Here is a 54807-nt window from a genome sequence, read left to right as displayed (position 1 = left end):
GGAATATTATATAGCCATAAAGAGAATTTAAGTTCTGATGCATGTTACAACATGGATGAACCTTGACAACTTTTTACTGAATGAAATACGTCACAAAAGGACAGATACTATATGATCCCACGAATATGAAATAAGCAAATGTGGGAAACTAACACTGGAGGGATTATGACGAGGACTCTATTCCCTAACTTAGAGGGACTCTGGAAAGCTGGGATTCCACGGCAGGAAAGCCTCCACTTTGGTACGTTAGAGGTAAAGTCCAAGTACAATATTCTCCTTCAAAAATCATTCCCACAGACTCTCCTAACAGCTATGCTGCCTTAAAGTGAGCACACGGTTGATTATATCTCCCGATAGAAACAGACATGATCTGTTTGCTCTCTCCTCCCGCTGTGACTCCCAACCCCCCCTTGTACCTTCCCCCAATGCAGGTATTAGGTTTCCTCACCTGTGAGTTCAGGGACCTTATTGTAGACACCACCCACCTTGTGATGCATGTAGCTACTGAATATGCACGTCTTAAGGCTGCTTTATAAATGTCCCAAGATAGTAAAGGCTCCCTCTCACTTCTCTCAGTTCTGCGTGGACCATCAAGAGCTGTCAACATGCTACCATTAAATATGTCTGACTCCTTTATTTTAATCTCTCTCCTATCTTTACTATCTTCAATGACTTTAATCTTTATATATTATCGCCATACAGTTGCGCCTCCTGGCCCTTCGGTTGTTGGAGGTTGGTAACAAAAATGATTACTGATTATGAGGGGAGAGGAAGAGTTGTCTTGTTGGCATTGAGTTTATGTTGATGGTAGTGGGATGTTTGGATGAGGACAGTGACCATGATGCACACATGACAGATGTAATCATTGTCATTGAGTTGTGAATGTGGAAATTGTGTTGGCCAACATCTTGTTATGTAGGTTTCAGGACAATTTTTAATTAAAGGTAGAAAACAAAAACATATCTAGGAATGGATTTAGCAAAATAGCTATAATACAGCGAGTGTGCCAAATTGGCACAGTGGCTATGTGTTAGTCTGGGTACTTTAGAGAAACATCCACAGAAACTCATATGTATAAGAGAGCATTTTATATAAAGGGTAAGTGCACATCAAGATAACATCCCAACCCAGTGCTGCCCAAGCCCACAAGTCCAACATTAACCCATATGCCTGACAGCAATCCACAAAGTCCTCCTCCATCTCACAAAACACACCCAATGATGCCAACTGCAGGAGGAAAACGGAATCAATGAGCATTTAAGCATCTCAGCTCTAGCAGGGTTCTTCACATGGCTGCTCCAGCACCCAGGGCTGCTCCAGCACCCTGCTCCAGCATCAGGGTAAGTCCATGTGGCTGGCTTCTCCTCAGGGATGTCTTGCAGGAAGTGAGCCTTGCCTGCTGAAGCAGGGAACTGGCTAAGACAGCTGCACCCTGATCCGACCACCAGAAAGCAAGGGACCTGAGAACTCAGGCAAGGCTCACCGAACCATTTATTCCTCCGCCCTTCAATTAACCCCACATGTGTTCATTGACCAGGTTGGCACAATAAACTTTAACTATATCAGGCTGCAGCAAAGGACTTAAACATAACAGTTATAAAGATGCCCTGAGACCCTGCAGTCCACAGGGTCACTAGTAGTTGAAACTGACTTGAGGGAAAATTACACCACCAACAAAAATGTTACCGCTCTCTATTTGGTTGAGAGTGATGGTGCCTGTGTTTGTGATCATTTTTAGATTGGGTTTCTGGCATTTTTTTTTCAATTTTTAAGAGATTTCTTGGATAGAAATTGCAAATATTTTCTCCCAGTTTGCCATCTGTCCTTTGATTTTGCTAGTTTTAATTTTGTTTTGTTTGTTTTTTGCCACAACCCAAACCAAAAACCAAATGAACAAATTTTAAAATACCACTCTAATTATTATGATTTTTAATTTATTTTTTAATGTTTATTTTATTATGATTTTTAGATAGCAAAAATTATCACTTTTTATGCTGTTGGCTTCTAGATTCTGAGGCATGACATGATACTGTCCCTACTCCCAAATTATAAATGAATTCATCCATGCTTTCTCCTAAGACTTTCTTACATTTAGGTCTCAAAACCATTTGGAATTTACGCTGGTAGATCTGATGCATGATTATAATTCTACTTTTTTTTTAACCTGCATATGGCTATCCAGATTTCCAAATACCTTGTGTTTATGAATCCATCCATTTTTCTTCATGGTTTGAAGTGGCATCATCTCATACATTGTGTCTACATGTTTGCTGCTGTTAGGTGCCTTTGCAGAAGTATGAAGAAGTTGACAGAAGGAAATTTTTTTAGGAAATGTTTATAAGTAATAGCATTGTATAGTTTCATTTTCTTGAAAAATCTATAATCAGTTATTAATACTGGACTCTTAGAAGGAGTTAGGCAAAGTACCCTCCATTTCATGAAAGATTTTGAATAGTATTAGTTTTATTCTTCTATATTTCATAGTGAAAACCTCTAGTTTAATTTTGTTACATTGTAATAATTTTGATCTGAGGAATGTCCCCTTTTACCTAAATTGTCAAATTTATTAGCATAACTTTAAAAACAATATTCTCTTTATCCTTATACATCTATAATCTCTGTAATGATGCCCTTTCTTTTTCTCAATCAATCTACCTAGAGGTTTACTGGTTTTATTAATCAAATCCTTATTTATTTCCATTTATTTTAGGTTTAATTTTCTCTGTTTTTCTAAATTTTCAAGGTGGGAACAGGACTTAGAAATTTACATTTATTTTCTAATGTAAGTATTTAGCATTATACAAGGGGGTAAAAAAAAAAAAGACCAGAATTGGGCTAGGCAGAGTGAAACTTTGTAGTATGCATTTTTCCCACTAGGTTAGTATCAAGCAATTTGTTCTGAGTTAGTGCACCCAGTGGCGTCACCTAGGAAAGTTCTCTCTGAGCACAGTGAATTTTTTCATAAAAGCAGTTTTGCTCAAACCTTGTTTTTTGTGGTGACCAATTTAAGAGAACAGTGTGTGGCTGTGAAATTTTGTTTCCTGCTTGGGAAAAGTGCCACAGAAACTATTGGGATGTGGAACATGGCTTACAAGGACAGCATTATGGGGCAAACTCAAGTGTACAAGTGGTTTACTCATTTCAAAAAAGGTGAAATGATGATTGATGACAAACCTTGTTCTGGGCATCCCATCAACTTCCCAAGTGGACAAAAATGTTGGCTTATAGTGCATTTGGAGTTTGTTCCACCAGGTCAGACTGTTAATCAAGCTTTCTATTTAGAGGTTCTGAAAAGATTGTGTAAAAGTGTGTGACAAAAAGAGCCTGGTTTGTGGCAGACAGGGACTGGTTTTACCACCAGACAATGTACCTGCTAACGCAGCCATCTCAGTGCCCCAATTTTGGGCAAAAAACAGCTGCCTCTCTTGCCCTGTGCACTTGGCTCACCCAGCCTTGTTCCTTGCGACTTCTTTTTGTTTCCAGGAATGAAGAGGGACATGAAAGGACAGTGATTTGACCATGTAGAAGAGGGGAAGAAAAAAGTGAGGGAGGTGCTGTGAGATACGTTTGAAAACTGTTTCCAAGAATGGAACTGCAGATTTGACTAATGTATTGTCATGGAGAGTGCTTTGAAGGTGATGCGGTTGTTTTGTAAAAATATTTTTGTCGGCCATTGGAGACCCCCTCACAGAGGGGTCTAGGGGAGGATGTAGCACCGATGAAGAATACAGCTTTCCCCCAGATCCTGGATGCTTCCTCCCCCACAACTACCATGATCTGAATTCTACCTTGCAAGTCTGGATAGAGCAGAGGTTGTACACTGGTACATATAGGAGCTGGAGGCACAGGGAATCCAGGGTAGATGATACCTTCAGGACCAGAGGGTGAGGGGCGATACTGGGAGAGTAGAGGGTGAGTGATTTGGAAAGGGGGAACTGATTACAAGGATCTACATGTGACCTCCTCCCTGGGGGACGGACAACAGAGAAGGGGGTGAAGGGAGACACCGGATAGGGCAAGATATGACAAAATAATAATCTATAAATTATCAAGGGCTCATGAGGGAGGGGGGAGCGGGGAGGGAGGGGGAAAAAAGAGGACCTGATGTAAAGGGCTTAAGTGGAGAGCAAATGCTTTGAAAATGATTAGGGCAAAGAATGTACAGATGTGCTTTATACAATTGATGTATGTATATGTATGGATTGTGATAAGAGTTGTATGAGTCCCTAATAAAATGTTTTAAAATATTTTAATGCCATATATATATTAATACCTTTGGAAACAATCCACTTTGGGGGTACCCCCTCTTACATTTCTCTCTAGGTGCTGCCTTAACTACATTTCCCACATTTAAGAAAAAATAACTTTTTATTGTGATTAGGGTGAAAGTTTACTGAGCAAATTCGTGTTCCACTCAACTGTTTGTATACAATTTGCTTTATGATGTTGATTGCAGTCCCTAAAATGTAACAGCACTCTTCCCACTTCCTCTCTGTGCATCCCAGTTTCTGTTCATCCTCTTTCCTATTCCTTCTTGCTTTCTGTGCTTTCTCCCCAGCACATACTGCCCCTTTGATCTCTTATAGTTGTGTTTTAATGAATGTGTTATTAACATATCAACCAGCCTATTGTTCGGCTGAAAGTTGAGCTGGGGGGGAGGTGGGGGAGTTCAGTTTTAGGCTCAATCAAAAGGTCTGACTGAGGTCCATAACCTTGGCAGTTCCACCAGTCTCGATCAGACCCACAAGCCTAGTCTTTTTTTATGGCTCCGGTAGCCATAGCCCTTGTCACTCTCACCAAAGGACCCTCCCTTTCCTGCTGAGTCTGGGTAAGAAGGTGCAGGGAACCACTGATTGTATCCTGCGACTCAGCTGTGAGTGATTGCCATCCTGCTGGCTGTAAAGCGAGCCATCTCAGAATCAGTGAGGCAGGGAGCTAGCTCATCACCAACCATAGCTAGGAGTGGAGCCTGTTCTTGGGACCCCAATATCCCTACACAATGAACCTCTTAGATCCAGGAGATAGCTTTGATACCAGGAAATTATCTGGTGGAGTGGGGGTGCTTCTGGGCAGTTAGTTGGGGGAGCTGGGTTTGCTGACCTAGGGAACTGGGGCTGTGTGCCAAAGGCTCATAGCAGAGTGGCATGCCTTTTGGACATTTATTAGCAGCCCCCAAAGAGCATTGCCCGTAACAGTGACAGAGGCCAGGCCAAGAGGCTGAAGGCCAGAGAGAGAGGGGGGCCTGCCTGCAGGCACCGCAGAGAAGAGACTGTCCTCACTTAACAGCTGCATCTTGAGCATTTCTCACTAAATGTAACCTGTTAACCTCCTGAATAACCCCCTCCAATGGTAACTATTGTCTGTGAATTCTCTGTGGTCATTGCAGTTCATTAAGAACCTAGCTGGGAAAGAAAACAAAACAAAACAAAACAAACCTAGCTGAAAAAAGCAGCTGTCTGTGAGACAGAGCTATGGGAGTCAGGAGTGTGGCATTTGTTGCCTGGACTGCAGATGGAATGGAATTACAGGGCTTTGTGAAAGAATGAATGAGGGTCAGGAGAAGTGAAACTTTTTTACTCTTAAACAGTTACCTTCCTTATTGTTATTTTGTAATTGCTGCAAGGAATGTAACAAATTATATGCTGCAGCTGAGGGAGAAAGGGGCTGCTTCTGGAGTGGCCTAGGGCCAAGGCCAGGGTGGGTAGGTGATAGATAACTAATTGATAGGGGCCCAGGACCTATTGGCTCCACCCTGCCAGAGGCCCACGGCTATATGCACATTAATGGAGACAGAGTCCCCAGTGGAAAGGAGAATATTACATTGGGGTATTATTAAAAGGATTGAATGTTTATTTGACTGCACGGTGGATATTGAATGTTTCTCTTACCTCGTATTGTAAAATAGGAAATCAATCATGATTACAGAGAGCTTAGAGACCCACTTTGATCCTGCACTTGCTTGGCTGTGCTCCAAGGGGAGTAGTAATTGCTTGAAGAAATGGCTTTTTGTTTGAAGACCAGGGGTAGAGTAAGGGACCTTATCTGAGCCCTAGGAGAACCTTAAGAGGGCATTTGCATTTGAAAAGACCTACAGAGAAAAAAAAATGGCTGTGTTAGAATGCCGGTTGACTAGATACTACACTTGATCTTAGCCAAAAGGCCGAGAAGCGATTGTGGGTTGACTAGAGAAACAAATTCATTGACACTCATATATGTGAATGAGAGAAAGTCATATCAAGAAGTAATTAATTATGCATCAATAAAACAGCCCAGTCCAGCTCAAGTCCATAAGTTCGACATTAGCCCATAAGTTCGATATTAGCCCACGAATTCCTCTTCCGACTCACACAGCACATGCAATGATCGGCCTGAACTGTAACCTGCTAACTTCCTGAATAAACCCCTCGATCAGGACTATTGTGTGTGAGTTTCGTGTGGTCAGGGCACTGAACTAGACAACGTTGCTGGAAAAGGAGAGGGCTGTGGGACACAGAGCCGTCCCTTTCAGAGGCAGTGGCAGCCATCAGTAGGGACCGTGTAGTCCTTCTGGTCTCAGGTCATGGGGATCTTGTGCAATCTGTTCATCCTTTGGATTTATTATTTCTTTGCTTCAGATGGAAAGCGACTCTAACTTGCACCTCACATGGCCACTGAAAAGGTGTTAAAACTCTAATCAGTGTTCACAGTAGGATCTAGAATGTTGTCTTTGTGGACGACGGGATGCCAGTTGACCTTGATGCTCCCAAGACTGTGATCCTGAGCTCCCAGCCCCAGTGGCTGAGAGTTCTTACAACGTTGCCCCCTGTATGCTTCACACTATTCAGGGGTATATTTGCAGGACATGTAAAAACATGTTGGATTATTTTTCTGTCAAGCCTATCTGCATATGTGTGTGTTGCCTTCCCCCACCTGTTTCACATACATGTTTCTTTTATATCTACTCATCCATCATTATTACGGTGATTGCAGTGCGACATATTTTCACATGTTGTGTAGGACAGGGGTAGACCTGGCCCTGTGGGTTTCCTGGACTCCCTTGGGGGACTGATGGTGGTTTCGAACTGCTGACCTTGATGTAAGCAACCCATCACCTCACCCACTATTGCCACCAGAACTCCTCAGTAAGTCACAGCAAGGTCAAGTTAGATGCCTCATTCGACTGATTTCCTGTTTACTTGTTCTGTTAATTACTGAAAGAGGAGTGTTAAAATCTCCTACTTCCTTACCATTATTGCCATTTTTGCTTCCTGTACTTGAAGCTCTGTTACTTGGGGCATATGCATGTAGAATTGTTATGTTTTCTGGTAAGTAGACTCAATTATTATTATATGTTCTTCATCCCTGGTGATAGTCCTTGTTCTGAATGCGACGTTTCCCGAAATCAGGATAGTCCACCATTCATATAATTATTGTTTGCATGGTATGCTTTTAAAACTTCTTTTGAATTTTAGCCTACTTGGATTCTAAAGGCTGCCTTTTAAGTGGAGTGTTCAGAGTATATTTACTTTATGTGATTATTGATACAGTTTGTTTAGATCTAACATGTTGCTATTTGTTCCATCTGGTCCCTTGCTTGTTGTTTTTTCCCCCCTCTTTTACTATGTGGAGTTATTTGAGGTTTTTTGTTTTGTTTGGAAGTGTCCTATTTAATATGTATTATTGGGTTATTGGTTCTCTGGTGGATACGATTAAGTGCTATTCAGATCCCGCTTTAATCAGAAATCATTTCAAGAAGTAATTATTGTCCCGCTGCTAAGATAGCTTTCTGCTGTCTGTTGTTTTAAAGATTGTTCTCAGCTGCAGAGGGCTGTATTACCCAAGGTCGTTCCCTTCTCTGAGGCAGCTCACATCTGGTGATGGATGCCTGGATACTATGAACACCCAGGACACCTCCACAGAACCAATATCACTCCAGAAGGTCACAGGGGCTTGACCCTGCATTCTCACCCTGGCCCCTCGGCTTCTGCTGCCTTCCTTCACAGTTCCTTGCTCACGATCACTCTCAGAGTCTGCTTTGTGGGAACTCGGCCTACAATAAGGTCTGTTTGGTTTGGTTACACTTCCACAGAGTACAGTTTGCCTTTAGATAGCATCTTCATGAAACATTTACAATTACATTTCCCCCTCCTGTCGCCTCTCTGATTGTATATTTGACATACTTAGAAACCTCCAAAATACATGATTATTTCCAGATTTATTAGATTCCTGCAGTGTTGGACTTTGAACCGTGACACTAAATGACAAATACTTGTTTGTTTATTTATTTATTAGGGTATTTTATTGGGGACTTGTACAATGCTTATCTCAATCCACACATGCATCCATTGTGCCAAGCACATTTGTACATTTGTTGCCATGATCATTCTTAAAACATTTGCTTTCTACTTGAGCTGATATCTACTTGATATCAGATCCTCATTTCCCCCCTTCCACCCATTCTCCCCTCCTTCATGAACCCTTGATAATTTATAAATTATTATTATTTTGTCGTATCTTACACTGTTCGACATCTCCCTTCATCCACTTTTCTGTTGTCCATCCCCAGGGAGGAGGTTATATGTAGATTCTTGTAATCAGTTCCCCCTTTCCACCCCACCCTGCCTCCATCCTCCCGGTATCACCACTCTCACCACTGGTCCTGAAGGGATCATCTGTCCTGGATTCCCTGTGTTTCCAGTTCCTATCTGTACCAGTGTACAACCTCTGGTCTAGCCATATTTGTAAGGTAAAATTGGGATCATGAGAGTGGTGGGGAGGAAGCATTCAAGAACTACAGAAAGTTGTATGCTTCATCGTTGCTATCCTGCACCCTGACTAGCTTGTCTCCTCCCCACCACCCTTCTGTAAGGGGGTGTCCAGTGGCCTACAGATGGGCTTTGGGTCTCCACTCTGCACTCCCCCTCATTTACAATGATAAAATTTTTTGTTCTTTGATGCTTGATACCTGATCTCTTCGACACTTCGTGGTCTCACTGGCTGGTGTGCTTCTTCCATGTGGGCTTTGTTGCTTCTGAGCTAGATAGATTGACTACTTGTTTACCTTCAAGTCTTTAAGACTCCAGATGTCATACCTTTTGATAGCTGGGCACCATCAGCTTTCTTCACCACATTTGCTTATGCACACATTTGTCTTCAGCGATCATATCGGGAAGGTGAGCACCCATTGATAAGATTTTTTGTTCTTTGATACCTGGTCCCTTCTACACCTTGTGGTCACACAGGCTGGTGTGCTTCTTTCATGTGTGTGTGTATCTTTCAAAGAAACCTAAAAACGAGGGAAAGGTGTTTTCATAATTACTCATGTTGGTATTATTTCTGCTGCTCTTCGTTTCTGGCCATTTGTTCAAGTTTCCATCTGGTGCCATGTTCTTTTCTTTTTTTTTATCCAAAATGGGCTTATTAGAATGGCTTCCCACTCATTTCGATTCAGGGTCTTTTAGTGCTGCTTCCGTCTGAAGGAGCATCCTTCTGCGAGCCTTGCTTTTCCTCTTGTCGGCTGACAGAGGACAGTAGAGCAGCCAACACACGAAACTACAGTTTGTGCCTGGCTGAAGACCATGGTGATTTTATAGCAGCCTGGGCATTTGACATTCATGAATGAGGAATTCGGGCTCTGCACCAGGTGCTTTTTCTTGTGTCTTCTCTTCTCTTTGCGAGAGGGATGAAGGAGATCCTTTGTGAGAGGCATGATCCCTGGGGAGGTCGTCAGCGCCAGAAAGCCATCTGGTGCCATTTTCATTCGACCTGAAGAACTTCATTGAACATTTTATTTCGCAGTTTCTCCTGCCAGGGAATACCTTGGGTTCTTGTTGAGAAGAGTATTCATTTCTCCCTCTTTTTTTAATCTGACTGTATCTTTGGTGTATCCTTTATCTGACTCTTTTCTTATCTGACCGTATCCTGGCAAATTAGGTTCCAACTTAACAATGTCTGTACATCTTGCTCAGTGATGTTATTTTCTTCACAGTGTATTAGCATGCCCATGATTTCCATTGTTTGTTCCATTTCCCTTCATCTAGCTTTCCTGCCCACCTTCTTACTTCCTCATTGTTTTAGGGGAAATATTGACACGGGCTGTTCTCATGCAGTCGGCTATTTACAAGAGCGCAATATTCACAGGGGTTAATGTTTACCCTATAAGCCAATCTATTCCTTGGCTGAAAGGTAACCGCGAGAAGAAGTAGGTTAATTTCCAAGTTGAAAGGAGTCACATGGTGACCACCTCGGGGGGACCAGCTAGTCTCTGCGAGCTGTAACTCTGGATTATATTTTAGGGATGCTAGCTTTGTTTCTCTCCTGTTCTGTGGACGAGTAGCTCTTGTGTCCCTGGTCAAAAAGATTGTTAGTCAGAGCCAGGCACCATGTAGTTCAGCTTTTAGGAGAGATGAGACTGCGGTTCTTGTGAGCTCTTAGTCTCACAGACTAGCCCCATAGATGAGCCCCGCAGGCTGCCTGCAAGCTCAGAGGCTACTCACTAAACTAGGATGTGGTTTGAGTTGTTGAAGTCCTGTACCTGTTTTGGAGATTTGACCATTTTCAGATATTTCATTCCCAAAATCTTCCCCTTCGTCTGTGGGTTCTTTTGCCTCTTTTGATAGTCTTTGGAGGAGCACAGATATTTAATTTTGACTCGGTTTTACTTATCTAATTTGTCTTCTGTTTGCACATTTGTAATTATGGCTGTTTTTCCCCTTCAGTTTTGAAAAGTTTGGAGAATTCTAGCTTGACCGCTTTCCTCCCCGCAACGCCCCCTCCAACCCCGGCACTTTAAAGATGCTTGATTTTGTTTGACTTACATTATTTCTCTCTGCTGTCCTCCCCCCTCACAAAAAATATACCCCTATGACTCCTTAATGACTGATTTTAGCAATATTGTGGGCAGTAAGTAAGCGCAAGTTTGTTGTGCTTATTCTCCTGAGGGAGCATTTTGGATCTCTGGGGTTAGCGTTTTCATAAAATCTAGAAGCATTTTGGCCGTCCTTATTTTCTTCCTTCATAGAATGCTATTTGTTGCTTCAGGTAAAAGTTTACACAGTACATTAGTCTCTCGTTTAGCAAGCTTTATACAAACTGTCCAATGATTCTGACAGGGTGCTGCCTTCTCATTGCTCCCATTGCTCGTCCTGTTTCTGTCCATCTGGTCTCCCTTTCCCTCCTTGCCTCTCGCCTTTTGCTTTGGACTAAATGTTGATCATTTGGGTGGTTGAAAGGATCATATTACATAGGGGTGATACTGTTTATCGTATAAATTCACCTGTTACTTGGCGGGAAGGTGACCGCGAGGAGTGCCTTTATAACCATAAGTTAAAAAGATATAGACACAGAGCAATAGTTGCAGAGTTTTGCCTAGTGTTTAGTGATCCAGCAGGCCTGGCCTTCTTTAGGAATTTTGTTCTACATTTTCCTCCCCTTTTGCTGGGACGCTCTACTCTGTCCTCCTGACGAGGACGGCTAGGGGTGGTCGCTAGGCCCCATCACGTTCTTCCCGTCTCAGGTTGGAAGAGGCTGTGGTTTGGGTGGTCTCTGAATCCTATGGGCTGATTTCTTCTTCGAGCCTTGGATTTCCTTCATTCCCTTTGCTCTGCTTGAACAGAGGCCAGCAGGCGTGCCTTAGATGGCCACTGGCACGCTTTAACACCCCAGATTCGAGTCACAAAACTAATGCGTAGAACATTAACAGTCTTATGCAAACCATAAAACCATGCTTCTAAGGACTTTTAAAAAATATTTTATTGGGAGCTTTTACAGATAGAATAATTATCCACAATTCAATTAGCTGGAGCATAATCATACAATCGCTGCCACCATCATTTTCAAAACCTTTTCTTTTATCTTGAACTCTTGGATATCAGCTCCCCTTTATTCCCCTCCCTCCTCCAACCTACCCCCTACCTCAGAACCCTTATTATATTATAAAGAGTTGTTATTTTCCTTATCTTACATCATACATTGTATCCATTCCCCTGTAATTCTGTAAGCCCATCTGTAGGCAACTGGACATCCCGTTACAGAAGGGTTGCAGGGAGGAGAAGAGCCAGTCAGGGTGCAGTGTAGCAACGATGAAACATACAACTTTCCTCTACTCCTTTAATAATTCCTCTCCCCCGCTCCCCGGTATCATGATCCCAATTCTACCTTACAAATCTGACTAGACGAGAAGATGTACACTGGTACAGATAGGAACTGGAAACACAGGGAATCCAGGACAGATGATCCCTTCAGGACCAGTAGTGAGAGTAGCCATACCAGGAGAGTGGAGGGAGCGTGGGGTGGAAAGGGGGAACTGATTATAAGGATCTACATATAACCTCTTCCCTAGGGGATGGACAACAGAAAAGTGGGTGAAGGAAGATGTCAAACAATGTAAGATATGACAAAAATAATTTATAAATTATCAAGGGTTCATGAGGGAGGGGAGACTAGGGAGGGAGGGGGGAAAAAGAGGAGCTGATGCCAAGGGCTTAAGTGGATAGCAAATGTTTTGAGAATGATGATGGCAACAAATGTACAAATGGGCTTGACACAATAGATGGATGTATGGATTGTGATAAGAATTATATGAGCCCCCAATAAGATGATCAAACAAACAAGGGGATCTCCCGGGCCAGTGACATTCGATGCAGAGAGGTCAGCTGAGAAAGTGATGAGGACTCTGTTTTGGAACTTCAAGATCTTTATAGATTTTCTTGAAGGACACAGGGCAATCACAAGAACTTAGGGAGAAATGTTAAGGAACACTTTAAGGAAAAACACCGAAAGGAAGGAGGTCAGGAATGTTGCAACAAGGAATTTCCCCCTTCCCTATGGCAGTGCACCTGCGCATTCTTTGTACAAGCAGGGGCTGCCCTGTGGGGCTTCTCTGTTGTTGAAGCCTCACCCCATCTCCCCTACAGCCCTAATCTTGGTCCTTCAGCCCTTCTGTCCACAAAGCACACAGAACATTTAAAATTCCCTCTTACACAGTTGGAGTCCGCGAGTCTGCCATGTGGAGGCCGTGTCATTCAGGCTCCGAGAGCGATACGCACTGCTTTCAGATGGACACAGACCTACATGGATGGTGTGTTGCGAAGCAATCGTATCACATTTTGATAGTCTCGGTTCAGAGACAGCGCACAAAGAAACAAGTACAAGGGGGCCTTAACACACTCATGGATTTTTTTCAAGCAGCTTTTTGAAGCCCCTTCCTATGACTCCAGATATGTACATGCACATTCATGCCCATTTGCCTTCCTATATACAGGTATACGGACAAGTCTTCCTATGGAACCACATGGGATTTTTGTTATTACTGTAGCTAATTGTATGTCACATACTGAAACCATCCATTCTTCTTGTGTACGTACTTTCTTCATTTATCCCAGTCAGGTTGTACAGATAGTACCCATGTGTACCAAGGGTCTATTATCTAGAAAGTGATTCTCCTTCCTGTCCACGACAACCAGAGAGTGTGTGTGTGTATAAATATGAATATGAATTCATATATATATAAATGAGGGAGTACGCTAAAAACACCGGGAATAAGCTCCACTGGACAGAGCTTTCTTAGTACACATTTTCCCCACTAAGTGAGCATCAAGGAACTTACTCTGAGTTAGTACACCCACTGGTGTCTTCTGGGAAGGTTCGCTCTGGTCACAATCAATTTTTCATACAAGCAGTGTGTGTACTTATGTATTTTTTCTGTGTGTATATATATATTCTCGAGTGTCTATGATAGTGGGACTATGCAATCTTTGCCCTTTTGTGATTGAATTATGTCACTCACTCTGTGTCCTCCAAATGTGTTACAGGATGTTTGTGGACTTCTCACTCATTTTTGTTGTGTAATAAATAGTCCATTATGTATATGTAGTACAATTTGTTCATCCATTCATCCATCGGTGGGCACGTTAGTTGTTTCCATCTTCTTGCTGTTGTGAATAATGCTGTGATGAATATCAGCTGGCCATCATGTTTTTGGAATCCCAGGGGTGTAGTGGTTATGAATGGGGCTCGGATCTGTATGGATTCAGCAGGAGAAAGACTGGTCTTTCTACTCGCATAAACAGTTACAGTCTCAGAAACCTAGAGCGGGTCACTCAGAGTCAGCATTGACTCGATGGCAGTGAGGTTTTTGAGCATTATTTCTTTAAAGATTTTCTATATTTCTCAGAACGTCAGTTAGTCACAGAGTAGAGTGATTTGATATCATACTGCAGGTCATGGAGTAGTCCTTTCTTTTCAGCCCTCCTCCTCCCTATACTTTGTTTTATCTAGTTTTTATTACTGTGTCCAAAAGTGCATGGATCTTACATTTCCATAGTGTTTCATCATTGTTAATCCCATCCAAATGACTCTTTTAGCTTACATGTTCTATCTCATTTCTATAAATTCCTTTAAAAATATTTTTTTATTCTCTCTTCATTATGTTCATGCTCTCCTTTAATTCTTTGGGTATATTTATAATAGTGTTTTAAAATCCTTCACCAGTAATCCCATCATCTCTGTCATTTCTGTGTGTGTTTCTGTTGACTTTGTACCCTCTTCTTTATGGGTCACACTTCCCTGCTACTTCCCATGCATACTAAATTTTTATTCTATATCGTGCATTTTATTTTATTAAAAATTGTTTTCAGTGTGCTGTTAAAATATTTCATGGTGGAATGCCAGATTTGTTGAATCCCTTTACAAAGTGACTTCAGTATGCTGGTCCATAAGTTTGCTTCTACATCAACTTGATCGTTTCAAGGTTTGTCCTTGGGGCACTGTGCAATAAGCATTAGGATGCTAACTCCAAGGCTGGCAGTTCAAATCCACCAGCCACCCAGCAGTAGACAGATGAGGCTGTCTGCTCCTGTCGAGGTGTACAGTCTCAGCAACCCCATATACGGTTGCTGAAAGTCAGACCTGGCTCCATGGCAGCAGGCTTGACTTGATTATTGTGGCTTGAGAATCGCTTTTCCTTCGCTCCACTGCTGAGGGTCCACTGAAGGTCCTCTGTGTTTAATAAGTCTTGCTGGTGTGAGCTCAGGAAATTTCCCAGTTCTTTGTCAGTTAGTTCATAGAGTGCTTTAGCTTATAGCTCCTCTAACTTTCTTTGCTTGAGAATTCAGAGTTACCTTACTGTTTGAATATTAAATATTCTGGGAAAGTACCATAAGAAAAAACATTTTATTATTACTACTACTACTATTATTAAATGTTTTAAAAGCATAGCCAGAATATTCCTTAAAAGTGAGTGTGAAAAAAAATAAATTAAAAAATGTGAGTGTGTTAGTCTGGGTAGACTAGAGAAACAAATTCATAGAGACACACATGTGTATAAAAGAGAGTTTTGTATAAAGGGTATGTGTACATTAAGAAAGCATCCAACCCAGTCCAGATTAAGTCTGATATTAGCCCTTATGACCGATACCAATCTATGAAGTCCTCTTCAGACTCACATGCAATGATGCTGAATTCAGGACAATCACAGGTGAGTAGGTAGAAAGTCTTTGGATCTAGTGGTGTTGTAAGCATCTCAGCGCTGGCAGAGGTCTCCACGTGGCTTCTCCAAAACCCAGGGCTGCATCAGGGTAGGTCCATGTGGCTTCTCAGAGATATCTTGCAGGAAGTGAGCCTTGTCAATAGAATCTCCAAGGGACTGACTTGAGGGTGTGTGTCTCCTGCCTCCAAGGAGGAAAATACTGGAGTTCCCAGAATTCTCAGGAGCAGGCCATACCCACACAAAGGCCTCATTGGCTATGACCCAATTGACCGACTAGACTCCACCCCATTCACTCTTAATCCTCTCAACTCCCATTGACACCAGATTCTGTAACGATCACAGTGAGGATGGTGAGATTCCATCTTAAGTACTTCGTACATATTATTGGGAGGGGCCGGTTCCTACAGGATGCCATAAAGTAGCAGGTTGGTGAACGGGACCTTCAGGCAGAGCGATTGACACATCAGCTCTTACCAGTTGGATCATGTACAGCGATGATGGTTCGGATGGCGCAGGACTGGGGAGTGTTTTGTTGTATGCGTGGGGTGGAAGCAGCTTAAGGGCACCTCACCACTGTAGCGATTGTCTTAGGACCGGTTTTCATGGGGTCACACCCCTGAGCTTCCTCCTTTACCGATGCTGATCTCTGCGGGTTTGTACAGTTTTTGCCCGTTCATCTGTAGTGCGTGCCCACTGCTTTTGCTTTGGTGTTTGCGGGGACAGTTCCTTGATGTCATTATCAATGTCCATGGATTTGTTTCTCACCCCGTCTGTGGGCTTTCTGTGTTCCAATGTGGCAATTCTGAAAGAAAAATAACACCAACAAACAAACTATGCAGCCATCCAGGTGGCCACCATCCTGAATCTGGAAGGAGGGTTCAGGTTCAGTATACCACTGGGCAGCCTCTGCTTCCCGTCTCTGTAATAGTGGAGGCACATGTCAGACTGTACCCTCCTTCTTCTGTGTCCCTGGGCATGTGAGATACAGAGCAGGCTTGCCAGCAGTACTACACTGGCCCCGAGTGTGAAACAATGTTTCATTGTTTAAGTCATTGAGACTGAGAGGGGTTTCCCTACTACAGATTAAGCTGCTTTGCCAGCTAGGAGTGTGGTAACTTGTTTCATTCAGTTGACCTCCAGGCAGATGCCACCGAGGTAACAGGAGTGAGGAGCAGGGTGGAGGGAAGGAGAAAAGTCAGGGACAAAGCAGTTTGAGAACCACGTCTCGTTGGAGGTTCTGTCGTATTTGTGGGGTTGGTAATAGCATATACAGTTAATTGGAAACAGATCAATAGCTTGCTACATTTTCATTTTCTTGAAGCTTGCCAAGTTTTAGAGCACGGTTCTCAACCTTCCTCATGCCTGACCCTTTCATACAGTTCCTGGTGTTGTGGTGACCCCCAACCATAATATTATTTTCGTTGCTACTTCATCACTGTCATTTTGCTACTGGACTCTTGGGCGTGTGCACATGTACACTATGCAGTGTGACGCCTACTCCGTGAAATGATTCAATGTACTCATGATAGCAGGACTTCTCAGAAGCTCTGAGAATCGGGGCCCCTTCTACTTTTTGAAGTGAAGCAAGCCCCAAATTAAAAATAATTTAAAACTGTGTTCTATTCCTAGTGTTTCCCTTGTCAGATCCATGAACTCACAGCTCTTGTCGCCATTCATTGTGTCCAGCACATTGTTGCCATCATCATTTCGAAAACTCTTTCTCCTGGAGCCCTTGATATCAGCTCATCCCTCCTCCCCCATCATGATATTTTCAATCGCCTCAGACACAGGTGACAATTAGGCATTAAATCAGGGAGACTGAAAAAGAACGATGCGTTTGGATTGTGGTGCTGGCAAGGAATACAGGAAGTCATGCGGAATGTCAACCAAACAAACAAACCTGCCTGGGAAGGTTCCTCAGTATCAAGCATGGCAAGACTTCATCTCATATACTTTGGATACGTTGTCAGGAGAAACCGGCAAAACCCAGGAAGGCCCTGCACAAGATAGACTGCCAACACGAGATAGATAGACACAACATGAGAGTAGTTGTGAGGACGGCGTGTGTCTGGGCAGTGTTTCATTGTGTGGTGCTTAAGCTTGCGATGGGTCAGAACCGACTTGTTGATGGCACCCAACAGCATGCCCCATCGCTGCTTTCCGATTTCTTGTTCTCTGCTTGTGATGACCCAGGAGAGGAGAGACCAGGCTACGCGTGCTCCTGATACACAGAATGCCTTAATGGCAGACCCCCTGCCATAATTCCCAGAGTGGACATTTGTTAGCTTTGGTTTGCTTCGTTATTTTGGCCTTTCAGCTTCCAGCCACCGCCTTTCTGGTATTGGACGTGGTCTTTGGTATTCTTGCAGCTCTATCTAAAGAAAACAAGACACAGCCCAACTTGCTGTGCAGCTCTCCACCCTCACCTTTCATTGTCAGTTTAATATTTGATCCATGAGTCACGGTGGCAGAGATGGAAACTGATTCTACAAGTTCAATGATGTGGATTTTTTCTAGAGGCACAACATGTGGATGCCCAAAGCAGGAACAACCTGGATGTGTCAGGGGAACCCAGCGTGAGCTGATAACGAGATGGGAGGCCAAGGGACTGGTTATTACATAGAACTCGATTGGTCAAGGTCTTAGGAAATCATGGGAGGATTAAAATAATGGACTAATCCGGTTTCCACTTTTAAAAGATCATTCCAGTTGCTGGACGGAAGATCTATGGTAGCCACTCAAGAATGGAAGCAGGTGGTCAGTTAAGAGACTTTCTTGTTCATTGCTAATGGTAGGGGCTCAGAACAGAGATGATGGGCAGTGGTAATACACTTGGAAAAAAGTACCTTGATGGTGTATGTGCTTTTGAGATGAACTTGTTGATGGACTACATGGGAGGTGTGTTAGTCCGGGTAGACTAGAGAAACAAATACATAGACACTCATGTGTGTATAAGAAATAGCTTTATATACAAAAGCAACTGAATTTTGAGAAAACATCCCAGCCCAGCCCAGATTGAGCCCATAAGTCCGATATCCATCTATAAATTCTTCAGACTTATACACAACGCATGCAATGATGCTGGATGCAGACAGATCACAGGCCAGTGAAAGTCTTGTGGATCCAGTGGCGGTGGAAACATCTCAGCGCTGGCAGGGGTCTCCACGTGGCTCCTTCACCTCCAGGGCTCTAGCATAGCTGCAGATGTCTTCTCAACAGGAACGTCACACCTTTAGTGAGCTATTTATCTCCTTAGCGCCTCCAAATGAGGTCATCCAGCTGCAACCTGATTGACAGACTAAACTCCACCCCTTCACTCTTAAATCTCAAATTGACAACAGATTATGTAACTACCACAGGAGGAGTAGAGAATGACTCCCAAACTTTTGAGGTGAGCAGTTGGGTTATTTGGAACCTCGTTGACTTCAGTGCAGCGTTGCGGTGGTTGGGTGCTGTTGAATTGCTTCCAACTCACAGCAACACCATGATCACTGCCCGGTCTTCCATCATCCTTACCATTGTTGTTATGCCTACCCCACCTGGTCCTGTGGTTGCACTATGCTTGAGCCCATTGTGAACAGTCACTGTGTCAATCCGTCTTGCTGAGTCTTCCTCTTTTTCACAGACCCTCTACCCTTCTCTAGGGATTGGTCCCTCTGATAACATGTTCAGAATACATAAATGAGACAACGTCTCATCATCCTTGCTTTCTCAGGTGAATGCTGGCTGTTATTTCTTCCAAAGCAGACTTGTTTGTTGCTCTGGCAGTCCACTGCCCTTCACCAACTCCCAAACGCAAGTGCGTCAATCCTTCGCCCTTCCTTACTCGGTATCCAGCTTTGCAGGCACATGAGGTTATTGAAAAGACCAGGCTTGGGTCGGGGGCACGTTAGCCCTCGACGTGACATCTTTGCTCTGAAACACTTTCAAGAGGTCGTTTGCAGCAAACTTGCTTTGATTTCTAGACTGCTGCTGCCAGGGGCATTGATTGGGGACCCAAGTCAAACGAAGTCCTTCCATCATTCTGCCATTTATCATGATGCTGCTCGTCGGCTCGATTGTGAGGCTGTTTATGATGCGGTAGAATCCATACGGAAAGCTGCAGACCTTTATCTTTGTCAGTGAATGCTTGAAGTCCTCGTGGCTTTCAGGAAGCACGATTAGCTCATCTGCATGCACACTGCAGTTTAATGAGTTTTTCTCCAATCCTGAGGAGGCATCCTCCTTCACCTAGTCATACTGTGGAATTACTAAGTGCCATATACGAAGCCAGAGGACCCCATTAATACCGCTTCATACTGGGCACAGAGTAGCCTGCGATGCTTTGTTAAAAGGCCAGATAATGAGTTACCTTGAGAAATTGTACAAGGAGGCCCGTCATTAAAATGTTGTTGAGAATAGAGTCCTGGTGGCATAGTAGGTTCTGCACTGAGTTGCAGCCTCCACGGCGGGGAGATGCTGGATTCCACGGGATTCTTCCCTCCACGGCGGGGAGATGCTGGATTCCACGGGATTCTTCTGTGCATTCTCTCCCTTTTGTTGAGAATTACTCGCTAGAATCTTTCATCCGAATGTTGAGTAATGGAAGCCGGACACCATCCCGTTCTGTCTCGTGGCAAAGGAAGAACTTGGAGTTTGAAGAGGACGGGGCACCACTCCCACTTGCTAGACAAGATCTTCAAGCGCTGGGGGCCCAGTTTTGAGTGTGTAGATTGAAGGAGGGTGTGATGTTCTTTGGGGGTAAGGATGGGGAGCCCTATTCCACCTGCTGCTTGCTATTCTGCGAGCAGGTCTCAGCGCTCTCACTTCCTCGACTGGACCCCACTCACTATTCCTCTGCATTCCCACCTGTGCCCCTTTAGTGTGTGGGGTGGGATTGCAGACGTTGTTGGGGCCACTTGGCATACCGAAGATATCGGCATCCTTCTGCCCATTAATTTGCTCATTCTTAAAGATAGGATTCTGTCCTGGTTCATGGTGCTGCGCCCCTCCCACTCCCAGGTGGGAAACAGGAGTCCAGGCAAGAGTTGGGACATTGCACCTTCTCAGGCTCCGCGCACATCGCGGAGCAGCGTGCGTTTGGGGGGTGGGCTCGAGCGCTGGGAGTGGCAATCCGGGGTGCCGTGACTGGGGGTGTCCCGGAGCGCAGTCGACCTCGGCCCAGTCCTGCCGTTCCTGCACGCACACCCCTTCCTCCATCCAGCCCCTACGCGCGGGCAAGTTTTCCCGGAGGGCGCAGGCTGGGGGGCGGGGCCTCCGTGTTGTTGTTTCCCGGGGCCCCGCCCCCGAGGGGGGAGCGCCGACCACGCGGCCAGAGGGCCAGCCTCCCCTCCCCCTCCCCGCCCAGCCCAGCCCGCCTGCCTCTTTGTATCAAACATCCGGGTTTCCCCGCTGGCTCGGCTCCGCGGCCGCGGCTCAGGAGCCATTTTGGACTCGGTTCAGCTCCCCTCCCCCCGCCCCTCCCCCGTTCATGGCCCCTCCGGACTCGGCCCCTTCGCGCGGGGCCTGGGCCCAGCCCCGCAGCGCTATGCCCGAGCCGGGCGCACCCCGGCCCGCGCCCCGCCGCCGCCCCCCGGCCCCCACGCCACCCCGGAGCCCAGGCCACAGCCTGCGGCGCCCGCAGCGTTCCTGAGCCCGGCCACCCCGACCCGCACGCCGTCCCAGGACCCGGGCGCACGGAACGCGCCGGAACGGACCGAAGGAAGGAGGGTGCAGCTGCCCAGCCCCGCGCGGCCCGGGAGCCCCGCGCGGCCCTACCCGCGGGCTCCGGGCGTCCGCGGGGCGGCGCCGCGGAACATGACGGCACCCTGGGCGGCCCTCGCCCTCCTCTGGGGATCGCTGTGCGCGGGTAAGGGCAGGGCGCCGCGGGGAGGGCGTGCGGGCTGCGTCCCGGGCGCCCGGCGGTGTTTACCAACAAAGGGTGGGCCCGTGACCACCTCGCGGCGCCACCTGCACCCTGCCCGCCCCTCGGCGAGGCGCGCCGCGGGCTCGGGGGGCGCCGGGTCCCCGGCTCGCTAACTTGCGGGTACAATGTTTTCCGTGCGGTTGGCTGCGGGACTTGGGATCGCGGCGGCGCCCCCGGGTCTGCGGAGTGCTGCGCACGGGTCGGAGGCGTCCCCCGCGAGAGGGGCTGGGAGCTGGAGCCCCACGATTGGGTTTCGGGCTCCGTGGGTGCGCAGAGCCCACGGTGAGTGCATGGGGGAAATAAAGACAAAAAAGCGGGAGACTGGGGAGACGGCCAAGCGGGGCGGGCAGATCTAACCGGGGGGTGGGGGTGATGGGATCGGAGGTGCAGCTGGGGCTGGGGGGCCGGCTGCGCGCCCCGGGAGCCTCGAGAGGCGGAGAGGCGAAGGGGGCGGCTTCGCTTGGCCGGGAGGCGTTTCCCCGCCCGCCACCCCACTCGGAGCTGTGTGGGTGCCTGCTTCCCAGCCCGCTCGGGCGTTTCGCCCTGGCTCCCACCTGTGCTGGCTCCTCGCGAGCCCGCCGCGGGAAGACAGCTTTGTTTTGGACGCCTGCGAGGAGGGGGTGGGGCAAGAAGGGAAACCAACAGGTCCGTTTCACTCGGGCCTTCGGGAGGCGCATGGCCGTGTCCCCAACTTGCCAACGACCCCGGGACTAGCCGTCAGTCCACCTGCGCTTCGGGGCGCTGTATGGGTACAAGTGTGTAATCGTGGAGTTGCTCCAGGGAAACGTTCTTTCTGGAAGTACGCAGACCCGATTCCTGCCTCCCCAGGGTGCCGGGGTGCGCTCAGATCCGGCGGGCGCACCGCGAACCACCTCCGGGGTTTGGTTCTGGTGACTAAGGGCAGCCCTTGGCAGTGTGGGGAGCTGAGTGTTCCCGCTTGGCTGGAGAAGTCGGGGGCTGCCGGGCGCACTGGTGCGCGCCCTGGGCTCTGGGTCCCGCGCGTCTTTGTTCCCAGCCCCCATTACACATGCAGCGCGGGTCCCTAGCCGCCGTGGTGGCGGTAGCGCGGAGTCTGGGAAACCCGTGGGGGGTGGGGTCTGGCTTGGAGGGGCGGGGCTGGGACACCCTCCCTCCCGTGGGCTCTGAGGGTGTGCGGTTGAGGAATTTCTACCCCATCCTCACCCCTACTTTTCCCCACCTCCTTTGTGAAGTTGAGTGACTCAGCTGTCTACACGGAGAGAGTTTTGTATTTGGGTCTGGGAGCTGCTGCGCAGCCTCAGTGTAAGGACCAGAAGATAGGAACACTCTCCGCGCCTCCCCCCGCCCCCCTGCAATCTGTGCCTGGGCGCCCCGTGGGAGGGGGGTCTCAGGACTTGCCTGGGGCCACATCTTGTAGCGGCAAAGTGGTGGTCTTACTGAGCGTAGACTTCTCTTCCTGTCCCTTTGTTAAATGTTGCTGATGGGACCGCAGAGAGCCCGCTCCGGGGCAGTTGATTTTAAGATGCTTTAGCGAAGCGTGTGGCATGGGGATTCTGAAGTGCACAGAGCAGGCACTGGCTGCAGAGGCAGGATGGCAGCCATCTGACTTCTCGAGAAGGAAGTTCACCTTGTTGCTAAACTCTCGTGGGCTCCGGATCCCTAGACAGACCTGGTCTCAGCCCCAGGGCTTCCAACCAGGACCACCTGCTCACCGTCCTTCACCCCCTAGCTGGGTAGAACATGCACTTTGGATCCTAGAAAGGCTGCATTCACACCCCCCCACCCTCTACTCCCCATCCATCAGATGCAGTCCAAACATCAAAACTCCTTCCTACTCAGGAAGGAAGGTGGAAGTTGCTGACCGACTGATGGCTACTACCTTGCCCTGGGAGCGCCTGGTACTCTCCTGCCTTTGTTCTCAGGGACAACCTGTCCTGCTGTTTGGCAGCGCCCCCCATCCCTGCTGCACACAACAGCCCTCCCAGAAGGCAGCTTTAGAACAGAGCTGTTGGACAGAACTACCATGCAAACCATACATGTAACTTAAGTTCTTCTAGTCGCCACAAAAAGAGAAACATGACATTACTTTTCATAATGTAGCGTACAGAGCCGAATATGTACAAAATAATCTTTTCAACATGTAGTCAATATTAGCAAGAAGTGAGGTAGCCCAGACCCAATATGTCTGTGCTACACTTGGAGAGCACTTCATTTCAGATTCTCCACATTGGAGGTGCCTCACAGTCACCTGTATCCCTGGCTCCAGCTCAGACTTAGAGAGCAAGGCTGAGGTGGTTGTAACAGTGACACACGGTCCTGGTCCTAAGATTGGTGTTCAGTTAGCCCTGCACGTCTTTCTGGGTCCATGCCTGGCCCTGTATGCTCTAGAGACTATGACCCCATTGTCTTTCCCTTCTGTTTTCTCGTTAGCTTTGGAGGCGCTGCCGATGCCACCACACTAGCTTGTCATTGCAAACTAGGATATGGGAAAGGGCCCAGGGGATGTCTAGGTGATAATTTTCAGGTGGGCCTCAGTTCTGTCTGGAACAGGACTTCTCAGCCTTGGCACTGTTGGTAATTTGGATCAGATAACTCTTGTGTGCACCGGACAGCATCGGGGGAGGATGGATGGTCCTGGGCATGGCTATTGAGCAGCCTCCTTCTCTACCTACTAACATCCCCCCTCCGATTAATGGTGGGAGGTGGGGTTTCCCCCAAACCTTTCGCTTCGCTCAAAGGGCGCTCAGGCTGTGTGTGGTATGAAATTCGTGGTTCACGAGATCCGCTCGCCTGGCGTCCTTGAGTTTTGCCAGAAGTGGTTCGGGTTTCAAGGAGGCGGCGGTTGTGGGTGAGCAAGCCCAGCGGAGCCAGCCGGGGTGGCAGGACTGGGCGGAGCCTGCCTGTCCACACCCGCCCCGCCACGACCGACTGCTGCCTGGAGGTTAGCTCCCTGCGTCTGCCTCCCACGCGGGCAGCATGTCAGGAAGTGCCTGTTGCTGGGGCTCTCCTGCCCCGCACCCGCTCTCTGCTCACCTGGGCACCGCCGGAGCTGGAGCGGAGGCTGCGGAGGCTGCGCGTGTCTGCCAAGAGGAGCGCTGGGGGTGGTAGCAGGACGTGGGCATGCCCTTCCCCCGGAGTGGGCCTGCTGGGTGGCGCTCTGAGGAGCTGCAGCGACTGTGGGCCGGGGGCTCCGAGGACGGCCACACCAGGGCTGCTGGGCAGCCTCTCCCAAAAGGTAGGGGCAGATGTCTGTACCCCTCCTTGGGCTTCAGTGGCCATGTTGGAATGGGGGGCAGGACTAGAGCTCCTCCTGGACCAGGAGAAGTGGGGTGGGCAGAGCGGCCGGTGGCTACGGGCAGTCTGATGGAAGTGTCTGGTCTCTACAGAGCCATGTTGGTGGGGTCTGGGCTTGGCAGACTGGCAGCCGCCTGTGCCCGTCCAGTGGGTTGTGGTGTGCTCCGAGCTCGTCTGGGCAGGGTGTTTTGGAGGGTTGCTCCTCTTCAGGGTTGAAACTCAGCGAGGGGCACGACTCGCAGCCCTGGAAGCTGACGAGAGATGGGCGTGTGCCCTGGGAAGACAGCCCAGCCCAACCCAACGCACTTACAGTGCCCTCGATGGAAGCCGACTCCACAGCGACCCCACCGGTCAGCGTGGAACTGCCCCTGTGGGTCTCCCGACTGGAACTCTTCCCGCCAGCGGAAAGCCTCGTCTTTCCCTCTTCCAGCCGCTGGTGGTTTTGAATCGTGGACCCTGCGGCGAGCAGCTCAACTCTTAACCGGCTGTGCCACAGGATCTGTGATGATGGGGAACATACCCTTAAAGCCCCCGTTTCCAAGTGCTCCGCGCCCCTGACCTGTTATTTTAAGGGGGCTGCTTGCTGGGGTGGAGACCTGCGTATTTATTTCATTCTCTTGTCGTCCTCCCAGGGTGGTTCTTCAACAGTGGCGCTAGCGGCCTCCTCAGAATTCTTTGTCTTCATGCGCCCCCTCAGTCTATCACCAATTCTTTGTTCCAAAATAGATACTCCGCCCCTTTGTTTTTGGCTTCCTTGCCGTCTCTGGTTCTCTACCAGATCTGCAGGCCCAACCCAGTCCCAGAGGGGTCCTGCTCCCTGTGGTTCTGGTGGTGCCCGGGATGGAGATGGTGCCTGTTGGCTCGGGATGGGGAGAGACGGAGATTTGTCTGCCTTTTTCAAGTCTCTGTTATTTCTAAACTTGGTCAGTGGCGGCGGCTCTGTCTGAGACAAGTGGTGGGCGCTGGAGATCTGTGGTGGTTTGGGGGGTCTGAGGGTGTGTCGGCCATGCTTCCTCCTGACCCAGAACCGTGTTTAGGCAGCTGTATGCTCGGCTCTGACTCTCTGCGCCCGGCTGTGTGTGTACATGTGCCTCTGCAGGCCCTCATGGGGACTGGCAGCACCAGCTGTGTGTTTTCATTCATGGACACGTGATCGCTGGAAGTGGGTCTTGGAAAGGAAGCTGGCTCGCCTGGGCAGACCTGGTCCTCCTCCTGAAAGGATGGTCTCAGCCTTGGGGGGTGGGGGACCCTGCCGCCTTGCCCCTCCGTTTCTGGGCTGGAGCTGAGGTGTTTTTCGAGGTGAACTCGTGCTCTTGTTGGTGAATGTTGTTCTGCCTACTATTTCAGTTCTGCCCCAGCAACTTAGGAAGCTAAAATTAGTTCTGGGAAAGAGAAAGGAAGGCTGGTTGGAAATCCAAGCCTTTGGCTGGAGGATGGCGACGGTTGCTGTCCTGGGTTTGTGACTGAGCATTTGTAGGATGTGACCAGACCAGCTGTTGTCTGTCTGTCTGTGGAGAGGGAGGGGCCCTTGTTTGCCTCCCTGATCTGAAGCAGTTGAAACAGGAGGCTGATTCACTTAAATGTTACCTCAGGACAAGAACGGTTTGTTGCAATGATGCGACACCGTATCATGCCCACCTCCCTGACAACAATCGTTGCAGACAAAGTGGGTGCTTAAGCAAATGTGGTTAAGAAAACGGATGGTGCCCGGCTATCAAAAGATAGTGTCTGGGGTCTTAAAGACTTGGAGTTTAACAAGCGGTCGGTCATCTATCAGAGAAACAACAAAGCCCACATGGAAAAAGCACACCAGGCTGTGTGATCATGAGGTGTTGCTGGGAAGAGGCACCCCAAGTTAAAAAACACACATTCAAATTGATATGAAAGGAACTGGATATAGTGGAGACCCAGAGTCCACCAGCAAGACAGTTCAACAGTCCCCCTTCATAGGGTGTCACAGAACGGAGGATAAATTCAGGGTGCAGTGTGGCACGGATGGACCACATCACTATCCTTTAGTTCTTTAAGATTTCCTCCCCTTACTCTTGGGGTTCGTACGTGATCTACCTCATTGGCCATGTTAGACTTGGGCATGCTCTTGGGTAGGTTCATTTGTAGCTTTAAGATCACGCAGTTCATGGCAGTCAAGATAGATGACCTTCAGAGACAGTGACAGGAGTAAGGGTTCTCAGAGGGGACAGGAAGTGAGATGTGGGGGAGAGGGCAGTTGGTAGCATTAATGATGTATAGCCCCACCCAATGGACTGAACAGCAGACCTGTATGGGAAGAGATGTATTGGAATGAGTTAAGATACATCAATAACAATATTATTTTTAAAAAAATAAAGGAACAGGAGACTGACTTGGAGGAAGGTTCTCCCCATGTTGATGGCAGGGTTTCCCCCCCCTCTAACTAAGGCATTGATGCATGCTGTTTCCAGGTATGAGGATGCCTGAAAAGTCTTTTAATGCCCTTTGATGTCTAGTGTCATTGACAATTCCTACGTGTCCCCCGCAAGTATCTATTGACTCGGAATGCATATGTGAGTTCTCAGAGCCCTGGGCTGGCAGCCTTAGGTCAGGAATCCCAAACATACTTCTATTTCTATTTCACCCAAATTTTGGCATTCCCTTCAGGTACCCCGATTGGGAAAGTCCTCAGTAGTAGGCATTTCCAGGTCTGGGGCTGCTGTTGTGGACAGCAGGGTGAGCTGGTGCGTAGACCTCATGAGGAGGGGGGAGGCCCCACGACCTGCACTGAGGACCTGAAGGGCCAGAGTGCAGAGTTCATCTGCTGTGGAGTTTCTCTCAGGTCTCGCATAGATTAGCCGCCCTGGAGTATGATTGGGGGAGTCAGAGGTTCTTTTAGCCATATCTTTTCCTCTTTCAAATTTTATTCATTTTTAATTTCATCAACACTATACAGACATTCAGTTTGTAGATGTTACAGGTTAACAAGGATCTCATTGACCTCTTCCCAGCCCCGTCTGAGACCCCTACCAGAGGTGAGCCTTCTCAGGTTGACATATCATTCTAGGGAGTTTACCTGCGTATCTATATGAGTACTTTTAGAAATAGAGGGTGATTCCCCCTTCCCCTATCTAAAATAGTGTTGTTCTTTTTCAGACATTTAATCAGAGTATAAAATACATAAAGAACAAGGTAATTATCATAGTGAATTACTAAATCCAGTTCTGTGGATTTTTACATTATTTAATTAAAAGTTTATTTTATTGGGGGCTCTTGTGGATCTTATAACAATCCTTATATCAGTTGTATGAAGCATATTCGTACATATGTTATTTCCTAAACATTTTAGTCTGTCCACTATCTCAGTGTATTCCCATGTAAATATATATATCCGTGGATTTTTATAAGTAGAGTACACCCATTTAATCTTGATCAAGAATCTCACATTTATTAGCTTCTCTCATGGTTCCTGTGTAGAGTCACTGGCTCTGTGGGACTGTGTCCAAACTAGTGATGCCCCAGTCACCGTTCCCTGTTGGTACAAACAAGGGACACGCAAAGTCTGAAACAGTAAAACTGGTCGAGAGTGAAGTCTACTTTCCTTCTGAGTTACATTTTGGAACTGGAAGTTGCTTTTCCCAGGGTTTTGTCCTGGAATCCATGTTGTTGCTTCCCATATTCCATGGGCAATCTTGCCATACTATGCTGGCAACCTCAACCTCCATGTGCAGATTGGCCATGACTTTGATCATGATGCCAGTTGCCATCCAGTCAATCCTAACTCCTAGCAGCTTAATGTCTGAGAGTTTTAAAAAATAGATCCAAAATTGAGTACAACAGATATGGAGATTTCATCTTTTAGTAATCAGGACCAGCTTTCCTTTTGAAAACAATAGGAAAAACTGAACATAATCTGAAAACATTTCTTGTTGAAGCATTGAACAGCCAGGATAGGAAAACCTGCTGGTCCAGGATTTGAGTGTGGGAAACAGAGGCTCAGGGTGGTGCTCGTAACATGTGGGACCGTCTTCAGTCATTTCCTAGGGGCGACCAAGGCTAAAAAAAAGTAGCAGAAACATCACAGTTGAAGGAGATCCTTCTGATCTCCAAATCGGAGCTATCATATAGATTTATTTTTTAACCACGGCGGTGCTCACTTTGGTCAAGGAAATCAAAGATGAGAGGGAATTTCACCAGAGAGCTGGAAACTAGTGGCAACCAGATGAACAATCTGTTATAAAACTGCCCTATATATGATTAAAACGTCAGTGGATGATTATATAAGGAGATTACCCACAACTGAAGAGAGAATTAATGACCTGGAAAATAGATGAAAACTCTACTGACCAAACCCTGGAGAAAGAAAAAAAGATACAGGAGTGAGAAAGATATATATATATATATATATATATATATATATATATATATATATATATATATATATATATCTCGAAGATGAAATTCCAGGATCCATCTAAACAGAACCCCAGAAATAAAGGGGAGAAAATGAGGCAGAAGACTTAATGGAGATAATAATGAAATATTAGAGACATAGCTATAAGAGTCAATAATGGAAAACACCAAGCCACAGATCCAAGAAATCTTGTGAGCCAGGTAAAAGAATAATAAAAATTTACATCTGTTAACACCACAGCCCAAATTCTGAAAACCAAAGGCCAAAAGAACTGTTAAAAAGAACAAAGGCCCTACCATCAGAGGACCAGCCTTTCTGTTGACAGCTCCCCCTCAACATGGCAATACAACCAGCAGATGCCTTTAGATTCTGAAAGAGCTTACATTTTATAATAAAGTGAACCAGTTTCTCCTCTCTGACAGTTCCTTTTTAAAAATCATTTTATTGGGATTTCAAACAGCTTTCACCACAATGTGTCCAGTACATTTGTCCATTTGTTGCCATCATCATTTTCAAAACATTTTCTTTCTACTTGAGCCCTTGGTATCAGCTCCTCATTCCCACCCCCCTTCCCGCATGAACCCGTGATGATTTATAAATAATTATTTTTCCATGCCTTACACTGACTGATGTCTCCCTTCACCCACTTTTCTGTGTCCGTCCCCCAGGGAGGGGGTTCTATGTAGATCATTGTGATCGGTTCTTCCCATCACCTCAGTTTTATTGGCCTGCAGTTCACATTGCATATAATTCGGCCGTTCATGTACATCAAGGAGACTTGTACAGTCATCACCACAGTCCGTGTTAGAACGTTGTCTTCATCTTTATTAGCTCCTCATTTCTTCCCCACCTCCCCTGGAAACTGTTCTTTAAGAAGGAAAGTGTTTGGCAGTCGCTGCTCCTTAGGCACGAGGATAATGAACTCCACAGGGGGTCAGGGATGCAGGGAGAAAATCTAGAGCATTGAGCATAATACACAGTTTGGGGTTTTGTTATGTGAAGGAGTGATACCTCATTGAGTTTGAAATACACTTAGACATTGTATGGCCATGGAATGAAAATGGAGTAAAGTTGTTGTAAAAGTTCTGACAGTGCCTAGGAACAGGGTGAAACTAGCCGTGAATGTTAAATTAAGTCAAGAAGGAATGGCATTAGAGGGTAGCCACTAAAGGATAGACAACCTTCAGCTTATAAAGGGGACTAATGGAAAGGAAGCCAATAAAAGAGAGAGAACAGACATCTTTTCATAAGGACATTACAGTTTAAATATATCACTTATTAAATACCAGGGGAGTAAACATGGCACACATAGTACAATTTTCTTTTTTTTTTAAACATTTTATTAGGGACTCATACAACTGTTATCACAATCCATACATACATCAATTGTATAAAGCACATCTGTACATTCTTTGCCCTCATCATTTTCAAGATAGTACAATTTTCTTAACCACACCTGTAGAACAATAACTACAAGAGCCTACATTCTTGGACAACAGAAAAGTAGGTGAAGGGAGACGTCGGACAGTGTAAGACATGACAAAATAATTTATAAATTATCGAGGGTTTGTGAGGGAGAGGAAAAAATGAGCTGATACCAAGGGCTCAAATAAAAATGTTTTGAGAATGATGATGGCAACAAATGTACAAATGTGCTCGACACAATGGATGGATGTATGGATTGTGATAAGAGTTGTACAAGTTCCCAATAAAATGATTTTTTTAAAAAAAAAGAGTCTACATTCTTTTCAAACACAGAGCACTGATAAAAATCGACTGTCTTGGCGGTAAAACAAATTTCATGTAACTGAAATGCTATATGTTTTCTTTTTTAAAAAAAATTATTTAATTTTTTCTCTTTCTCCTTTTTAATATGTTCTCTTTCTACAACCTGTGAGCCTAGCTAGCAAATATGACCGGACAAGAAAATCCCCACCTTTTTACAAGTTAATACAGAAGAAAACACAGCAGAAATCCAAAAATATGTCTAGAACTCCGTAGTAATGAAAATATTTTGTTGTTACGGCAATTCCAACTCAGAGACCCCATGTACAAGAGAGCGAGGAACGTGCCCGGCCCTGTGCCATCCCACAGTTGTTGTGCTGGAGTGTGTGCCTGTGGTCGGCTGCCACTGGGCCAGTCCATTGCATTGATTGGCCTCCTTTTTCTTTCTTTTGCTTCCCTTCTACTTAACCAAGCATGATGTCTTTCCCCAGGATTGGCCTTTCCTGATAATAAGTCCAAAATAATGTGAGACAGAGCCCTCCCTACAAAAGAGCATTCTGGCTGTACTTCTTCAAAGACAGATTTGTTGATTCTTTTGGCCATCCATCTTTCAATATTCTCACCAGCACCATAATTCACACGCAGTGATAGTTCTTTCAGTCTTACTCATTGTCCAACTTTCGCGTGCATGTGAGATTATTAAAAATAACCACGACTTGGGCCAGGCACACATTAGTCGTCAGAGTGATAATCCTTGCTTTTTTAGCACTTTAAAGAAGTCTTGTGCCACAGATTTACCCAGTACAATGCATCCTTTGAGCTCTTGGCTGCTGCTGTCATGAGGTGTAGGGCATACCAAGATATTGGGATGCTTCTAAAGCATTAGTTTGAGGGAAATGTGTAGCTTTAACTCTTTAGACAATAAGAATAAGATAAAACTCTTTGCAAGACTGGCCCAAGTGCAGGGTACAGGGAAGAAAGTACAGATGGCCAGTATCGCATGAAAGGAGTATCACTATTACTGAAATAAAAAAGCGTGATAAAGGAATATTATAAAGACCTTTGAGTCAAGTAGATGAATTCTTTAAAAAGATGGAACACACTCAAACTGACCCCTAAAATGTCTGGTTCAGAATCTGAATAGGACTATTACTGTGTCTATGTCAGAAATGGGATGTGTCATTTAAAAAATCTTTCTTACAAAGGAAACAGGGCCCAGATGGCTTTAATGGTGATTTCCTTGAACTTATTAGGGAGAAATGATACCAGTCTTAAAATAAGTGGTTTGAGAAATTAGGAGATACCATCTATACTCGTGTAGAAGCTGAGTTTTCCAGCACATTTTTAATGCAGTTTTTGTGGTAAAAGTAGGTGCCTCAGCTGATACTCATGTAGGCTTATACTCGAGTATATACAGAAACATTTCCCTCCTGTTTCATAGATCAGCATATCCTTGATACGAAAGCCTAACAAAAGCTTTACAAACCCAAACCAAACTCACTGCCATTGAGTCAATACTGATTCACAGTGACCCTATAAGACAGAAGGTTTCCAAGACTATAACTTAAAAAAAATAATTTTATTGGGGCTCATACAACTTATCACCATCTGTCCATCCGCCCATTGTGTCAAGCACATTTGTACATTTGTTGCCATCATTTTCAAAACATTTTCTTTTTACTTGAGCCCTTGGTATCAGCTTCTCATTTCCCCCTCCCTCCCTCATGAACCCTTGATATTATTATTATTATTTCATGTCTTACACTCACTGATTGTCTCTCTTCACCCACATTTCTGTTGTCCATCCCCCCAGGGGTGGGTTATAGGTAGATCATTGTGATCAGGTCGCCATTTCTCCTCCCACCTTCCCCTCCTGGTATGGCTACTCTCAATATTGGGCCTGAGGGGTTTATCTGTCCTGGTTTCCCTGTGTTTCCAGCTCTTATCTGTGCCTGTGTACATGCTCTGGTCTAGCCAGATTTGTGAAGTAGAATTGGTGTCATGATAGTGGGAGGAGGATGAAGTAAAGAATTAAAGGAAAGTTGTGTGTTTCATCGGTGCCATCCTGCACCCTGACTGGCTTGTCTCCTCCCGAGACCCTTCTGTACGGGGATGTCCAATTGCCTACAGATGGGCTTTGGGTCTCCACTCTGCATTCCCCCTCATTTGCAATGATATGATTTTTAGTTCTGGGTCTTTGATGCCTGATCCGTGATCCCTTCGACACCTCGTGATCACACAGGCTGGTGTGCTTCTTCCATGTGGGCTTTGTTGCATCTCAGCTAGATGGTCGCTTGTTTATCTTCAAGCCTTTCAGACCCTGGATGCTATATCTTTTGATAGCCGGCACCATCAGCTTTCTTCACCACATTTGCTTATGCACCCGCTTTGTCTTCAGCGATCGTGTTGGGAAGGTGAGCATCATGGAATGCCAGGTTAATAGAACCAAGTGTTCTTGCGTTTAGGGAGTACTTGAGCGGAGGCCTAATTCCAAGACTGTAACTTGCTATGGGACGAGAAAGCCTCATCTCTCTCCCAAGTAACAGCTATTGATGTTGAATTGCTGACCTGCAGCCCGGCTCGTAACCACTACACTACCCGGGCTCCGAAGGCTTCACAGGAGAATCACATACCAATGCCTATGTGATCACAAGATGCCAACGGTCTTGGTGTAGCATTAACACGTAGGACTCGGACACTTATAAAAGTGGTGAAATCCCAAGTGAGTCCAGGTACTCATGGTTCATGTAGCAGTGGGAAACTGATCTAATCCCTGGTGTTGACAGAGTGAAGGAGGGCAGATGTGGAAAAGGCCTTTAACATTGTGTTTTCACCTAAATCCTCTGAGGAAGACCACTTGGAAGGGTAAAGGACCAAGAAGAGTCAAAACCATCTTGAAGAAAATCAAGGTGCGTCTAGTAGATCTTGGGACTCTTTTGTAAAGCTGCCTGTAGCAATCATGGTGGTGGGCTGTTGGTACGAAGATGGCTAAATCAGTCGAATAAAATAGAAAATCCAGAAGATGCTTAGTGTAAGACAGAGGTTGGGAAATGGGCGGCCTTCCCAGTACACATCCGAGCATTGTAGTACTTTCTGAAGAGAGATTCCAAAGCCATGGGAATTGTCTCAGTATCGGGGAAGGAGCCCTAACTGGTGAGACTTTGGCAGGGGAATCGTGGTGCTTCGGAGCCCTGGTTAAAGCACTCCACTGCGAGCCAGAGGGCAGGTGGTGCGTTTTCTTTCCTGTGGGAAATGTGTGTGCACCCGTCGTTCCTGTGATGCAGGACCGTGTGAGCGCCTTGTACATGATAACGGGAGAGAATCTGCATTCTGCTCAGTTTCATGCAGAAGGAGTGCTGATTCTCCCCGCTGTCATCTTAGCAGGTATATTCGCCGAACTAATAAACTCTCTCCCTGGTGGCGAGTCGCTGGCATGTGTTCAGTTCTTTTCTCCAGATTTCTGTGCAGAGTGTGTTTGGTTCCCTCCTGGTTGAGCCACCTTTTACCCCGATCTCCCTGGTTCCTCATCCCAAAGATTCTTTTCCCATTTTCCTTGGTTGAATTCTTGGGATTTTGTGTCCTGTATTTCCCCTTTTCACTTATCCCCATATTTTCATGGAGTACATCACCCAGTAGCTTCTAAGGCAGGCTAATATGAGATCCTGCTTCTTGTGATCTTGCCTATAGCTCCCTTCTGCCTCCATGTGTAATTATTCGAGCTTCTCAATAGAAAGTCCTTTCCCCCTAAATGGGGAACCCCTGTCCCTTTTGTAGTCTGGCATTGTCCCCAGATTGGCCGCTGGCCGTTAAATGCCATTCTGGTTCATAATCCTTTGTAGGCGAGTTTTCTCCCGTAGTAGACAGGGTAGGATCTTCTCTGGTCCCCAGTACTGTGGAATGCTATGCTGATGTGCTGTCGGCGGGTCTGTTGACATCATCCACTGTGCTGGGGTTTGGTTTGTCCCCTTGGATTTTCTTTCCGGAAGATCCTTTTACTGAGGTGTTGGGCTTTTTCTGGCAGTGGGAGAAGCTTCCAGATTCTTTCCTGTTTTCCCTATCTTTATGCTTTTTCTTTCCTTTCTGGGAGATCTCTACAACTTTTATCTTCTAACCCTTCTGTTACTTGTCCTTTCTGCCACCCTGGTGCTAATTGTGGAGAACACTTTGTTCTCAGTCTTTCACACAGGGCTGCCTTCTTCCTTTTTCATGAGTACTCTGCCCTTTTTGGTCTGAGGATATTGATTCTTACACCCCCCCCCAATTTGTTTCCTTCACCCCCCAATTTGTTTTCCTTCCTCATGGATGTTCTCACTTACTTTCAGTGCCTTGAGTTTCCATCTCCTCATTTAAACCCACTGCTTTCTAGTTGATTCCAGTTAACAGCAATTTCATATAGGCTTTCCAAGACTGTAGATCTATGGGGACAGACAGCTTCAGCATTCTCCTGTGGAGAAGCTGGTGCATTTGAACTGCTGACCTTGCAGTTAGCAGCCCAGCACCGATCCCACAGAGCCACCAGGGCTCTGGTGGACTTTTAGGTTCCTTCTCTCCATAACATCGTTTGCTCTGTTGCCGTCCTCCTTTCTACCTGCCTTTGCCTGCGCTTTCCAGGCAGGTGACTCTCCTTGGCCTGTTCCTATTGAAGGATGGGCCTGTGCCTGATGAGAGCTTGTGAGTGGGACTGGACGTAGTTCCGTTCCCCAGGGAACTCTGTTCTGTCTGAAGGATCGAGCCCTGCTTGTCAACACCCCAAAAGACACAGAGCAGCGAGAGGGCTGAGAGTGAAAAGGGGGTGTTTCTATGCTTGGTATATTAGTTTGTATCACTCCTAGTTTATTGTGTTACCTGTGCCCCCAACTTTACCTCTTCCCTGTGAGAGGGTCCTCCCCCTGCCCACTCCAGTTTTATTGACTTTAGAAAATAACCATCCAGTCGTTTGGGGTTGTGGTAGAGACAGCCTCCAGCCGCTCCTTAGCAGCCCACCTTCCCATCTTGAACTCCTCTGCCCTGTGCTTGTCGACAGAGTCTGGTGCCACAGATGCCTGCGTTTTAGAGGTTCCGCGGTGCACATCTGGTTGTTTCTTAGCTTTCCTGTATAAGGAACGACTCGTGTCTTTTCTTTCTGACTTGGAGATTTCATTCCTGTGGTCGGCTGTTCTCCTCACGCTCGTGGGCCTGTGCCTCAAGAAGCATTTATCCCCGGGTTTGAGTGGAACAGCCAGAAAGCGCCTCAGAGGCAAGGCTGGCAGCTTCGCACTTGGAGAGAGCAGTACCTGGAGAAGGATATCACGCTTGGTGGCGTGCAGGGGTGGCGACAAAGAGGAAGGCCGTCCCTCGATGGGTGGACGCCGTGGCTGTGGCACTGTGGGTTCCCGCTGAAGAGCAGCTGGGGGGGGGGGTCACATGGGTCCACAGCCACAGAGGGAGGAGCGAAGGGAAGTAGTTGGGTGTGGTCACGTACCTGCAAGTTCTTTCTCTGGTGTGCTTTGAGGATGACTGGACTGGAGCAAGCCAGGGTTTCCGAGCTGCCCCTGGGCCCGCGCTCCTGGGTGGGGAGGACGGCGCCCAGGGCTACTTCACAGAGTTCAAGCAGTGAGGGAACCTCCTTCCAAGCTGGACGTCTGAAGGCCCATTGAGCTCGTGCCACCCTTGGAAAGGGCTCCTGGGTTTTCATTTCTTCCCGTTGATGGTGTCTGAGACACGCCGGGGGGTCAGGCTTTGCTAATCTCCAGGATTAGAGGCGTGGGTCCTGCAGGAGGACCAGGAGACAGGGAGTTGAAATTGAGGCCCTCACCTGGGAGAGCTTCCGTAGGTGCTGTCATCAGTGGAAGTTAATGAAATTTCCTTGGCCTGCGCTGGCGATGGGGTGAAGGGACTCTCCCCATAGGTCTGCTCCCACATGCATTTGGTGTTGTCGAGGAAACTGAGACACTAGAAATTCCAGATGCATCACCTAGGTGGATTCCCACAAGTTAAACGGAACCTTAGCTCGTATCCATAATCCAGACACACGAACAACAAGCTGCCAAGAATAAAAATGGTCAGCAATAATGAGTGGATTTGCAAGAAATTAAGTTAGGGAATTATGAGATAGGAGTTTTGAACTCAGACAAAGAGTAAACACATTGTAATTATCCACGAAGGTTTTTTTTGTTTAAATGCAAAAATAAAGTAAGCGCTTCCCCCCCACCCCACTATCATGATCCCAATTCTACCTTACAAATCCGTCTAGACTAGAGGCTGTGCACTGGTACAGATAAGAGCTGGAAACACAGGGAATCCAGGACAGATGAACCCCTCAGGACCATTAATGAGAGTAGCGACACCAAGAGGGGAAGGGGGAAAATGGGGGAGAAAGGGGGAACAAATCACAAGGATCTACATGTAACCCCCTCCCTGGGGGATGGACAACAGAAAAGTAGGTGAAGGGAGACATCAGACAGTGAAAGACATGAAAAAATAATAATTTACAAATTATTAAGGGTTTGTGAGGGAGGAAGGATGGGGGAGGGAGGGGGGAAAATGAGCTGATACCAAGGGCTCAAGTAGAAAGAAAATGTTTTGAGAATGATGATGGCAACAAATGTGCAAATGTGCAAATGTGCTTGACACCATAGATGGACTATGGATTATTGTAAGAGTTGTACAAGCCCCCAATAAAATGATTCTTAAAAATTAATTAATTAGTTGGTTAAGCAGAATAGGTTAACAATAGGTTAGACATAACTAAAAAGAGAGCCAGTGTATTAGAAGTGAAACTATAAGACATTCCTATTGTGTTTAGATGCAGAATTAGAACATACGACCTTGAAATAAGCACATCAGAATCATAGAACAAAGCCATTGCCACTGAGTTGATACTCAAATTGATGGCAGCTGAAAATTTTTCAGATTTGATACATGATACGAAGCATCAGATTCTAAAAGCACCGTCAATCCATAACTGTATAAACAAATTTAAATATATTCTTAGAAGACATCCATCTTAGAGTGACACTGAAAAGAGGAGCTAAGAAACCAGCCAGGTGGAAAAGACAGTGCCTAATAGAAAGCAAGAAAAAATGTCACCAACAGTGGGAGCCAGAAAAGGGAGGAACCCTCTTTTCTAGATGCTGAGAGAGGAGAACTCAAACCTACCAACTTACGTTCACCTGAGCTTTGAAGGAGAAGAACAAAATGCTTTTGGACAAGCAGACCACGACTCCTCCACCCCAGGTCCTTCTGAAGGAAGCTGCCCTTCAGGAAGGTGACGGCAGTCTCAGTAGAACCTGCCCCGTTCCCAAGACTGCCCTGTGTGTAGATGCAGACCGCCACATCCTTGTCCTGCAGAGCCTCAGGCAGCCTGGCCCCCAGACCTTTCAGTGACAGCAGCCAAGTGGTTAACAACTGTACGCCCAGGGCTCGGAGACCTGAGTACTGGACACAGTGTGATGTCAGAGCTAATTAAAGCCAAGTCAGAAGGGACTTGTTGAATTAAAAATCTGAGTTCTTATGGAGGACGATAAAGGTGCTAACTGGACTTAGAGGGTATGTGTACATGTTGAAAGCTAAAACTAACTTTTAAAGACTGGAAACGGAGTGTGAGAAGACACAAAAAGAGATCCTCAAACAAAACTCACTTCTAAGGAGTCAATGCCGACTCAGGGACCCAAAGGGAGTAGAAAACCGCAACTTTCCCCTAAGGAGTGGCTGGTGGATTTGAACTGCTGACCTGTTGATTAGCAGCCTAACACATAACCCACTGTGCCGCCAGGGCTCTTGGCAGGACTGGCTGTTGTTGACTTGCAACAAATAGCACCACTGGAAAGCAGGTAGAAAAAAGGAAACTTGAGCTTAAGCCTTTGAATAGCTGTAAATGTGAGGACGCTCAACTGGTGCCAAGACAAAGGCAGATTGAAAGGGGGAGGAAACACTGCTCAGAGAGTAGACACAGGGATTTAAAATCAAAGATGGAAAAGAGATCATCTGGGAGAATAGTCACCAGAAGAAAGGTCATATCGCCGTGTTAACATGCTGCCATCAAGTTCTCGCAGTTTCTCTTCCAGGCCCGAGAGGGCAGTGAAGAAACCGCCCTAGGGGTTTCCAAGGCGGTGATTCTTTGTGGGAGCACAGAGCCTCATCCTTCTCCCACTGAGTGATGGGTGGATGCGAACTGCTGACCTTGTGGTTAGCAGCCCAGTCAGTGTGCAAGCCACTACCTCATCAGGGCTGTATCCCCCCAAATACCAAACTCACGGCTATTGAGTTGCTTCTGACTCATGGTGAACCTGTAGCACAGGGTAGACCTGCCCCTGTGGGTTTCTGAGGCTGTAACTCTTTACGGGAGGAGAAAGCCTCGTCTTTCTCACTTGGGACAGCGGGTGGTTTTGAACTGCTAACCTTGCCCTTGGCAGCCCAATACGTAGCACACTACTCCACCAGGGCCTCTTAGGGAGATGTTAACACCAGATAAAATAGACTTTTTGGCAAAAGAACATTACAAATGAGTTACAGTATAGTAAGAAAAGCTTTATTTTTATTATTATTTTTCAAACCATTTTATTAGGAGCTAATTCATACATCATACCATTCCATAGTTCAGTCACATCAAACAGTATTGTTACCAAAATCTGTTTCAAAACATTTTACTGCAGCTCCCCCTAAACCCCCAACCTCCTTCACCGCCCCCCCCCCCCCGGAACTCTTATTGTAGTTGTCTCTATAGGTTATCATTTCTGGGTTTCATGTACTGTAAAACACATAGCAAAGGTTCAAGAAGGTTAACTACAGTGACAAAGTACAACAGAGATATACCCCAGTAGGCAAGAAAAAAAACCAAGCCAGAAAATATTAAAAAACCAGATCAAGGCCCAGGTATATCAGAGGGGCGGGGGCGGGGGTGCGGGAATTCAAGCGACAAGGTTTTAGTCACTCAAGTCAGAGTGATCATTTTAATCTAGTATAGTCGTCTCCTGTAGGCACTCTCTGCCTGGTAGTCACTTTATTCCCACCCCTCAGTTATGTTCAGAGGGAAGGCACTGGAGACTTATTCTCTGTGGGAAAAACAAGTTACTATCAAGACGCTATACAGCATTTTTACAACTGAGAAAGCAACGGAGAACTCAAGGAATGGGAAATGATGTGAACAGTTTTCGGAAGGAGAGACCAATCAGCACGGAACGGTGACTAGTCTTGGGATTGATCAGGGAAACCGGATTACAACCACAGTGGGGTTTCAGATGAGGGAAAGTGAGGGCAGGTGAGGGGGCGGCTTTGTGAACTCTTCGTGGTAGCTTGCACGGCACATAAACGGGATCATCCTCTTTGAAGCCCAGTTTGGTGGGCGATGGAGCTACGTTGACCGCCAAATAAGAGCCCAGACATAAGTGCAGGAGACAATGCGGGAGGGTGCTTCAGGGCTCTGCTTAGGCCAGCAAACGTGAGCCTGGAAGTCCAGCAGGAGAGTGCTTAGTGCAATGACAGGAAGGACAAGCAGTGGACTGCGACACAGCGCCGGAGCCAGGCTGCCAGGGTTTGAACCTTGGCTCTGACACTTCATAAATACCTTAGGTAAGTTACTTACCTTCTCTGTGCCTCAGTTTCCTCTTCTGTAAGACGAGGATCCTCACAGTATTGTCAGGAGGATTAAATACATTCTTGTCAAGGGGGAACTGATTACAATGATCGATGTATTAAACACCCCACGCACCCAGGAGAGACCACCAGCAGAAATATGGGTGAAGGGCGACAGTGGTCAGTGTAAGACATGAAACAAATAATTTATAAATCATCAAGGGTTCATGAGGGAGGGAGGGAGGGGAAAACATGAGCTGATACCAAAGGCTCACATAGAAAGAAAATGATTTGAAAATGATGATGGCAACATCTGTACAAATGTGCTTGACACGATGGATGGATGGATGGATTGTGATAAGAGCTGCAAGAGAAAAAATGAGGAGCTGATGCTAGGGGTTTAAGTGGAGAGCAAATGTTTTGAGCAAACTACGGCCTGTAAGCCACATGGGGCCCACCACGGACATTTATCCGGCCCGCCAGGTGTTTTTGCCCCATTTGTTTTTAACTTCAAAATAAGATATGTGCAGTATGCATAGGAATTTGTTCATAGTTTTTTAAAAACTCTAGTCTGGCCCTCCAATGGGTCTGAGGGACAGTGAACTGGTCCCATGTTTAAAAAGTTTGAGAACCCCTGGTTTTGAGAATGATGAGGGCAATGAATGTACAAATGTGCTTTACACAATTGATGTATGTATGGATTGTGATAAGAGTTGTATAAGCCCCTAATAAAATGGTTAAAAAAAAAAAAGAAAAAAGTGTTGTAAGAGTCCCCAATAAAATGATTAAAAAACAAACACCAGAAACATTCTCGTCACCCTTCTGGTCTGGAACTGAACTCAAGCCCGCGTGAGAATTACCAGCCACCTGAGGCCACAAGGAAGAGCCCTGGCGGTACAGTGGTCACTTTCCGGAGCCGCTGCTGCGCACTGCCAGGTCAGCGTATCGAAGCCACCAGGCGTCCTTTGGCAGAATGACCAGGCTTTCTACTCCCACAAAGAGTTTCCATTTCAGAATCCCACAGGGGCAGGTCTGCTCAGCCCTGTGGTCCTGTAGGGTCACTGTGAGTCGGAATTGACTGTGTCAACGGGTGTTTGTTGTAAAACCGACCATGTGCGCTGTGAACTTTGACCTAAGTTGCAATAAAGTTTTTGAAAATTAAGTTATTTGTACAATGCGTACAGTCTCCCTGGGATACAGTGCATGCTATATGTTTGTTAAATCGGGCTCCGGAGTGGGGGACAGTGCATGGAATAAAGGTTGCCCTTGCCTGCTAGAAGCAGACATGTGCTTTTGTGTCAATGAAGTTCAGAGACAGCGTGTAGGCCGCATGAATTCCTCTCTGCCCTGTTGTATGTGCCCCTCCACACTGTGTGACGTGTGTGTGTGTATACGTGTGCGTGCCTCACCCCTTTGCTGTAGTGAGCACTTTCAGGGTCCCTTAGCCAGCCCCCCTACCCTGCCGTCCTTCTTTCCTGCCCAGAGAAGATGGCAAAGGGGCTGCTATGTGCTGGCGGGGGAGCGGGAGCCACAGCCTGGCTTCTGGAAGCCCCAGTGTTTAACCTTTGTTAGGGTCCTCTGGCCAGGATGCCCAAGGCAGGAACCTCCCAGGATCCAGATCCTCTTGAGGGAAGGGGAAGTGGGGGGGCAAGTTGGGGGGTCTACTAGAGAGGGCTAGGGGATGCAGACCAGGAGGGGGGCCACTAGCCTCCCTTGGGCTCTCCCTGGACTAGGAGATCTCTGAGACTGCCCTGGCAGGAGGGGCGTGGCGCTGAGCAGCCTCCCCTTGCCACCTCGGGACAGCCCACGTGGGTGGGGCAGAAACCACTGGGGGCCACGGGCAGTGTCATCACCCTGCCAGCAAGGGGCCACAGTCCTCTGGGAGCCCTTTGCAGGGCTGGGGACAGGGGGCTCCCATGTCCAGAGCTTGGAGAGCCTCAGGGGAGCATGACCACCAACTACAGCTCTGGACCTTGCCTGTCACCTGTGGCTGCCCCTGCCCCTCCTGCTCTTCGGTCCCCATTGCACTCTGAGGCTCTGCAGGACCCAGGTGGGCAGACCCTCGTCCTCCCAAGAGCTCAGAGGGACCTGACCACCAGCTGCGCTCAGGGAGGATGGACCTGCTGGGTGCCCTCCAGCATCGGTGCGGCTGCTGGCTGGGGTGCCGGCTGGGGCACGGAGGGGCTGCCTCCCCGGATTTGGCGCCTTTCCCTGGAGCACAATAGCCGCATGTTGTCTGCCTTGCTGCAGAGGCTCCAGGAGGTGCGATGAGCTGAGCCGAGGTATCCTCGGCCCGGGCCGCCAGGCTGTGCCTCATGTGAGGCCGGTGTCACAGGCGCTCCATTTGCGAGCAGGGCCAGCGCCTGCTGGCGCCAGCTCAGTGGCTGCGGTCAGGGGAGCTGGGGCCGTGTGGGCGGGAGCCCTGCGCTATTAAAAGGCAGAGGTGGCAGTGTGTTTGGAGTGCTGCCAGGGGCTATAAATAGCCAAGTGTGTGAAGAAGCTGAGCAGCTGCACGCCAGGGGGACAGGGGGAGGCCCCTGGGTCGCCAGCTGGCTGCAGAGCTGGGCGTGGTGTGGGAGGGGTGAGGATTGGCACCACCTCCCCACGCCCCATGCCGGCTCCCATTTGGAAGCTCTTGCAGGCTTAGGCGTGTGTGGGAGGTGGGGCGGGTAGGGTGCACACCACCCACGAGGCCTTGTCTGGGCAGCAGAGGGTGGGTGGGGGCAGGCTACTTCTCATACAATGTGCTCCTGTGCCACAGCCCTGATGGGAGTAGCGGTTCCTAATGGGGCTGATAACCCTCAAAGTCAGTAGTTCAAAACCACTAGCTGCACCGTGGGAGAAAGATGAGGCTTTTTATTCCTCTAAAGAGCTATGATCTCAGAATCACCCACGGGGCAGTTCTGCTCTGCCCTGTAGGTCCCTGTGAGTCGGAATCTGCTCAATAGCAGCCAGTTGACTTTTCAATGGGCCAGATACTGTTCCAGCCTCTTAAACAGTGCAGGGAGCCCGTGGTTCTGGCAGTAGACCTTGGAGGTCGGTAGTGTTGTTAGCCCGTTTTTAGAAGCCAGGGCCCTCCGGTAGCAGTCCTGGCTCACACTGGCCGGTCCCAGGCTGTCCCCGCCGGGTTACCTGTAGCATGGTCTGGTCAGGTGGAGGTTGGGTGGTCCCCTCCACCTGCGTTCTGCAGGTGGAGGGGTGGTTTAAAAAGGAACTGGGCCAGTGCGTGTTCAGTGAATGGAGGTGAGGGGGAACCTGGGGCTCCGTTTAGTTCCCCCTTTCCCTTTGAAATGCTGCAGAAGCCAGGAGATAAAACAAACCCACCCGCTGCTGCCCTCCTCCCCCAAGTCAATACTGACCCAGCCACTTTATGGGACCCAGCAGAAGTTGGCCCTGTGAGTTTCCCAGACTATCTTTGTGTACAAGAGTCGAAAGCCCTGCCTACCCCTGGAGAATAGCAGGCAACTCTGAACTGCCTGCCTGGAGGATTGCTGCCCAACATGGAACACCACCCCACCGCCAGGATCCAGCTATGCCTAGCAGTGCATTTGTGCCCATCCTTGCCTCCCTGGCAACCACCTGGTTCCCTGAGCCCATTCTAGTGCTGAAGGCAGCAGTGATCAGGATCATCAGGACCGAGTTTCCAGCCTTGAGAGGGAAATCGGCCTTGTTGAGAAGCAGCTTGTCAAGCTTATTTCACACCCGCAGAGCGTTCACCACAATAACACTGCCGTTTCCTCTTGGGGATTAGTCCGAGTCCCCTGTCCGCATGCAGTGTGAATGTGTAACACCAGGCAATTAGTTGGTAAGGCGTGTGATGTGGAAGCCAGGGGCTGTGAGGGCGGGTCGGGGCACTGGCCTAGTCAGGAGGGGGGCTCCGGTGGGGAGCAGCGAGGCAGCCCTGGGCCGAGGCTCCCGGCCCTGGCGGTGAGCTGTGACTGCTCCAGGGAAGGAAGGTCAGGAGTGGCCGGTCACCCCCTGCAGTCCAGCACGGAGATCTGGGAATGCCACTTGTAGGGACTCGCGCTCCCCCCAATGGCTCTGCCCCAGGTGGTTCCCCGCCGGCCTCCCGGGGCTGCTGCCAGGGACAGCGCCTGCAGGATCTAGGTTCCCGCCGACTCAGGCGCTCTGTCCTCTTCTCTCCTCCGCGGGACACAGGCTCTGGGCGCGGCGTGGCCGAGACCCGGGAGTGCATCTACTACAACGCCAACTGGGAGCTGGAGCGCACCAACCAGAGCGGCGTGGAGCGCTGCGACGGCGAGCAGGACAAGCGGCTGCACTGCTACGCCTCGTGGCGCAACAGCTCGGGCTCCATTGAGCTGGTCAAGAAGGGCTGCTGGCTGGACGACTTCAACTGCTATGACCGGTGCGCCGCCGCGGGGGTCCCCTGGTCGGGAGTCCGCGCGCAGATGGGGGGGGGGTGTGTGGCCCGTGCCTCCCTGCCCTGGCTCGCATGTTAGAGGACTTGGGGTCCGTCCCAGGGTTACCCCGTGTTTCCCAGGAGGCTGTGCGAATGGGAAGGGCTGGAGCGGAGGGCTCCGTCTGGCCCCTCCTCACTGAGGGCAGCTGCAATATGCTGTCTTCAGGCAGGAGTGTGTGGCCACCGAGGAGAACCCCCAGGTGTACTTCTGCTGCTGTGAGGGCAATTTCTGCAACGAGCGCTTCACCCACTTGCCGGAGCCCGGGGGCCCAGAAGGTGAGGGGCCGATGGGAGGAGGGGCAGGGGTCCGCTCTGGGCTTTGCCCTGGCCCTGGCACTTAAGTTGGGTGGGGAGCGGTGTATAGGAACCCCATGGCCCAGCCCTGGAGGAGTGGGGCGGGCGGGCTATGTGACCCAGGGTTCCCTGTGTCCCCCAGTCACGTACGAGCCACCCCCGACAGCCCCCACCCTGCTCACGGTGCTGGCCTACTCGCTGCTGCCCATCGGGGGCCTCTCCCTCCTGGTCCTGCTCGCCTTGTGGATGTACCGGCACCGCAAGCCCCCCTATGGCCACGTGGACATCCATGAGGTAGGGTAGGCCCGCCTGGGCAGGGGCAGGGCAGGGAGCAGCTGGGGGGTTGGAGCAGGCCCCGTTAAGCACTCGCTCTCCTCCAGGACCCCGGGCCTCCGCCCCCCTCCCCGCTGGTGAGCCTGAAGCCCCTGCAGCTGCTGGAGATCAAGGCTCGGGGACGCTTTGGCTGTGTCTGGAAGGCGCAGCTCGTGAACGAGTTTGTGGCCGTCAAGGTCTTCCCACTCCAGGTGGGTGCTTGAGGGGCTCCCGGTCGTCCACCCCCACTGTGACCTGAGCTCTGGGGCTGCGTACAGGTTGGGGCACAGGCAGAGTGGGCTGTCCCGCCTCCATGGGGGACAATCTCACCCTACACCCGGCTGAGCTGCAGTGATTCTCTGGAGCTGCCGGAGCAGGGCTGTACAAAACTTGTTTCAAAGCCTTGGCCCACTCAGGGGTTCTGGGTGGTGTGTGTGTGTGTGTGTGTGTGTGTGTGTGTGTGTGTGTGTGTGTGTGTATTCACCAGTTTCTGCTCAGAGGCTTGTGCACCAGGTCTTCCCCAGCAGTTGTCCAGAACACTTTTCTAGGCTCACTTCAGCTCTCATTCACCCTCACCCCTCTCTGGGCCTCCACGGACGCTTGTGAAGGAAGACTGGCCCTCTGTGATCTCAGAACGACTTTAAGCCTGGTCCTTCCGGGCTGGCCCAGCTGTCTTCTGCCTGTCCTGTCCCCAGTCCTGAGCCGGGGAGGCCCTGGCCAGGGCGTGTTGCGGGAGCGGCTGTCCTGGCGCAGCGAGACTGAGCCGCTGCCCGCCACCCGCAGGACAAGCAGTCGTGGCAGAGTGAGCGGGAGATCTTCAGCACCCCGGGCATGAGGCACGAGAACCTGCTACAGTTCATCGCCGCCGAGAAGCGAGGCTCCAACCTGGAGATGGAGCTCTGGCTCATCACGGCCTTTCACGACAAGGTGCGCCAGGGCCCAGGCTGTGGTCCTGCCATTGCTGGGTCCGCTGGTGGTCCTCCTGATGAGAAGCCTGCTGACTCCCCTGCCCGTCCCCGGCCGCCTTCCCCTCCTCTGCACTGCACGTCAGTCAGTACAGTCTCCCAGAGCGTCCCCGTGCTGGTCATCCTCTGGGCACGTCCTCCCTTGGCTGGGTTGCGGGGCCTGCCCTGGCCTGTCCCTGAAGCCCGTTTGAGCTCTGTGCTGCCTCCCCAGGGCTCCCTCACGGATTACCTCAAGGGGAACATCATCACATGGAACGAGCTGTGCCACGTGGCAGAGACGATGTCTCGAGGCCTCTCGTACCTGCACGAGGACGTGCCCTGGTGCCGCGGAGAGGGCCACAAGCCGTCGATTGCCCACAGGTACCGACCTGGCCGCTGCCTTCCCTACACTTGACCTCCCTACCCCCCAGCCCCACCCCTGCGTCCTGAGAGGGGGGGTGCCCTCTAGTGGCCACATGAGGCCATGCCCAGTCTGTCTCAGTTGGCTCAGCTGTTCTCATTCGGTGAAACCAAAGCACTTCTAGAAACCAAAGCAAACTAACTCACTGCTATGGAATTAATTAATCCTGACATACGGCTGCCCTGCATAGGACAGGGCAGAGCTGCCCCTTGGGTAAAGCGGAACTCACCATCTTGCCCTCATGGAGCAGTCTTCACAGTGGCTCGGAGCCACTCACCTTGCGGTTAACGGCCTACCACGTTGGCTGAAACCACACATATTTTGATTTTCCCCATTAACTGTCAGACCGGTGACATCATGGATTGTGTGGTCTCTGCCCAGTTGTGGCTACAGCTGACATAAGCAAGACAATGTCTTATGAAGATAAAATACATCTGCCCCTGCAGATGAAACAGTTTTAGGAGGGGTTCGCCCGCCCTCGATCCTCAGATCCTACTCTGAGAGCCCCTGCAGTAACCTGCCAGCACCATGGTGACTGGCCAGTCGACCCAGGTCTGCACACATACCAGCCCCTGCCCTGCTCTCAGCCATCCCGGGAGAGGGGCTGCTCCTGCCCCAGCCAGCACGCAGAGGCGGGGATGGTGAGATGCAAGGGACGTTGAGGAGTCCTGCCGAGGGCCTGGGCAGGGTGGTCCGGTCCTGTGACTGGGAGGAAGGGGAAGCGGCTTCGAACCCTTTCCCCTCAGAATTCCACGCTGTAATGCAGGGTGACTGTAAGGGCCAATTTTATGAGTCAGAAATAGTCAAAGGCCAACGAATCTGCACTGTCAGGCCAAGGGAGGCACTGGGGAAACTGAGGCCTGGGCCTAGCTCTGTCAGCAAGAGGTGGCTCTGCGTGCACAGAAATGGCAGGCTGATTTTAAATTTCCATTACTCGCTGCCCCAGGTCTTCTGGGAATGCAAAGGCTGCCCCCAGCTGTGTCGCCACTGGGAAGGGTCTGCCCAGCCCCGGGAATGGTCAGTGTCTTACCATGCCAGGCAGGAACCCGCCTTTAGAAGTGCAGCAGAGGCTCCTGGCACCGTGAGGGTGGGATGGCCTGGGGCACAGACTCCAGTATTTGAGAGGACAGGATGCTCCCACGACACTGTTTCATCTCTGTCTACCTGTCTCCACAGGGACTTCAAAAGTAAGAATGTATTGCTGAAAAATGACCTCACGGCCGTGCTGGCTGACTTTGGCTTGGCCGTTCGATTTGAGCCGGGCAAACCTCCGGGGGACACCCACGGGCAGGTAGGGAACTTTTTTTGGGGGGGTGGTGGTGGCAGGAGGAGTGCACACACTGCCCTCCTGTGGCCGGCTGGGGGATGCACAGGAGCGAGCCCGGTCACTGCGCTCTAGTTTCCATAGGGAAAGCAGGATCTGAAGGGTCCTGGAGCCACCAGGGGCCAGTCAGCTGAGGAACACCGAATTTGCACAGTGGGGTGGGGGGAGTTGGCTACCAGAGAGGGTAGGCTCGGTCGTTCTTCCCCCTGCCTTTCCGTTTTCTTTTTAAAGCAAGTTAAAATAGAAGCATACAAAAATCCAAATCAGCGACCTAGAAAAAGTTGCTGAAAAGTAACCCTGAACTTCTGATCCTCACGCAGGTGCCGTTGGTATTTTTAAGTAGTACCCCCCCTGGCCCCCCAACTCCCTTTTTTTTTTGGTTCTCATGCCAGGAAAACTCTGAGCTGCTCCTCTTGGTCCTCTTGGTCAGTGGTCACTCACTCACCCACGCCAGTCGATGGCGACTCAGCGACCCAGTGGGGCAGGGTGGAGCTGCCCCTTTGGGCTTCTGAGACTCTCTCTTCCCGGGAGTAGAGATACCTCCTCGTTCTCCCAGGCTTCGGCTATCCAGGGTGTGGTCACACACTCCTCTTGTTGTCTGTGCTGGTCAGTTGATCCCATGTCATGGCAGTTCCAGGTTACAGGGTAGCTGTGCCCCAAGTCTCTTCATGGCTGTTTCCTTGTCGCAAGCAGAGTGCCTTGTCTGTCCCCTGTGGAGCCCAGGGTGGGTTTGAACCGCTACCCTTTTGGTTCGCAGCTGCGTGCTTAACTGTTGCGCCACCAGGACCCCTTCTAGCCCTCCCCTGAACACGGCTCGTCAAGGATGGCTCCGTGTGGCGCCAGACCAGGGCTGCCCATGTGTTGGTGACAGTGGCGTCCACCGGTCCTGTCTTCATGTCCATGCAGGTGGGCACCCGGAGGTACATGGCCCCCGAGGTGCTGGAGGGTGCCATCAACTTCCAGAGAGACGCCTTCCTACGCATCGACATGTATGCCATGGGGCTGGTGCTGTGGGAGCTGGTGTCCCGCTGCAAGGCCGCCGATGGTGAGCATAGTGGGCCCTGGGCGTCCTGGGGGTGGGGGCTGGCGGCAGGATCCCCCAGGTGATTCTGAGGGCCTGTGCTGCACCCAGGACCTGTGGATGAGTACATGCTACCGTTTGAGGAAGAGATTGGCCAGCACCCATCGCTGGAGGAGCTGCAGGAGGTGGTTGTGCACAAGAAGATGCGTCCCACCATTAAAGACCACTGGCTGAAGCACCCGGTGAGGGTCTGGGGCTGGGTGACTGGTGTCTGCTTGGGCCACAGAGGGAAGCCCCTCCACACGTGGCAGGAATGAGGATGGGCCAAGCAGCAGGCGGCCCCTTCCTCTCCCATCAAGGATACGGTGTGTGTGTGTGTGTGTGTGTGTGTGTGTGTGTGTGTGTGTGTGTGTGTGGTGGGGTGGGGTGTTCCTGCTTGCAGGGGATGGCTCTCAGTTTGGCCCAGAGTGTGATGGGTCTGTCAGCTCTGTTCCGGGCCCAGGTTGTCCCCGGTTGTGGCTTACATGTGTCTCCTGACACTCCTGGGTTTGAACCTTGGACCTGTGAGTGAGGAGCTGGTTGGCAGGTTGCGTCATTTCTCCGAGCCCTCTGTTTGAACAGAGGAGTGCCATCATCATTGTCCTGGACGCAATCCATCACCATTGTAGAACTCTGGGCAAAATGTCTGTTCCTGAAATGTTTGCTGTGGTCTAACCAACTGAGTGCTCCCTCGTCTCCTCCTGAGCAAGCCGACATACGTGGCCCTAGACTCCGCCATCTGGGAGGCTGTGCCAAAGACCCTGCTCCCTGCCTTGTGGGAACGGAATTAGCCTCTAGCACCATAGAGTTCCTTCCACTGCCCAGCCCAGGGCTAATTCAGGAGAAAGAAAAAAAAAAAAAAGACAGTTCAGGACTGCTGTGGGCCATAGGGCATTGAACTAGTCTAGTAAGTCCAAGTTCAGCAGGTGCTGCTCCCTAAAGCCCAGGGCTGCAAATGGAGAGAGCCTCCCATTGGGGGTGCTGGCCAGGAAGGTAGTCCAGAGCCCTGGTTGAAGAGGCCAAGGCCTAGGGGAGGCCTGGCCCAGAGCCTGCTGGGGCCTTCCCTGGTGCGAGACTCCAGCCAGCCAGATAGCTGCCTCCCCAGCTCCGAGAGCTGCTTCCAGTGAGACTGCCCGCACCTTGGGCTCTCGGGCGAGTCAGGTAGGAGGTACCTGGGTCCACGGCGCTCTGGGCCATGTGGAAACCACTGCTTCACAGCAGAGCGGCCATGCTGCCCCTGCAGGGGCCTGGGTCTGTTTTTCTCTCTGTGCACCTTTGTTGGGGCTGTGGGAGGGGCCGCAGCAGGCAGGAAGGCGTTGGGTCCCTGTAGACCTCCCAGTCCGCGTGGGTCGACCTCATGCAGCGGTGGAGCCGGCTGTCGCTGTCGGTGTCCCAGGCCAAGCCGCCCCAGGCTTGTCCTGACTGGGGGTGTCTTTTCCCGACTGCAGGGCTTGTCCCAGCTCTGTGTGACCATCGAGGAGTGCTGGGACCATGACGCCGAGGCCCGCCTGTCCGCTGGCTGCGTAGAGGAGCGGGTGTCCCTGATCCAGAGGTCGGTCCACAGCACCACGTCAGACTGCCTTGTCTCCCTCGTGACCTCCGTCACCAACGTGGACTTGCCCCCTAAGGAGTCCAGCATCTAAGCCCCCAGACACCAGCCTCTCTCCAGACTCAGTGGAGCTGAAAGAAAAAGGAGGGAAAGGAAAAAAAAAAAAGGTTGTGTTTTGTTTTGGAAATCCCATAAAACCAACAAACACCCAAAATGCAGCTGCTATTTTACCTTGACTTTTTATTATTATAATTATTATAATTATTATTATTAATATTATTTGGGGGATCGGATCAGTTTTTACCAGCACACTGCTCTACTGTAGTGCACGCTGAGGTGCTGAGCTGGGAGTGGAACCAGCGCCCTGCCGGAGAGCCTGCCTCCGCTTCTCCCTCTTTGCCACCTCAGAACCTGTGACACCAAGAAAACCCGTCTCCTGTCTTAGGAAACGTAAATGCTGCAAACTCAACCCAGAGGAACCTCGGGAAGCTGTCACACCAGAGCCCTCAGAAGCGGCGCTTCCTCTGACCTTGTCCCCCTCCCCACCTGACTCTGGACCACCTGCCCAGCACCTCCAACCTCCGAGGGAGGCTCTCTCCAGGCCTTGGTTTACTTTGTTTTGTTTCTGCCCTTCGGACAGTGAGTGGAAGGAATAGCAGACGTGTCTGGTGGATCGAATGGGTGTTGTCCTGACCCCGGAGGAATCAGGAGGAGGAGGAGAAGGCCGGTTTGGACTGGAGCTGGAGTGGGGGGGTCGGGGTGGGCTTTGGAACAGAGCTACACTGGACACGGACACTTTGGGAGCAACATCCTGGGCTCTGGAGGCCACTTCTCAGGTAACCCGGATTGGAGGGCACGGACTTTGTGGAGGGTGAGCGGTCACGGCCCCTGGCCAGGGCCTTGGAGAAGGAGGAAGCCAGCAGCCGCGGCGCAGTGCCGCGTGGTCGGTCGCCCTGCGCCTCTCGCCCGGCCGGGTTCTTTGTTCCTCTCTACTTGGGGTGTGCGAGTTGGACTGGAAATGTGCTGCTGCCGGATGTCAAGGTTAGGTAAGGACAGAAGCCACCACAGTGGGGTGTGTTCTTCCTCCAGGCAGGACGCCGGCCGGTTCCTCAATGCAGGCAAGGCTGAAATGTGATGCGTTCTCCTGGAGCAGTTCAGGGAAGTGCCCACGGGGGGTGTGCCCTGCACAGCCGGGGGACCCTGTGCGCCAGCTGACCCTGCCCCCCTGGTGGCTCGTGGGCACAGCTCTCTCCAGCTCCTTCAAGTGGTGCATATTCTACAACACCGGTTTCTCTTAACGCCATATGTAACCTTGCTCTAGTCCGTGAATGTTCCTAATGCTGCTGTTTCAACATTTGAATTTCTCTTAATTTATGAAACATGCACATTAAACAACACACACGCGTGCGCGCACACACACCCTTTGTACACACAAACGCTCTGTTAATGTGGCTTCCGAGGTTTAAATTTTGAAAAGTCAAAGAATTGAAACTTCACGACCACAGACCACCTCAAACCAGAAATACCTCAGAATTTTCTACTTGTGTAAGTTTTATTATATATTTTGTTAGTTGTGTTGTCTGGTAGTAAGTATATTTTAATGTAAGTTGGCTTTTATGACAAGAGAGTTTAAAAGAAATAGAAAAGGAAAAAAAAAAGACCACCTTGTAAGAGTTTTGTAGGGATGCCACCGTTTTTTTTTTTCAAGATGCCCTCTTGTAAATATCCAACCTCCCAGGCTGCGACCTTGGGGACTCTTGTTTGTGAAGTAGACTTTTATTTTGAAGCACTGCATCCTTGTATCTGAAGGGTTGGTGAGTGGGGGTGAGGGGAGAAGTCAACCTGGGTGCCAGCTAAGAGACATGCCGCCTCTTGGGCTATTTGGAGGTTCAGGTGTCCCCCACAACTCGATGGGCCGATGTGCAGAGTGACAAGCAGCCCCGAGATCACTTGGTGACTGTGGCCCTTTGATCTGAGCCGGCGGTGTCTCTTAAGCAGACTCTGCCCACCATAGAGAAGTGTCCTGTCTCTAGAATCCGCACTGTGGCCGGGTGGCGGGGGCAGGCTGTAAAGGAGCAGCATGTTCGGGGGTGGCATGGGCTTCTCTCCTGTCCCCCACGCGAGAGGGGTGGAGGGGAACGCCGCTGCACATACCATGGCCGTGTGCCCCCCTCTGAACCACCCCCTTTGAGGCTGGGGTCTGCTACTCGGGGTGTGGGAAAGCCCCTGGGGGGGTGCTCTTGGCTCCCATTCAGAGCTCACCTTTTGCCTAGTGGATGAAATGGGGGCTGGCCAAGCTCGTCAGAGGGCCAGGTTTTCTGTTTGTTATTTGTTTGGTAAGCTGTGTTGTCTTCATCCTGCTCTCTCTCTCTTCTCTGTTTTAGCGCTTTGATTTTGTGCCGTGGTATTTTTCCTCCCCGTGGAAAAATTGTAAATGGCAAAGTAGGCCTTACAGCAGTCGCTTTTCATCTCCGCTCATTTCTTTAAGAAGCTTTAAACTATTTATTGAGAAGTGCCATACCTAATTTCTTTAGCTTTCTTCTCAGGCAGTGCCAGCCACCCTGCTTCTCGCCCAGAAGAACCAGGTGAACCACTAACAATGTAGCTAATCCTACTGCAGGGATGACCAGTGCCCAACACCACGCGCTCCGCGTCCCCACTCACCTGCACTCCCTTCTCTTGTGCCCTGACTGGATCAGAATGAGCAGGGCTGAGCTCAATGTGCAGGGCTCAGAATGAGCAGGGCTGAACCGAATGAGCAGGGCTGAGCCTGGGTCCCTTCCTGCTGGCCTGCGTGCCTCGTTCCTGGGTGGGCTCACTCTCTGCTGACCCTGTGCCCCGGTGCTACAGTCGGCTTTCGGGACCGTAGCACCAGAATGACGTGGCACAAGATAGGAGCTGTTTGTGGTCAGAGCAGCGGGAGAACCCAGGGGCTGTGCCAGACCTTTGGGCTTCGGCTGCCTTTCTTTTCCTGGGCAGTGTGTGCAGGGCCCCTGCTGCTGCTGGCTTGAGGCCGGGCAGTCTCCTTCCAAGGTTTGGCTCCGGCCAGACAGAGGTGGGTTGAACCCCCAAATAAAATGTCAGTCATTATAAACTCATTGGGACGGGGGTGGGGTGTGGGGTGGGGTGGAGGTCAGCCTTCTAGAGCACTGTCCATTAAAAAGCATTGCTACATAATCACAGAAACCTTGATTATGCAAAAGCACCGACTTGGGAAGCTCTTGTTCCTTGGCGTACCCTCCCTCCGTGTCTGCGCACTTGGGAAGGCAGGGTTTCCGTCCTCACTGACTCTTCTCCCAGAGACGTCTCCTCTCAGGCTCAGCACACAGGCGCGTCCTCACGGGACCCAAAAGGCAGATGCTCCTTCTGAACATCCTTTGAGTTTGGGGAACAAAATGAAGTCTTAGAGGGCAAGATCGGGACTGCGTAAGGGTTCCTGAGGACATTCCCACAGGATTTTTTCTACCCGAAAAGAATGAGCAGGCTATGTTGCCGTGATGGGATAGGCCCTTGGTGCAGTGTTTACCACCTGGGCTTACCACCAGGGCAGTGTTCAGTTTTCTCAACACTTCCTAAAAAGCACCCCCCACCCCAGGTCATCCTGTATCTTTGAAGAACACTGATATTTCCAGGCGACTCCTATGGAGTCCCAAAGAACAGTTGCCGAATTCAGAGCCTGACCTCTGCTCGGGAATTTACTGGCCCAGCAGGTGCCCCGGGGAACCTCTGTTTTGATCAGCCTTTTTCCCATCAAGAAACCACCATTACGAGATGAAGACAAACTGCCCACAGACACATGGCGCTGGGAATCAGTTGATGGACGCGTGGGCTGGACCCCTCCAAGCAATACTTTTGGACCTGCCCTCACATTTACGCGAGTTTTGGGACTGCCGTCTGTTTGCTTTTCCACAAAGATCTTGCATGGAAGTTTTCCAAGGAGTTCAGAAAGCTGCTATTTCTGAACTTTTTTGTGTGGAGGCCTGGCATCACTGACTACGGGAAGAGTCATGGGTGGGGCGAATGTCATGGCCATGAACCCTCCTTTCTGCCTTGTGGGCCGTCATCCTGGCAGGCCCCCAGGTGGGGGTGGAATGGGGACGGTGCATCTTGGGGGAAGTTGGGTCTAGAAAACTCTCCTTTCTTGGTTCCATTCAAAACACCCGTTCACTGCTGGAGGC

General features: G+C 49.4%; 1 protein-coding gene and 1 pseudogene across 1 annotated transcript; one reads left to right on the top strand and one right to left on the bottom strand.

Annotated features, from left to right (window-relative positions):
• Positions 1-6006: 6006 nt before the first annotated feature.
• LOC142455656 (U2 spliceosomal RNA) lies at positions 6007-6172 on the bottom strand (annotated as a pseudogene).
• A 14807-nt stretch (positions 6173-20979) lies between these two features.
• On the top strand, positions 20980-53728 carry ACVR2B (activin A receptor type 2B). Its single transcript, XM_075556037.1, has 11 exons — positions 20980-21314; positions 44464-44671; positions 44892-45001; positions 45162-45313; positions 45400-45543; positions 46115-46258; positions 46508-46656; positions 47873-47987; positions 48927-49065; positions 49153-49283; positions 50529-53728. The coding sequence occupies exons 1-11, from the start codon at positions 21263-21265 to the stop codon at positions 50721-50723; spliced, it is 1539 nt and encodes a 512-aa protein (XP_075412152.1). The 5' UTR covers positions 20980-21262; the 3' UTR covers positions 50724-53728.
• The last annotated feature ends 1079 nt before the right edge of the window (positions 53729-54807 follow it).

This window comes from Tenrec ecaudatus, chromosome 8, assembly GCF_050624435.1.
Source record: "Tenrec ecaudatus isolate mTenEca1 chromosome 8, mTenEca1.hap1, whole genome shotgun sequence".
NCBI lineage: Eukaryota > Metazoa > Chordata > Mammalia > Afrosoricida > Tenrecidae > Tenrec > Tenrec ecaudatus.
Note: the sequence above shows the minus strand (reverse complement) of the source record. Positions and strands in the feature narration are given on the sequence as shown.

What these genes read in the sequence shown, in the direction of transcription:
- ACVR2B (XM_075556037.1), top strand. Translation starts at nt 21,263, where the DNA reads ATGACGGCACCCTGGGCGGCCCTCGCCCTCCTCTGGGGATCGCTGTGC. An exon ending in GACTTCAACTGCTATGACCG is followed by an intron (nt 44,672 to 44,891) that starts GTGCGCCGCCGC and finishes TGCTGTCTTCAG; the next exon opens with GCAGGAGTGTGTGGCCACCG. An exon ending in GGAGCCCGGGGGCCCAGAAG is followed by an intron (nt 45,002 to 45,161) that starts GTGAGGGGCCGA and finishes TGTGTCCCCCAG; the next exon opens with TCACGTACGAGCCACCCCCG.